Source organism: Sorex araneus, chromosome 3 (assembly GCF_027595985.1).
Source record: "Sorex araneus isolate mSorAra2 chromosome 3, mSorAra2.pri, whole genome shotgun sequence".
NCBI lineage: Eukaryota > Metazoa > Chordata > Mammalia > Eulipotyphla > Soricidae > Sorex > Sorex araneus.
The window spans coordinates 74,055,651-74,124,705 of record NC_073304.1 but is presented as its reverse complement, the minus strand read 5'-3'; the positions used below and the strand labels follow the sequence as shown (position 1 = coordinate 74,124,705).

Below are 69,055 nucleotides of genomic sequence, written 5' to 3'. Positions count from 1 at the left end.
AGGCGAGCGTCCATCCTCCTTACCTCCCCGGCTGTCCAGCACGTGTGAGCTGGTGCGGCGGGGGGGCGGGGGGGGAAAAGGAGGGAGAAGCGGCCGCGGGCCCGGCGCACCCTAAAGCCCCCACCCCGAGACACCCGCTAGCGTCTAAAACACATTCAGGTCAGCATCATTTCAGCGGCCTGCAGGGTGGAACGGAAACTCGAGGCTGCTGCTTCGAGTTTCTGAAAGTCGGTGGAGCAGGGGTTGGAGTCATAGGATAGCGGGTCAGGCGCTTGCCTCGCACGCAGCCGACGTGGGTTCGATCCCCGGCGCCCCAAATAGTCCCCTCCCGCCTTGATTCCCGCCAGGAGTGATCCCTGAGCTCAGTCAGACCCTTGGGCTCAGCACTGAGCACCGCAGGGTGTGGCCCAAAGGCCAAAAAAAAAAAGTAGGTAGAAACCAAGGGCAGGGAAGAGGGAATGGAATGAACCGAGGATAATGGGAAAGGGGTTCATTAGGTACAATTGTGTGCTGCAGAGTTGCAGAGCGTAAGAGAGACAAAACAAACCCGGGAGGTGGGGCGGACACGCTCTTTATAGCTCTTCTTTAGGGCTCACTGAGCGGTGAAAACCCGACATTCTCACTCTGGCCCCAGGCAAGGATACAAAATCTGAAGGATTGGTCTGATAGGCTGGGCCGGCGAGGGTCTTCTTGCATGGTTTCTAAATTGTTGGGTTTTATTTATTTTATTTTATTTTATTTTGGCCTGTCTGAATTATTCGAAAGGCTCACCGTGAGGGCGTGGGGGAATTATAGGACGTCTCTTGATCATGAAGCAGATTGTTGATGGTAAGAGGACTACCACATTCACACTGTGTCTTGGCTTCCCCGAAGAATTTCACCCCCAAACTTATGCCTTATGGCGATGATGCCTATTTATAATTGTAAAGTGCTGGGGGGGGGGGCGAATAGGGCAAATGGTGGCAGGAAGTAATGTAAAAGACAATACTATGACTCAAATGAAATTAACTGGAGCCAGAGAGAGACAGTTCAACCTGCTGGAGCCCGTGTTTTGCATGCAGGAAATGGGGATTCTGTTCTAGACACCGTGAACCCCCACCCAGCAACCATAGGAGTGTGTCTCCCCTCTCCCAAATAAAATACAATTATTTTTTACCTGTACTTCAAAATGGGTCAAAGTTTATTTTAAGGTCCGGAGTGAGAGTACAGCGTGCATGTGATAGAGCCAGTTCAATCCCCAGCACCCCATATGGTCAGCTGAGCACTGCCAAGAGAGATCCCTGAGCACAGAGCCAGGAATACGACCAGAGCACAGCCGATGTTGCCCAAAAACTGAAGAGAAAAAAAAATTACTTTATTGTCCAGACCTATAGTATAGCGGGTAGGGTGCTTGTTTTGTACCAGGCCGACCTAGGTTTGATCTCCAGGATTCCATAAGGACCCCCGAGCCCCACCAAGAGTAATGACTGAATGAAGAGCCAAGAGTAAGCCCAGATCACTGTTGCGTGTCCATGCCATCCCCCCCATCCATTTTAAATTTTAAAATGGATCTACAAAAAGTTCTCCAAACTGACCACTAATGAATTTCAAAACTTTGGCTTTATTTTTAGGGGCTGGCGCAATAGTATAGTGAACTTGTCTTGTACGTTACCCACCCAAGTTTAGTCTCCCCCATCCCCTGTGGTTCCCTGAGCACTGCCAACTTTGGGTTCATTTGCGGGGTGTTAGACGCTATATGCATGAATATGTGTCTTTGTGTATAGTTGCGTTTTAACAATGTATAAGGTGGATATAATGTGTGAATGTGTTGCTGAGGACTGAACTCAGGGCTTCCTATTGAGGAAAACGTTCCAAAAGAGTTTGAATTTTTAGGAAAATAAGTATTCGGTTCCTTAAAATGGGGATGGTTGAGCTAGCAAAGGCATTTCCAAATGGGCTAAAGTCCAAACAGCTTTCTTAATCGCTCAGCAAAGTATTAAGAGGTTTCAAAGGTTGGGAGTTCAATCCCTTCTTCACACAGTTCAAGATAGAGCAAATTGAAAACCTCAGCAGGAAAAAAAAAAAGGTGAGTGTGTGTGTGTGTGTGTGTGTGTGTGTGTGTGTGTGTGTGTGTGTGTGTGTGTAGTGAGGGAGTGATGTTAAAGGATTTCCAACAAAAGACCGACCAAGCAGGGAATATATAGCACAAATCTCCATGGGAGGGGATGAGTCATGGGAAATGAAAGAATTTTGAAACGCCTCTGGCCTTTCCTGACAATGTGAGAAGGCGTGGAAGGAAAATTGGACAGATTCATTTTAAAACCAATCTGATTTGAAGACGTCTACTCACATTTCAACATCTTTGAATTGTTTCAGAATGTCTGTATCTAATTTAACTGATAAGGATTTAAGGTGAGGTAAATCATGAATGTGATGAATTTGGGGTCTCTTGCCAAAATAAGTGCAATAGACCACAGTATGGTAAACTTCAGTCATCTCAGTTTATGAGCAAGGGAGCTCGTAAGGGTGGTAATGGACATTTTACATCCTTGAGATACAGTGCTACGTGTGAGGCTGGGGTGGGCAACAATCCACTGTGCTCCAGGCTTCTTCCTCTGCTCAGGAATCACTCCTGGCGATACTTGGGGACCATATGTGGTGCTGAATCAAACTGGGGTTGGTTGCTTGTAATACAAATGCCTTAACCCCTGTACTTTCTTTCCAGCCTGGGATACAGTAGTATTAAGTAAACCAAATTCGAAAGAAAGGATCGTTAAAGATAATTATTTCTATTTTATTTTTTAGCACTTGGAATTGACCCGTGACTTATGACTGTTATTAGTGGTACAACGTAAATATTTTTTTTAGGAAAGAACTCTTCCCTCCTTCAACAGGATCATTTATTCCTCTGTTTTATGGCTCTCTTTTTTTTGGGACCTTATGATGTTTTTGTGCTTGGGGTCATTCCCAGAAGTGCTCAGTGGCAACTCCTGGCTTGGTGCTGGGAGTCCCAGGGAACCATGTAGTGGAGGGAATTGAATCCAGGCCTCCTGCATGCAAAGTGTGAGCTCCAACACTCTAAGCTAGAATTTTTTAATTCTTATTTACCTTTATTATTAGTGTTCAGTTTGGAGGCTATACCTGATGGTACTAGGGTTTACTTCTGGCTCTCTGCTCAGGGATCACTCCTGGCAGTGCTCGAGAGACCATATGTGGTGTCAAGGATAGAACCCAGTTTAACCACATGCAAGACAGCCGGGTTGCCTTGTACTATCAGGCCCCTCCAGGATTTTTATCATCATCATCATCATCATCATCATCATCATCATCATCATCATCATCATCATCATCATCCCGTTGCTCATCGAATTTCTCGAGCAGTCTCAGTTATGTCTCCATTCATCCTAGCCCTGAGATTTTAGAAATCTCTCTTCACTTGTCCTTTCCAATGGTGCCACATTGGAGGCACTTTCAGGATCAGGGGAATGAGACCCATCATTATTTCTGGTTTGGGCATATGAATATGCCCCGGGGAGTTTACCAGGCTCTCCCATGCAGGCAAGAAACTCTCAGTAGCTTGCCAGGTTCTCCCAGAGGGTGAACTAGGCTATAAGATACCGTGCGGCTTGCGGCGCTTGGTTTTATAGTCTCTGGATGTTGGCCATTGATGGGATTACAGGGCGCCAGGGGCAGTTTCTGGGTGTGACTGCCTAGCTACTGGAAAATGGGAAATCTGGGTGGAAGAGGCCCAGTCCCGATCCGAGCAGGCTTGGAGGTCTCAGCCACACACCTGGGTTCCTCTGCCAGTTCCTTCATGAGTGAGGATTTTTATAAATGAAATAAACCCTGCATGATTCATGTTACTCTGAGATCCAAGAGGTGGTCCGGTGGTAGACCACCTGCCTTGCATGTGAGGCTATCCCTGGCCCACAACGAGTGTGACCATGGCACGTACAAGTGTAAACAACCAATGCCACGACCCAGGGTGTGGGTTCTCAGCGTGGCAACAACAATAAGAAAATTCCACATGATTAATTAGACTGAAAGAAAACTTTTGGTGTTACCCAGTAGAATTTATAGAAATGATTAACTAAAGTTAATTAAAATGTGAGCACTGAGTTATTTTTTAATCTTTATTGTACATTGACTTATGGTTTATCCTATTGTCTAAGTAATGCTTTACAGCACACAAACTGTAGTAAGTACAATATCTCAAAATGTTTTTCTTCATTTAATTCTTTAGGTAGAGCAACACAGAGATTTTTGTTTGTTTTTTTTATGTTAGGAAGCTGAGGAGGGTCTTACTTGAGCTCAAAGACTAGACACGGAAGGGCTGGGAAGAGAGCTCAAAGGGTTGAAGCACTTGGCTTTGCATCCAGAAGCCTTGGATTCAGTCCTCAGCAATATATGATCCCCAAACTCTATTAGGAGGACCCCTGAGTTCAGAACCAGGAGCAGCACTGCAGGATGTGGCCCAAAAGAGAAAAAAAAAAAAAGAGGAAGAATATCAGACACTAAATCTTTCGTGGGTGAGCAACGATAGTAATGGATTACAAGGAGAACTTTTCCCAGGGCACTCTACTTGCTGATGCCTCAACTTTCACCTGAGGAAAGCAAATGACCTTTGATTAGGGTCAGGGCCTTAATCAGGGTCACATCTACACCTTTTAAAAATACCTTGGAGGGCCTGGAGCTGGTACAGCGGGTAGGGCATTTGCCTTGCACATGCTGACCTGGATTTGATTCCCAGCATCCCATATGGTCCCCCGAGCACCGCCAGGAGGAATTCCTGAGTGCAGAGCCAGGAGTAACCCCTAAGCATCGCTGGGTGTGACCCAAAAAGAAAAAGAAAATACCTTGGGGCCAGAGATAGTAAATCAGGGTGGGTATTTTGCTTTGCACTCAGCTGACCCAGGTTCGATCCTCGGCATCCCATTTGGTTGCCCAGCACCACCAGAAGTGATCCCCGAGTGCAGAGCCAGGAATAAGCCCTGACCACTACCAGATGTGTCGTGTCTCCTCTACACCCGCCCAGAAAAAAAACCACAGCACTCAGTTTCAGTCCAGCATAGACTATAGAATTTAATCTGCTTTGTGCCCCTAGCGTGTGTCAACCCCTTAGCTAAGCAATCCTTAGTCTGATCAAGCCTTTTAGTCTTAATTTCATTTATAGTATCTGTCCGACTGCTGTTTCTATTGTAGTGCTTTTGGTTTTGGTTTGGAGGCCAAAGCGGCCAGTGCTCAGGGACTATTCCCAGCTCTTGGCTCAGGGATCACTCCTGATTGTGTTCAGAGAACCATGTGATGGCACATATTGAATGCGGGCCTCCTGCATGCAAATAAAGCATGCATTCCAGCCCCTGGAGCTATCTTTCCAACCCTGTGTGACTACTGTTTTAAGTGCACAAGATGGGAAAGAAATTTTTTTTATTTTAATGTAGGAGTACTGCTATTTATTCAGCCATTGATTAAACTGATTGAATTGGGCCTGAGCTCCACATTACTTTTTAAAAAATTTTTTTAAATTGGATATCCATGAGATAGACCATTCCAAAGCTGTTCATAATTGGGTTTCAGTCATACAATGATCCAGCACCCATCCCTCCACCAGTGTACATTTCCAACCACCAATGTCCCCCTTTCCCCCATCACCATCCCCCAGCCGACCCCCCCATCCCCAGCCTCCCTCAATGGAAGGCTCAATGGAAGGCACTTTCCTTCTTGCTCTCTCTCTCTCCTTTTCCTTTTATACATTATGATTTGGAATACAGGTGCCAAGAGGTGTTTGTTCAGGGCATTTGGTATTTTTATCAGTACAGTAAAGCTGGGGTAGCTTTTCTTTTCTTTTTTTTTTTGCTTTTTGGTCACACCTGGCGATGCACAGGGGTTACTCCTGGCTCTGCACTCAGGAATTATCCCTGGCGGTGCTGGGGGACCATATGGGATGCTGGGATTTGAACCTGGGTTGGCCGGGTGTAAGGCAAATGCCCTACCCGCTGTGCTATCGCTCCAGCCCCTGGTGTAGCTTTTCAATTAGGTGGCAGCTTTGGGGTGTAGATGGATGTGACTGCTGAGACTTCCAGAAGTACAGGAAGGTGGGGGGAGGTAGCCCATCCCAACCCTGAGAAGGCCTGGAGATTTCAGTCACAAAACCCGAATACCTAAATTTTCAGCGGATTATATCTTGGTGAGGTCCGTCCTGAGGCTGGGGATATTGTGGTGATTTGGATTGTGGAAGCAAGCAGCTGCCAGTGGCTCTGCTTGGGTGAGCTCCAGGCTCACCCCCTCACCCCCCTCCGATTTACCTCTGAGTGTTCAGCCATGCGCAGGTCTGAGATTAATTGTGGCTTTTGATCTCTTTTGAGATTTATTTATGGGTCTCTGAAATAAGGCCAATAAATGAGCCAGAGATGGTTTGTGGGCATGGCTCCCACATACCTAGCTTTTGGCCGTTTAATTTGGTAAACTTGATCCCAAGTTGTTGGGGTCCAGCCAAAGGCACAGCAGCAATTTGGGGGTATCAGGAAGCCTGAAGGCACCATGAGGCTTCTGATGCACTCACCCCACAGGTATAGGTTAACCTGCTGGCGGCACCATACTCCTAAGGATGAAAAGAAATTGACCCTTGTAATCAGGCAAAGGGTGGATGGTTTTCCTGACTGAATTTGGAAAGAAAAGGCTGTGTGAGGCTGACACCTACTGTTACAAAAAGGGATATGGCATGGGGCAGCTCCTTATAAGTCTTGCTTCTTAAAACAACTAATAAGAAGTGGTTTTTTTTTTTTTTTTGGTTTGTTTTTGGGTTTGGGTCACACCCAGCTATGTCCAGGTATCATTCCTGATGAAGCTCAGGAGACCATCTGTGATGCCAGGGATAGAACCTGGGTCGGCCGTGTGCATGGCGAGTGCCCAACCTGCTGTGCTATCTCTCTGGCCCCAAGAAGTAGTTCTTAATTCAGTGAAGTATAGCACAAAGCTTATTCACTCCACTCCTGATTTTATGTTTCTGGACTTAATAGACAAGTGCCTTATTTTAATTCTTTGCAACACAGCAGTGAAATCTGAGGTCACCAAATCTCTTTTCGGGAGAGAGCCCACAGTTCATGCCCCCGCTTTGTTCTCCTAATACCTGCATGCCCAGAGGCAGAAGAAACTCTTGATTTCAGTTCCTTAGCGTTCTTCCCTTGCTTGTCCTCCGAGAGTGCCTTCCTGACCTGGTGGTTCTAAATGCCTTCATTTCATTCAAAATGGGAAGCAGATGGAAATGCACAAGCCAAGAGGAAGGAAATGAGAAAGAAAGCTCCCCCCTCCCCCCACCATCCAGCCAAGAAAAAAAAATGAAAGGTCAAAAAGCATGGGAGATAAAAAGCGTTTCTGTGGCTCAGTGAGCAAGCCCCTCCAGTAGTGATCGCCTTGTGGCCATATTTGAAGTTCAAAGGCAGTTTTCTTCTGAGGTTTATGCAGTCCTGACAATTTGGAAGGAACAGATTCTCTTTGTTGTGGTGGTTAATTAATTCATGCTTTTCTGGAGATAATGATGAATCCTTGTTCTGACACCGGAGACAAAAATTCCAGCGGATTCCTCTCCTGTCTGCTGCACTTGGCAGGTTTCCAGGGAGCCCGCCCAGCAGTAGTGGGAAAGAGAGAAAGATGCTTTTTGCTGGGGTCGGCTGCACCGCCTCCATTCTTCTGCCGGACCTGATGAGGTAACTCCACTTCTGAGGACCAAATCACCACAACTGCCACTTCCTAACTGGCTTTCACTGAGGATTTGTGTTTACCCAAGACGAGGCCTCATGTTCTTATAGGCCATAGAAGATAACTTATTGAGGTCAGATACTTGCTGATTCTGTATCCCTGAAATGGTGCCTCCTTCCTACCCACTCAATAACACTGAATAGATGAGGGTCGAAGCAACTGTACAGCTGACCTGGGTTCGATTCCTGGCACCCTGTATGGTTCCCTGAGTCCCACCAGGGGTGATCCCTGAGTGCAGAGCCAGAGCCAGTATTAAGCTCTGAGCACCAAAAGGTGTGCACCCCCCCAAAAAAAAAAGTCATGGTCTGATAACCTTTCATTATCTGTATTGCAAACCATAAGGCCCAAGCGAGAGAGGGAGGGGGAGAGAGAGAAGGAGAGAAAGAGAGAGAGAAGAGTGAGAGGAGAGGAGAGAGGAGAGAAAGAGAGGAGGAGAGAAGAAAAGTGCTTGCCACAGTGAGATGCATTGGTGGTGGAAAAAGTACACTGGTGAAGGGATGGGTGTTAGGACATTATGTGACAGAAATCCAATCATGAGTAACTTTGTAAATGTATATATCACTGTGATTCTATTGAAACAAATAATGAGAACTTTTTGCTGATTAAATAAAAATTAATTTAATTTTATAAAAATGTTAAGTAAATAGTGATATACATCATTGCATAAAAAAATTATGGGTGCAGGAGCAGTATACTGTACAGCACATAGGGTGCTTGTCTTGTCCCCAACAGACCTGGGTTCAATTCCCAGCATCCCCTATGGTCCTCTGAGCACTGCCAAGAGTGATTCCTGAGTGCAAAGCCAGGAGTAAGCCCTGAGCAGCGCCGGGTGTGGCCCCAAAACAAAAAATACAAAAATAAAAAAAAATTATTGTACAGGGGTTAAGGAGATTGCTTTGCATTGTGCTCCCCCCTGAGCACCACTATGATCCTCATCCCTCAGCACCGCCAGGGTCTCCTCCCCACAGAGAGACAAATACGCCCTCCCCAGTACTTCTAGTTGTGAACGAAAAACCAAAGAAACAGAAAAATAAATTATGTAATCGTTATTGGACTATGTGCAGACTAATTGTAGCCCTCAGTGCCGGGAGAGGGTCTCCGCCATAGCAAGAGGAGGAAAATAGAGTGCAGAATTTCATTTTGATGATCGTTTCCTACACAGTGTGAATCTCCAGCAGGGCCTCTGTGCCAGCCAGCAACCCCGACATATTCCCACCAGACTCTCCCTTTCATTTGCTGTCACCGCCTGCTGTTCCCTAGAGAAAGAGAAGTGGGCAGGACAGCGCGTCCGCGGCCTTGCATCTACCCTCCGGCTCTGTGCCTGGGCATGTGTCTCCCTGCAGGGGTGCAGGGGTGGGAGGGTTGTCCTGTCCTGTCTGTGGTCTCTCCCTCGATGCGCGTCTGTTCTCTGTCCTCACCAACAACAGGACTCGGCTCCTGCGTTCCTTCCTCTCTCTCTCCCGCATCCCCAGGCTTTCTCTTTCCCCTGATTTTCTTCCCGTCCACATGCAGATGCTTTCATGAGAACCGCTGAAACAAAACGCAAAGCCAGAACACCACCGACAGGGACCCGGGAGTTAGTACAGCAGGTAGGGCGCTGGCCGTGCAGGCGACTGACCCAAGTGTGGTCCCTGACACTCCATATCAAGCCCTGCCAGGAGTGATCCCTGAGCACAGAGCCAGGAGTCTTGAGGACGGCTGGGTGTATTCAAACATTCCCCACCCCCATTTAAAAATAGAACATCAGGGGTTGGAGTGGTAGCACAGCGGGTAGGGCGTGCTACCACTTGCAAGCGGCCGACCCGGGTTCGATTCCCAGGATCCCATATGGCCCCCCGAGCACCGCCAGGAGTAATTCCTGAGTGCAAAAGCCAGGAGTAACCCCTGAGCATAGCCGGGTATGACCCCAAAAAAGCAAATAAATAAATAAATAAATAAATAAATAAATAAATAAATAAAAATAGAACATCAGTGACAGAACTTCCCTGAACAAGTTCATTTCCACCTTCGACGTCTCTGCCCTCCATTTTCACTCCCTCATCTCCGTTCATGCTTGAATAGTCACCGAGGCTTTAACAGCCTCCCCTTGGCTAACCCAGCCCCGATGTTGTTGTTCACCCTTGGGTCTCCAGCAGCCTGGCCCTGCGCGTCCCCACTCCTGCCTTTCTCCTTTGAGGCCCCGGAATGGACCTTCCTCTTCCCTCTCTGTCACCATCTGCTTGCTGACTCCCTCACTTCTATGACCTTCAATAATATCCAAAAACGACAATGACTAATGTGGGACAGGTAAGCCTTTAATTGCCTTAAAACAAAATTTTTTTTTTTTTTTTTGCTTTTTGGGTCACACCCGGCGATGCACAGGGGCTACTCCTGGCTCTGCACTCAGGAATCACCCCTGGCGGTGCTCAGGGGACCATATGGGATACTGGGAATCGAACCCGGGTCGGCCGCGTGCAAGGCAAATGCCCTACCCGCTGTGCTATTGCTCCAGCCCCATTAAAACAAATTTTTTAATTTCACTTCTTTTTTCCCCCCTTAAGACCAATTTCTTGGGCTGGAGCGATAGCACAGCGGGTAGGGCGTTTGCCTTGCACGCGGCCGACCCGGGTTCGATTCCCAGCATCCCATATGGTCCCCTGAGCACCGCCAGGAGTAATTCCTGAGTGCAGAGCCAGGAGTAACCCCTGTGCATCGCCAGGTGTGACCCCCCAAAAAAAAGCAAAAAAAAAAAAAGACCAATTTCTTAATATTTAGCTTTATTTCTTCTCTTTTTTTTTTTTTGGCGGGGGGAGGGCACTTTTTGGGTCACACCCGGCAATGCTCAGGGTTTCAGGGTTTGCTTCTGGCTCTGCACCCAGAAATTACTCCTGGCATCTCTCGGGGGACCACATGGGATGCCAGGGAATTGAACCCGGTTGGCCGCGTGCAAGGCAAATGCCCTACCTGCTGTGCTATCTCAAGATCCCTACTTTATTTCTTCTGCAGTTCTTCAGTATGTCATCAAAACACAATTAGCTGCAGTCTCTGTACCAAAATTGGAAAGGAAACAAAAGTCTTTGGTTTTATTTTTTGGCCCACATTTAGTGGTGCTCAAGGACTAATTCTTGTCTCTGAGTTCATGGATCACTCTTGGCAGTCCTTGGGACCATGCAGTGCTGGGGATCAAACAAGGAAGCCTGGTTTTATGAAAATGTTTAAACCTATCCCTTGAAATTTTACCAGACTACAGTGAAGATCATTGATCTAGAACAGAAGAAAAGGGAAAAAAAAAAAAGTCGGAACAATAGTACAAGAGGGACTGGAGGGGGAGGGAGGAGCAGTCAGGCAAGCAAGAAAAAGGAAGGAAGGATGGAAGGGAGGGAGGGAAGGAAGGAGAGAGAAAGAAAAAGAAACAAGAAAGAGAAAGAGGAAGGGAGGAAGAAGAGAAAGAAAAGACTATATGTCACTGGGTGTGTTCACTTAATTTCATTCATATATTTACTACGTTTTTAGATCTGTGCTGCTATTAATCTTGTTTATTCTGTTATATACTGGGAATATAATGGTGGACAAAGACCATCTGCCTTCAAAGGCCTCGAGAACTGTGATGATTAATTTTGTGTCAGCTTAACTAGCCATGAGGTACCCAGATTAAACATTACTTTAGCTATATTTGTGAGAGTGTTTTGTGGGCATCAGTCAGGTTAATGAGGGCCTGAATAGTACAAAAGGCAGAGGAAGAAGAAATGTAGCCCTTTTTTTTTCTTTTTGGGTCACACCCAGCGATGCTCAGGGGTCACTCGTGGCTCTGCACTCAGAAATTACCCCTGGCCATGCTCAGGGGACCATATGGGATGCTGGGAATTGAACCCGGGTCAGCCGCGTGCAAGGCAAACGCCCTACCCGCTGTGCTATTGCTCCAGCCCCAGAAATGTAGCCCTTTTTATTACTGTCTACTTGCTTGCATTGTGGCATCTCACTTCTCTTTTTAAGACCTCAGACAGGGATTCAGGCCGTCGCTCCACTGGCTCTCAGTCTCTGTACTTGAACTGGATAGCATCACCAGCTTTCCTGGGTATCTAGCTTCAGGTGGCAGATGGTCAGACTTTTTTTTTTTTTTTTTTTTTTGCTTTTTGGGTCACACCCAGCGATGCTCAGGGGTTACTCCTGGCTCTGCACTCAGGAATTACTCCTGGCGGTGCTTAGGGGACCATATGGGATGCTGGGGATTGAACCCGGGTCGGCCACGTGCAAGGCGAACGCCCTACCCACTGTGCTATCGCTCCGGCCCCCAGACTTATTTTTTTTTGGTTTGGGATCACACATGGTTCTCAGGAATCACTTATGGCAGTCACTGTAGATCACTGACTGGCAGATCACTCTGTTCAGGGGACAAGATCCGATGCTGGGGGATCAAATTTGGGTCAGCTGTGTGCAAGGCAAATGCCCTGCCTGCTGTACTATCTCTCCTGCCCAGATGGTGGGACTTCTTGCGCTCCATAATTGCATGAGCCACTTTGTATAGTATGCACTTAGGTTTGTTTTGTTGGGCTCGAAGTACTTAGGGGCTGCCTCTGGTGGGCTCAGGGAACCATACTTGGTGCCAGGGATTGAATTAAAGTCGGCTGCCTACAAAATAAGTGTCTTGCCCCCTCCACTGTATCTCTTCAGCTTTGTATGAAGTACACATATTAACTACAGGGTCTGTTCCCTGGGGACCCTAATGTAAATACCTTGGGGCCAGAGCAACAGTACAAGGGTTGAGGCACTTGCCTGCATGCAGCTGAACTCCTAGTTTAATCCCAGCACTGCATATGGTCCCCCAAGCCTTGCCGGGAGTGAACACTGAGCTCAGAACCAGGACTAAGCCCTGAGCACAGCTAGTGTGACCCAATATCCACAAATAAAATAAAGATATAAAAATTTTGGATACAAATCCTTTAGATCTTTCTTTCTCTTTCCTCCCGAAGTCTAGGTACAATCTAGATACTGCCATCACCAAAGATCACTGGATACTTGAAGACAAGTCCCAGCATGAAGCCATAGATAATATCCAATGCTGATGATGCAAGGAGCAGAGGAAAACTTCCTTTAGAATGACAGTGAATAAATTCAGAAAGGGTGCTTGCAGAGAGAATATGGGACCCATCCCACTGCCCTGGTATTCGTCCCATTAGATCATGCCACTCATTGGATCAAAGCCAAACTCCTTGGGGCCGCAGTGGATGAGGTGTTTATCTTGCACACAGTCAACTCAGGCTTGATCTCCAACATCCCCTACGGTTTCCAAGCCCCTCCAGGAGAGATCTGCAGAGTCAGAATAAGTCCTGAGCATATTTTGGGTGTGGCCACAAATAAACAAACAAGATAAACTTTCAGCTCCTCAGGCAAAGCAGAGCTGTCCTTCCTCTTGGGCTATGGTGACAGCTGGTACAGCACTATCCTCCCTGTCTAATCTGCACATGTCTTTTGATATCTTTCCCCTTTGAGCCCCAGTTGAAGCATTGCTTCTGAAAAATATCTCACAATTGACTTTTATTTGGGGGCAGGGCGGTGGGAGGGAGAAGGATCAAGGTTGGGCAGGACCAGGCTCATACTCAGGGCTCATTAATCCTGGTGGTGATCAGGGCACTACATGTGGTGCCAGGAATTGAACCCAGTCAGCTGAGTGCAACACCAATGCCCTACCCACTCTATTCTCTCAGCTGATTTCTTCTTTTTATTTATTTATTTATTTATTTATTTATTTTTGGAGAGGAGTTATCCACACTCAGCTGTGCTCAGGGATTACTTTTGGCGGGGACCAGGAATTGAACCCAGGTTGCCTCGTACAAGGTACCTTACCCACTGTGCAATCTCTCCAGCCCCACGACTCAGCAGCTACCCTGGTCCAGCTGACCATCATCCCCTGTTCATTAACAACAGTCTCCCAGCTGGTTGCCCTGTGCCCTTCAACCCCTTCATCTGCGTCCAGAGCTATCTTATAAAATAGGGGTCTAACCAAGTTTCTACCACGTTCAAAACTCTGGTGATTCTCCATGAAGCAGCAGTCGTCCCCAAGGCTGGTTGTGGCAACGTCACAACCTCCTTAGGAACTTGGTAAAGTACTGTTGGGACACAAGTGCTCCTCCATCCATTCTCAGGTAGACTTTCTCCTATGGTGCCCTCTGGTGGCAACTTCCTGTCATGAACACATCTTCATTTTACCTGCCTGACTCCCTGAGATTCGAATTCAGTGGATCAACCTGTTGCTTCGAGAAATCACTAGCTCAGAAAATAAAATCTAGGGCCGGAGTGACAGGACAGTGGATAGGGCATTTGCCCTTCACATGCCCTACCCGGGTTCTATCCCTGGCATCCCATAGGGTCCTCAGGGTACCGCCAGGAGTGATTCCTGACCACAGAGCCAGAAGTAACCCCTGAGCATCGCCGGGTATGACCCCTCCACCCAAAAAATAAATAAAATCTCAATTCATGTATAGAGGCCCCAAGCCCCTGATATTCCAGAGGGTAATTTACTGGCCTTGCATGCAGTCAGCTCCAGTTTGGTCCTAGTACTATGTATGATCCCTGAGCACAGAGCCAGAAATAGCCCCTGAGAACTGTTGGCTGTCTCCTCTTTCCCCTCCCCTAAAAAGCCCCAGCCACTCCTTCATTCTTTTCTATAACACCTTTATCTCACCATTCCTCTTTTTCTGTTTTGGGGGATGGGGGGAGATGTGTTTGGCTCTGTGCTCAGGCAGCACTCGTGGTGGGGCTCATGGAACCACATGGGGTGCCAAGGGTCAAACCTGGGTCATCCATGTGCAAAATAAGTATATGGCCAAAGAAACAAACAAATGGGGCCGGAGCGATAGTACAGCGGGTAGGGTGTTTGCCTTGCATGCAGCCTACCTGGGTTCGACCTCTGGCATCCCATACGGTCCCCCAAACACTGCCAGGAGTAATTCCTGAGTGCAGAGCCAGGAGTAAGTCCTGAGCATCGCCGGGTCTGACCCAAAAAGCTAAAAGAAATAAGAAAGAAAAGAAACAAACAGTACTTTAGCTTTTAACCCCTCTCTCTCTCCCCACCTAGCTCTGTGCTCGGAATCCAGTGGGTATGCATAAATGAAACGTCCCCACTGGAACCCCAGAAGAAGGCAGACACCTAGAGAAGCAGGACTTGATCTTCTCTTTTGATATCCCCAAAGGCCAGGGCAATGCTCAGTCAATGTGCTCAGGAGGCATTTGAGAGGGGGTAGAGGGCGTTAGAGCACACTGGCGGTTCTCCTTATATTGCTCAGGGAGTCATATGGGGTACTAGGGATTGAATCGAGGTTGGCCATGCACAAAGCACAAGCCCTTCCTGAGTAGGAAGCATTTGTTGGATGAATAATTTAATTGTCAGACGAATTCTTCTGTAGTTCCTATTGGTGGCAACTTTATTGAACCACCAGTCAGCATTTTATGCCTCAATCTCTCTTTCCCCATTGAAATGTATTTCCCGTTGGGCAGTGCACACGTGGGTTTAGAAGCCTAGCGAGACTCTAAATGAATTGTTTTCTTCTTCCATCTGTTACCAAATCTTTCTGAGAACCCAGCACAAATCAGACCCTGTGCAAGGAATGGCAATCCCAGAATAAAGGTTTAATGGCAGTTGGCTGAGAAAGACAAGCGTGAACAATTATTACACAGTGAACTCTACAGATCTAGAGCGATAGCACAGCAGGTAGGGCATTTGCCTTGCACACGGCCGACCCGGGTTTGATTTTTCCATCCCTCTCGGAGAGCCTGGCAAGCTACTGAGAGTATTCCACCCGAACGGCAGAGCCTGGCAAGCTACCCATGGCATGTTCGATATGCCAAAAACAGTAACAACAAGCCTCACAATGGAAACGTTACTGAGGCCCACTCAAGCAAACCGATGAACAACGGGACGACAGTGCTACAGTGCAGAACTCTACAGGGATTCAATGGAGACAGGCAAAGGAGGGTGAGTGCCGCTCAGTGATCCGCAGAATCTCTGCATCTAGAGCTGAGTTTAGGCACAGAGAAGTTCATCCAAGACTATAGTCAGCCAAGGAATCCATTTACACAAAGGCACAGAGGTGAGAGTATGAGTTAAATTCATTTTGTCGGGCTGGAGTGATAGCACAACTGGGAGGGCGTTTGCCTTGCATTCGGCCGACCTGGGTTCGATCCTCGGCATCCCATATGGCCCCCCAAGCACTGCCAGGAGTAATTCCTGAGTGCAGAGCCAGGAGTAACCCCTGAGCATCGCCAGCTGTGACCCAGAAAGAAAAAAAAATTCATGTGTCATGCTCAATGAAATGAGGCCAAAAGTATAAGACCAGCTGATCTTATCCGCAGAGTCTAAAGAAACACTGGAAAGGATTAGACAGTCCCCTGTGGGTTTTTTTTTTTCTTTTTGAGTCACATCCAGCAATACTCAGTGGTTACTCCTGACTCTGCAGTGCTTGGGGAACCATATGGGATACCGGAGATCGAGCCCAGGTTGGCTTCATGCAAGGCAAATGCCCTACCTGCTGTACTATCACTCCAGCCCGAGAGTCCCCTGTGGAAGCAAATCCTGAGAATGTTCAATAGAACTGGGAACCAGTCAGTTGGGAAGAGGAGGGATTGGTATGGTCTGTCTGCCACTGTGAATAACAAACGACTCCAGTACTATTGTAAACAATGATCCCTCAACCGCCCGGCTAGCTCAGTCGGTAGAGCATGAGACTTTTAAACAACGATCCCTCAATAACACACACACAGATATAGCTATAGATATATTGGATATATATATTCAAGGCAGCTGACATGTACAGTGCTTTCTTTTTTTTTCAGGACGGGGGAGGTGAGGGGGGCATGGCACACACCTGGCCATGCTCAGAGTTTACTCATTGTCTGCACTGAGGGATTATGATCGCTCCCGGGAAGGTTTGAAGACCATATGCAGTGCCAAGGATCAAACCAGGTTTAGCTGCTTGCCTGCAAAGTTAAGTCCCCTACCTGCTGTCCTATTTCTCTGACTCTGAAGTGTACAGTACTTTTGAATAAATACTGAAAGATGCAAAAAGAAATGTTCTATCCTTTGGAGCCTTCCTTTGCTTTTGTTTGGGCGCCACACCCAGAGATACTCAGGGGTTACTCCTGGCTCTAAACTCAGGAATTACTCCTGCTCCTAGCAGTGCAGAGGCTCAAATGGGATGCCAGGGATCGAATCCATGTCAGCCATGTATCAGGCAGATGTCTTACCCACTGTCCTATCTCTCTGGCCTGCAAGGAACCCTAGTGTCATGCTCAGTATATTGCCGTAAAAGTGTTAGTTAGGGCAGCAGCGGTAGATACACAGAGTTGGGTGAATCTATAAGTGGGAGGAGTAAGGACACAAATCAGGGACTGAAGAGGGACTAAAAGAAAGCAAGAATGGTAACAATGGAGACACAGGCTGGGCAATAGTATAGTGGGTAGGGCGTTTGCCTCACATGTGGCTCATCCGGGTTCAATCCCTGGCATCCCATATGATCCCTCAAGCAACATCAAGAGTAATTCCTGAGTGCAAAGCCAGGAGTAAGCCCTGAGCATCGCTGGGTGTGACCCAAAAAGCCAAACAATTTTTTTTTCTTTTTGGGTCACACCCGGCGATGCACAGGGGTTATTCCTGGCTCTGCACTTGGGAATTACCCCTTGCGGTGCTCAGGGGACCATATGGGATGCTGGGAATCGAACCCGGGTCGGCCGCATGCAAGACAAATGCCCTACCCGCTGTGCTATTGCTCCAGCCCAAAAAGCCAAACAATTTTTTAAAAATGGAGACATGGAGAACTCAAGATATTTATAAAATATTTATACTTGATTAAGCCTTATGTGTCCAGAAACTTATTTTGAAGGGTGGGCGAAAATGAGCACTGTGAGACTGATTAGAGCACATCAGTCAGAACCATGTAAAGCTTATAATACATACAGATATATAATGTATATAGCATTGTAGCACTATTGTCCCGTTGTTCATCAATTTGCTTGAGCGGGCACCAGTAACGTCTTCATTCTGAGACAATGTTACTGTTTTTGGCATATCAAATACACCACAGGTAGCTTGCCAGGCTCTGCCGTGCAGGTGGGATACTCTCAGTAGCTTGCTGGCTCTCCAAGAGGGACAGAGGAATGGAACCCGGGTTGGCTGCATGCAAGGCAAACACCCTACCCGCTGGTTTTATCTAATTCAAATAAAATGACTGAAGAAATGTATCTGGAAATTGAAACAGTATTTCAGTTTTCTCATATAATGTATATATACAGAGAAATGAGGATATGTATGCGTGTTTAACGTGTTTACATACAGCTCTCACCTCTATCCACTGGGAGTCCTGCACTGTAGCACTGTCATCCCGTTGTTCATCGATTTGCTCAAGCAGGCACCAGTAACGTCTCCACTGTGAGACTTCTTGTTACTGTTTTTGTTTTTGGCATATTGAATACGCCACAGGTAGCTTGCCAGGCTCTGCTGTGCAGGTGGAATACTCTCGGTAGATTGCCGGGCTCTCCAAGAGGGGTGAAGGAATAGAACCCGGGTTGGCCGTGTGCAAGGCAAACACCCTACCCACTGTGCTATGACTCCAGTCCACTGAGAGTCTTAGAAACAAGCTATTCCCATAGCAATAAGTATAGTCTGTGTATGAACTTTGGTCTTAAAACTCTGTTTTTGAGGGCCGGAGTAATAGTGCAGCAGGTAATACACTTGCCTTCAATTGCTTGACCTGGGTTCAATACCCAGCAGCCCATACGGTCCCTGAGTACTGTCAGGAGTGATCCCTTAGCACAGAGTCAGGAGTAAGTACTGAGCACAGTTAAATGTGACCTTCTGTCCTTGAAAGAAAGAAAGAAAGAAAGAAAGAAAGAAAGAAAGAAAGAAAGAAAGAAAGAAAGAAAGAAAGAAAGAAAGAAAGAAAGAAAGAAAGAGAGAGAGAAAGAAAGAGAGAGAGAAAGAAAGAAAGAAAGAAAGAAAGAAAGAAAGAAAGAAAGAAAGAAAGAAAGAAAGAAAGAAAGAAAGAAAGAAAGAAAGGAAGAAAGAAAGAGAAAGGAAGGAAGGAAGGAAGGAAGGAAGGAAGGAAGGAAGGAAGGAAGGAAGGAAGGAAGGAAGGAAGGAAGGAAGGAAGGAAGGAAGAAAGAGAAAGGAAGGAAGGAAGGAAGGAAGGAAGGAAGGAAGGAAGGAAGGAAGAAATTTTTCTTTAATTAAAAACAAACAAGATCACCAGAGAAATGTTGGATTTGGGAACTGCAGCAAAGAAAATGGAAATGTCTGAAGCATCTTGTAGTTCCTGGGGTTGGAGAAGTAGCACAGTGCTTAGGGCGCTTGTCTCACATATGCCCAACTAGGGTTGTTTGTTTTGTTTCATTTTGGGACCACACCTGGCTGTGCTCAGGGATCACTCCCGGTGGTTTCTGGGGACCAGATGGGGTGCCAGGGATTGAATCCAGGTCAGTCGTGTGCAAGGCAAAGGTCCTACCTGCTGAACTATCTCGCAGCCCCTCAACCTGGGTCTGATCCCCAACACCGCATGGGGTCTCCTGAGCCCTGCGAGGAGTGGTCCCTGAACACCATCACGTACGGCTCAAAACCCAACAGAAAAGACAATTCTTCTTTGGTCGATTTTGGGCAACAGTCAGTGGTGCTCGGGGTCCTCTCGCCGCATGCTCAGGGGTCTCTCTAAGCTTGCTGGTAGTCTAGAACCCAAGACCATGGGCCTGCCAGGCCTGTGCTTAGCCCATCAAGCTATTATCCCTGCCCAGTAGAAGAGCACAAGAGCTCTGGGTTCAATCCCTGCTGCCATCTAGAGCAAGAAGAGAAGTAAATAATAAGACTAAAATTTAAAGGGAAAATAGGAACCAACCCAAAAGCGCTCCCCAATGGCCAGATGGAATTATGTGAACCACAAAATGGCATACTGTTAGATTATAATCCAGAGTGATACAAGCGCTCAGGCTGATATCAGTGATCCCTGAGTAATGATAGCAGAAATACATTTTTTTTCCAGAGGCATTTAATGCACATAGATACTTCTCCTTAGAGGAGGCTATGTTTGGCGCCAGAGAGATAGGATGGTAGCCAAGGCATTTGCCCTGATCACCGCTGGGCATGGTCCCTAAAACAACAACAGAAGACAAACAAAGAAAAATAAATAAAGAAGAAAAAAAAAAAAGGAGGCAATGGTTAACCACTTTAACCACTTCTCCTGACTTCCCTTGGGAGCAGGAATCACAGTTTTACTTCGAAAGAATATGAAAGAAGGGGGAAATACTGACTTCAAAGTGCAGAAATCTGGGCCAGGATATTGCTCAGCGGGAGAGCACTCGCCTTGCATGTGTAAGGCCCTGGGTTCAATTCCCAGTACACACACACACACACACACACACACACACACGCACACACACACGCACACGCACACGCACAGAGCCCAGTGACAGAGTGGCTCAGTGACAGAGTACTTGCCTGCTGGGTGTGAGGCTTTGAGACCTATCCTGACTCAACCTCATCCGTGCTGCATTGTGATCACCATTGATTACCATTGTGATCCCCGGGGCCGAGAGTGCAACCCTGGCGAGACAGATAAAGACTGTGTTTGGGACCTCCACCCCTGCCTTAATCACAATGCCCATTAATCTGTACTCATCAGCTCAAAAGGAGAGATGAGGCTCAGTGTTTCTCGGTGTCTGTCTCCTAGGGCTGCAGAAGCAGGATGTTTACCAGGAAGAAAAATGTGACCTAGGAAACCGGACTAAACCAGCTTGTGCACTGATGTTTATACTTCACTGACTTTCCCTCATTTGAATACTAAAACTCATGCCCAGGAGTGGCAATTTCACATGCTGATACAAAGTGTGAAATGTGATACATATGGAAAGGTATTTTGTCCAGTATGCCTGTGTACTAAACTTTTTATCTCTCCCCATCCCTGTGTACTTAGTTATCGGTCCCTTCTAGCCTCTTTCCCTTAAAAAACGGTTCTTCGGGCCTGAACGATAGTCAAGTGGGTAGCAACTTGCCTTGCACGCAGCCGACCCAGGTTCGATCCCATATGATATGATCCCCTGAGCCCACCAGGAGTGATCCCTGAGCATAACTGGCTGTGATCCCCAAAACAAACAATTTAAAAAATAAAAATGGTTCTTTCGAGACCAGAGTGATAGTATAGTCATTAGGGCATTAGCTTTACACACAGCCGACCAGGGTTCAGGTTCAATCCCTGGCACCCATATGATCCCCTGAACTCACCAGGACTGAGCACAGAGCCAAGAGTAAACCTGAGCATCACCAGATGTGGTTCCCCTCTTGAAAAAAATTGTCCACGATATCTTTTTTTTTTTTTTTTTTTTTGCTTTTTGGGTCACACCCAGCGATGCTCAGGGGTTACTCCCTGGCTTTGCACTTAGGACTTAGTCCTAGTGGTGCTCTGGGGACCATATGGGATGCTGGGAATGGAACCTGGGTCGGCCGCGTACAAGGCAAACGCCCTACCCGCTGTGCTATCACTCAGCCCCAGTCCACAATTTCTTAGTCCATAAATTCACAGTGCTTCCACCATTCTGCTCAATCCCCTTTGGCCACCCAGGGAAGTGCCTGGTGACAGTCAGGACTGAGAAAAGTCTGCTCTGATCACCTACGTGGCACAGATGCTTGTATCCCTTAAAGCATATGAGGCAGCTGCCAGGCCCTGCCTGAAGTCCATTTGTTCCTCATGGCATGGGAACTGGTCCCCACCACCCAAGTTGGGGAGCCATGAACTCAAGCTGGAGCAATGAATTACTCTGCAGGAAAGGAAAGTCGGTCCTAACCTTCGCCCAGATTCTCCTGGAACTTTTCCATCCCTAGCAGAAAAAGGAGGAGATGGAGAACACAGGCTTCTCTGGAGGGAGAAAAAGGGGAAGAGTACACATCTCTGGTTGAGATGCGAGCCAATCTCCAAGTGAACAATGAGGGGCTGGAGAGATGGCACAGAGGCTAGGGCACTTATCTTGTACCTGGCCAACCCAGGTTCTACCCCCGGCAACCCATATGGTCCCCTGAACGGAGAGGAGTGATTCCTGAGTGCAGAGCCAGAAGTAGCCTCTGAGTATCACCAGTGTGGCCCCAAACAAAAACAAGGTGGACAATGAGCACCTCATGCCTTTATGTTTGGCATTTGTTGGGGGGTGAGGAGGAAGTGAAGGCTGGGCTACACAGCTGTGCTCAGGCATCACTTCTGGCTGTACTCGGGGTACCTTATTCAAGGAAAGCACCTTACCCACTGTACTGTCTCTCCAGCTCCCCACATGCCTTTACACAATTGGTTTTACAATAAAGCCTCTTCCAAACTGCCCCTTAGTGGCTTAAGAGCCCAATGGTGGCCCAGAGTATACAGGGGTTAGGGCACTTGCCTTATATCCTACCCACCCAGATTCAAATCTCCAGCACAACATCTGGTCCCCTAAGCACTGGCCAGGGTTTAAGGGTTCCCTCCTGAGTGCAGAGCCAGGAATAGCCCTCTGAGCAACATTGGTGTGGTCCAAACCCTCCACCCCACCAAAAGAATCAGTTGCTGAGGCATTGTCAAAAAGAAGCAGCCTTTTACTTTCTTTTACTTTCTTGTGGTGGGGAGAGTGAGGAGAATGAGGATAGAAAGGGGAAGAGTTTCAGGCCATACCCAGAGGTGCTCTGGGCTTTCTTCTGGCTCTGTTCCCAGGGATCTCTCCTGGGGAACCACATGTGGTACCAAGGATTGAAGCCAGGATCATCTGTATGCAAGGCAAGTGCCTTAACCTTGCTACTATCTCTCTGACCCATGTTTTCCATGTTCTTATCATGACCTTTGGGCTGGAGCAATAAGCACAGAAGGTAGGGGATTTGCCTTGCTCGTGGCCAACCCGGGTTTGATTCCTCTGTCCCTCTTGGAGAGCCCGGCAAGCAACCAAGAGTATCCCACCCGCACAGCAGAGCCTGGCAAGCTACCCGTGGTGTATTCAATATGCCAAAAACAGTAACAAGAAGTCTCACAGTGGAGATGTTACTGGTGCCCACTCAAGCAAATCAATGAGCAATGGGATGACAGTGATACAGTGATACAGATCATGACCTTTAGATTTTTTTTTTTCTTTTTGGGTCACACCCGGCATTGCACAGGGGTTATTCCTGGCTCATGCAGTCAGGAATTACTCTTGGCGGTGCTTGGGGGACTATATGGGATGCTGGGAATTCGAACCCAGGTCAGCCTGGTGCAAGGCAAATGCCCTACCCACTGTGCTGTCGCTCCAGCCCCTAGATTCTTGTGAAGCTTCTCCTTTTCTGAGTGAACGACCCTTTTCTGGGTTTGCCTCACTTTGTCCTCTCCAAAGAGCTCAGTGTTTGCATCTCAAAGGGATGTGGGCTTCAATGCCTTTGAGCACGTTAAGACTGGGAAGTAGCAACCTCTTGTTTTTGTTTTTGGGCCACACCCAGCAATGCTCAGGGGTTACTCCTAGCTCTGCACTTAAAAATCACTGCTGGGATTGATTGTTCAGGGGACCAAATGGGATGCGGATGGAACCTGGGCCAGCCATGTGCAAAGGGAAACACAAAGCAAACACCCTCCCTGCTCACTGTACTATCACTCTGGCCCAGATTCTTGGTTTTATCTTTTTCTTCAGTGACTCATTACCAGAACTCTATGCCAGTCTGTCTTCCTACCGATGGGAGATATGAATGGAAAGGAAGAAGTAAAAGAAGTGATGAAGTATGGAAACCCAGCAAACCCAACCATAACCTATGTGATGCTCAGGGGTTACTCCTGGCTCTGTGCTCAGGAAATACTCTTGGTGGGGTTCAGGAGACTAGATAAAATGCCCTGGATCTAACGCAGTTTGGCTATATCGAAGGCAAGCGCCCTGCCTGGAATATCTCTCCAGCCCCTCTAAGGAATTAAAAAAAAAAAAAAACACCACCTGTGGGGGTTGGAGAGAGAGAGTTAGAGAGTCCAGGGCTGACTGCACACTTTCAGGTAGGAAGCCTACGTTCAGTCCCAGGCAGTACATGGGCCCCTGAGCACCACCAAGATTAGCCTTGGCATAAAGTCAAGAATAGCCCTTGAGCATTGCTCGGTGTGGCCCAAAAGGATCATTCCTGAGCACCACCCAAACAAAAATCAAAGCAAAAATCTATAGCACAAACATCAGTCACACCCAAACAAAATAATTGATCTACTGCTCAGAGCTTCAAGGTCACACACAAAAGTTTAAAAAACACTGAAAGACAGATAACTGCCACAGGGATAGTACAGCAGGTAGGGCGTTTTCCTTGCACACAGCCAACACTGGTTCAAGGCCTGGCATCCCATATGGTCTCCCAAACTCACTAGGAGTGATTCCTGAGTGCAGAGCCAGGAGTAACCCATGATTACTGCCCAAATCTCCTCGCCAAGCCCCCCCAAAAAAGGGGGAAAATTACAATAGAGGATGGTATTAAGATATAAGAACAAATGCAATGTGGGTCCTGGTTTGAATTCTGTAGCAGAAAAATAAAGGACATGAATAGAGTTAATATAAGTACAAGGGTCTGGCACACAGATCACTCGGGGGCCAAGAGCTTATACAAGGTCCTGAATTCAATCCACAGCACTTCTGAGGTGGCCCTGGAAGCCCGTGAGCACCACTAGGCGTGTGACCTCTGTAACCGCAGCACTGTGGAGCCTGGGCAACGCCGCATCACTGGGCAGTGAACCATCCAGACTGGCCGATGAGGATTACTGAGCGGCCACCGAAGCACTGCTCGAAAGGCCTCCCAAGTTAATATGCTCATGCTGGTTTCTCCTTTGTTGTTGTTGTTGTTTGTTTTGGGAAAGAATTAACTTTTAATCAATTAGAATAGAGAATGACCTCTATGACAATGACAGTTGAAAATGATCTCTCTGTACAGAACTGTAGGCAAAGGGATATGGAACTTTTCAGTACCTTTATTGCTAATCATTATGCCCAGAAGGGGGGAAGGAAGGTGAGAGAGAGAGAGACAGACAGAGACAGAGACAGAGACAGAGACAGAGACAGAGAGAAAGGAAAAGTGCTTGCCATAGAGGCAGGCTGGAGAGGGGGAGTTGGTTGGAGGGAAACTGGGGACATGGGTGATCGGAAATGTACACTGGTGAAGGGATGGGTGTTGAAACATTGTATGACTGAAATCCAATCATGAACAACTCTCTTTGTATCTCATGATAAGTCAATTAAGAAAAAAGAAAAAATTTAATTTTGTTAGTCACCATCATTTGCAATTTTATTAGTGATAGGGTCTCATGAGCATGTTTTAACACCGAGCCCTCCAACAGAGTGTGCACTTCCCTCCACCGTTGTCTCAGGGTTCCTCCCCTCTTTCCAGCCCCTGATACCCCGGTTTTGCAGTTTTCACAATTATATTATTAAATGTGATAATATTATTAGGGAAAATAAACTGGTAAAAGGAGATGTGATCTCTGATCACAGAGCCAAAAATTACTCCAAAATTGGGGCTGGAGCGATAGCACAGCAGGTATCGGCCGCGGCCCGCGGTAGCAGCCCGCGGCCGACCCGGTTTCTATTCCCAGCATCCCATATGGATCCCTGAACACCGCTAGGAGTGATTCCTGAGAGCAGAGCCAGGAGTAACCCCTGAGCATCGCTGGGTGTGACCCAAAAAGCAAAAAAAAAAAAAAAAAAAAGTTACTCCAAGGTTTTTGTTTATTTGGGGGCCACACCCAGGGATGCTCAGGGAATACTCCTGGCTCTGCACTTAAGAATTACTTCTGGTAGTGCTTGGGGAACCATATGGGATGCCGGGGGTTGAACTTGGCCAGCTACATGCAAAGCAAATGTCCTACTCTTTGTACTATCACTCTGGTGATAAAATGCAGACCTTGGGTCAAATCACCAACAGAGCCAGGAGGGATTCTTTACTCCAGGTACAGTGCCAGGAGTTAGTCCTGAGCACACCTGGGTGTGGTCCCACCAAACCAAACTGTAGAGATGGAGACCAGGGTAGCAAAGTCACTGGATTCCAGAGGATAAGAATGAGGTCAGGGCCAGAGAGATAGTGCAGGGGTTCAAGCACTTGTATTTCACACAGCTGACCCTGCTTTGATCTTCAGCTCTACACAAATCTAAGCACAGCCAGCAGTGACCCTGAGCACAAAGCTAGGAGTTGGCCCTGAGCATTGCTGGGTATGGCATAAAGATAAAAACAAACAAAAAAGAATGGGAGGGGGGAGGGAGGAAAGGAGTGAGTTAGGGTCAGAACAAGGGATTCTTCAGAGAACCTCATTTTCTCCTCTGTTCTGGTCACCATACCTGACACAATAAAAGAGGATATCAAATTCACTTTTTTTTTGCTTTTTGGGCCACACCCAGCGATGCTCAGGGGTTACTCCTGGCTCTTCACTCAGGAATTACTCCTGGTGGTGCTTGGGGGACTGACCATATGAGATGCAGGGGATCGAACCAGGGTCGACCTTGTGCAAGGCAAACATCCGATCCGCTGTACTATATCTCCGGCCCCCACATTTTCTTTTTGAAAAATCTTTATGCTTGTTGGGGCTGGAGCAATAGCACAGCGGGTAGAGTGTTTGCCTTGCACACGGCCGACCTGGGTTCGATTCCCAGCATTCCATATGGTCCCCTGAGTACCACCAGGGGTAATTCCTAAGTGCAAAGCCAGGAGTAGCCCCTGTGCATTGCCAGGTGTGACCCAAAAAGAAAAAAAAAAAAATTATGCTTGTAAGATAAAATACTGCTGCAGGGGCTGGCGTAATAGAACAGCAGGTAGGGCATTTGCCTTGCACGCGGCTGACCCGGGTTCAATTCCCAGCATCCCATATGGTCCCTTGAGCACAGCCAGGGGTAATTCCTGAGTGCAGAGCCAGGAGTAACCCCTGTGCATTGTCAGGTGTGACCCAAAAAGCAAAAAATAAAATAAAATAACTGCTGCAAAGAGGTTAACACTCTTGCCTTATACATAAATGACCCCAGTTCATCCCTGGAAAAACATGGTTCCCTTTATCACTACTGAATCTGGCCCAAGCCCACACCCCTCAAAATGCTACTGTAGCCAGCCTGATTATAGCCAGTCACAATTATGTCTGTAGTCAACAAAAATGACGTCTGTTGCCAGTGTGACATTACTTTCCTAGAGGTGGGTTGTACTTTTTGTCTAGCTTTTCAAGGAGAACTTTCCTATTTTTAAACATGTATTAGGTCAAGCAGCTAAGGGGGAGCTGCAGGGTTGATCACCAGCACCAGATGGTTGTCTGACTACCTGATTATACTCTGCAGAAAATTATGTCTCCCCAGAACACGCCCAGCACTGCAGGGTGTGGTCCCCAAAAGAGTTAAAGAACAGTTGGTTCACTATACCAAATGTGTCCTACTTTTGGCTATTCTGGGTCAGTTTTATTCCATACGTGGTATGTCCCTTTGTTGCTGGTGGCTCCGTAAAGTAGGGAGGTTGACTAGAGAAAGAGTGCTTCCACCTCTTTGTTTGATCCACCTCAGGGAATTGCCTGGCTGGCCTAGATCATGTCAGTCCCAAACTCAGCACAGACATTGTGAGTCCACTGTCCTTCCCTCACAGAAAAGAATTTCAGGATGAGGCAAAAAAGCAAAACAGTTTTATTGAAACTGACTTAGGAAGATGAAGAAAAAGAGGAAGGGAGGAGGAATGTTTGTTCAAGAGAGAACAGAGGCTTCTCTGGAGTAGAAATAGGTAGCCAAAGAAACAGTAAGACAAGTAAGAAAGATTGTGTTCAAGGAAGAACAGGAGCTTGAAAAGCAAGTGCCGGGGCTGGAGAGATAGCACAGCGGGTAGGGCGTTTGCCTTGCACGCGGCCGACCCGGGTTCAAATCCCAGCATCCCATATGGTCCCCTGAGCACGGCCAGGGGTGATTCCTGAGTGCATAGCCAGGAGTAACCCCTGTGCATCGCCAGGTGTGACCCAAAAAGCAAAAAAAAAAAAAAAAAAAAAAAAAAAAAAAAAAAAAAAAAAAGAAAAGCAAGTGCCAAGTGGCTTTTTGAAGGAGCTTTGATATAATTCTTCCAAATGGATTTTCAAGTTCTGGAGTTTCACATACATAAACAACTAGTGTTGTTTCAGGAAAATCTTGCACGTTGATGTTCTCATAATCTTGAGGATTCTTTTGTATCTTCTCTTCTGAGGGGTCCACCCTGCTCTGTGGTGGGTCCTCAGATTTCTGCATCAGAATGGTGCCTCAGTTTCTCTTCTTCAGAGAGCTCAGGATTTGTATTTCAAAGGGACATTTTTTCTGCCTTTGGGCTATTTCAGGAGTAGGCTCATCTTAAATTTTATTATTCCCCAAAAGTACATTACCTGAGACTGGAGAGATAGTACAGGGGATAGGATGTTTGATCCCTGGCAACCCATATGGTCTTGCAAGCACTGCCAGAAGGGAGTGCAACCCTGAGCATGACCGGTTGTGGCCCAAAAGATAAAAAGTTTCCCCAGAGGGTTGTTAAATGTCATGTAATATTAGGTCTTTGTCACTGGCTTCGGCCGGCTCTAGCAAATCGAAGATCAACAGGATGACAAGTCACTGGGTTAGTGGCTCCAGCCTGGGCACACAAATAGCACCACAAGCACAGTGCTGAGCTCCGCCCTGCCCCGCCCTTCATCTACCGCGGGCCACGCCCATATTCCCAGAGGACCACACCCCTCCCCCTCAGGTCACTCTCCTTCCCCTCGGGCCATGCCTTCTCTCGCAGGCCACGCCCTGTAGGCCACGCCCTGACCCGGCTGGCCTTGCCCTTATAGCCCCGCCGGGCCTCCTACCCCGTGAGCCAGCCCTATCCAAGAGGCCACGCCCATACCTGCGAGCACGCCCCTACCCCCGCAGACCACGCCCCTAACCCTCAGACCACGCCCCGTGGGCCAGCCCCCGACCCGCTGACCACGCCTATCCCGCGGGCCACCCTCCTATCCTGTGAGCCACGCCCCATGTTCCCGTGGGCCACGCCCTATCTCCGCAGGCCACGCCCCATTCCGCAGGCCACGCCCCTACCTCACAGACTGCCCTGCCTCCTGCCCCTCTGTGGTGTCGCGCGCTCTGTTTTTCCCGCCATTTCAAGCTACATGAGACCCAACGATTTGGGTAAGATTCGGGACTCTGGGTCGAGACGGAAGGAAAGGTAGGCGGGAGAATTGCTGGAACAATCTGAAACTTCCCATCCGCCTGGAAGCCCAGGGGGTCTGGGCCTCAGAAACCTGCTTCCCTGTCCCACACGCGAACCCGGTGGGTGACAAGCCCGGGGCGGCCCCTCAGCAGCGCCGCGCGCGCCTGGTGGTGCCCGGAACCCCGAGGCCCGCGGCAGATGCCTTGTACCATGATGAAAAAGCCCAGAAACCTGAACTTCGGGCCGATGTATAAGCCTTTGCATTAAAGCGCGCAGAGAAAGATTTCACGGTGAGCGTTCTCGAGACAGGCGCGGTGGTGAGGTGTGGACAAACGCTCCCTTTCAACAAGCCACCTGTCTCTGGCTTTTTCGCGCCTGTTGTGGGGTGTAGAACGCCATCCTGTACTTTGCTCTCTCGTAGAGACCCTTCCCAGGCCTGAAATCCGCTTTGTGGTTGTTGTTGCTTCTTTTGGGGAGGCCACACCCGACGGTGCTCAGGAGTCACTCCTGACGGTATTCAGGGCACCATACAGATGCGGGGATCGGACCCAAACGCCCGACCTCTGTACTGTCACTCCAGCACCCGAAAAACGGAATCTTTGCGTTTTTTTCTTTTTCTTTTTGGGTCACACCCGGCGGTGCTCAGGGGTTACTCCTGGTTCTACACTCAGGAATTACCCCTGGCGGTGCTCAGGGGACCATATGGGATGCTGGGAATCGAACCTGGGTCGGCCGCGTGCAAGGCAAACGCCCTACCCGCTGTGCTATCACTCCAGCCCCTGCGTTTTTTAAAAAGCAAAAAATTTTGGTTTGGGGGCCACTCCTGACCGCCCTCGGGGATCCCTCCTGGCGGTGCTCGCCGTACCATGTGCGGTGCTGGGGATGGAAACAGAGTGGGGTGCATGCAAGCCTTAACCCCTGTACTGTCTGACCCTAATTCTTCCTTCTCATCTGCTCCAGAATGGATTGGTTTCACTGCAACCAGTGTTTCCGAAAAGAAAGGGACCATTTCTTTGTCACCAGTTGTGGCCATATTTTCTGTAAAAAATGTGTGACTCCCGGTAAGTTACTTTTTTCTCGTATCATTTGTCATCCCATTGATCTTCGATTTGCTCCAGCGGGCGGGTGACTTTTTTGGGGGGGAAATATTTTTAACATAGAAATAGTAATTAGCCATTTTTCTGTGTGTCTTGGGCTGTCTAGTCCAAAGGCAGTAAGAATAGAGGAGGAAACGATTGCTTATGGAAATTAAAGGAATCTGTTAATAAAGAATGACTAAGGGGTCAGAAAGAAAGCTCACCTGGTTAAAAGCATGCTTTGCATGCAGGAGACATTGAGTTTGAGTCCCAACACCACATGATCCAGGCGACACTACTGAGAGTGACTTCTGAGTACAGAGCCAGGTATAGCTCCTGAGCACTGGCAATGTGGACCAAAACAAAAATAGAATGGTTTAGAAACTATATATCCACTAGCTGAGCATCAAAAGATACTCATTAGTGTTTTGAAGTTTGTAGTAGGGAAAGACAAGATTATTAGAAAGATTAGAAAGAAGACAAAGTAAGAGTAATGTTGCTGGAGAGATAATACAGTGGGTGGGGCACTTACCTTGCATGCAGCAGAGCCAGGTTCAATCCCTAGCACCCCATGTGGTTCCATGAGCCCTGCCAGCCCCTAAACCAAAAGTAAATAATAGTAATAGAGGGGCTGGAGCGATAGCACAGTGGGTAGGGTGTTTGCCTTGCACGTGGCCGACCCGGGTTCAAATCCCAGCATCCCATATGGTCCCCTGAGCACGGCCAGGGGTAATTCCTGAGTGCAGAGCCAGGAGTAACCCCTGTGCATCGCCAGGTGTGACCCAAAAAGCAAAAAAAAAAAAAAAAAAGTAATAGAGAGGATAGGGAGTCCCATGATAACAAGAGCCATTTCTGTTGTTGGGTTTGGGTTTGTTGTTGTTTTTTCTTTTTCTTTTTTTTTTTGTAAGAATTGACTCAGGATTGACTTCTGCCTGTGTGCTCAGGCATGATGGGGCTCAGGGAACTAAATAGGATGCCAGGATCAAATCCTGGTTGCCATATGCAAGGCAAGTGTTCTGCCTGCTGTACTGTCTATCCAGTACCAAGAATCATTTCCGATGGGAGTTGTTTAGCTTGTGAAATTGATTAGAAATGAAGATGATTAATCCTTTGCAGTTTAAAAATTAGTTTCATACATACCAGTTCTCACATAATACCACAATCCAATGATATTATTAGTAGATTCATTTAAAAAATGAGAAACTGATTCTGGCAAGATAAGTAATTTGGGGACTGGAACAATAGTACAGTTAGTAGGATATTTTCTCGGGGCCAACCCATGTTCTATCCCTGGCACCTTATAATTGTTCCCCTAGCCCACCAAGAGTGATCCCTCAGCTTAGAACAAGGAGTAAACCTTGAGCACCACCCTGTGTATTGTAGCCCAGAAAACAAAAACGAATGATTTGGAGCCAGAGAGATAGGACAGGAGTAAGGTGTTAGCCTTGAGGAATGATCCCTGAGCACAGAACCAGAACTAAAAGCCCTGAGTACAGCTGAGTATAGCCCAAACACCAACCCTCCCTACAAAATAAAGATAAAAAAATTGATATTCTTTTTTTCTTCCCAGTACTCTAACATGTGTACTGTTACTGCAATTGGGTAGTTAATAGAAATGTTTATTATTCATAGACAAATATTGAGAATTTAAGAAAGAGAGGCTGAAGTTGGGTATGGGGCTGAGCAGATAGCTCAAAGGACTGGAACACGTGCTTTTTATACTAGGAATAACTCCTGAGAGATATTTATTGGGTGTGGGCCCCCATCCCAATATTTTTGTGGGTTTTTTGTTGTTGTTGTTGTTATTTTGCTTTTTTGGGTCACACCCGGCAATGCACAGAGGTCACTCCTGGCTCTGCACTCAGGAATTACCCCTGGTGGTACTCAGGGGACCATATGGGATGCTGGGAATCGAACCCGGGTCAGCCGCAAACCCCTACCTGCTATGCTATTGCTCCAGCCCCCTTTTTGTGTGTTTTTTGTTTGTTTTTGGATTATACCTGGCAATACTAGGAGTTATTCCTGACTCTACACTCATGAATCACTCCTGGCAGTACTTGGGGTGCCATATAGGATGCTGGTGATTGAACCTGGGTCAGCCGCATGCAAGGCAAGCATCCTACCTACTGTACTATGTCTCTAGCGTTGGGCCAGATTTTTTTTCTCTGTTTTTGATTTTGGGTCATACCCAGCGATGCTCAGGGGTTACTCCTGGCTCTATATTCAGTTGGGTAGTTAATAGAACTGTTCATTTGCATTGTTTTGGGGGATGTTGGGGATCGAATCCTGGTCAGCTACCCTACCCACTGTACTATCACTCTGGCCCCCGGATTTTTTTTTTTAAGTAAATAGATTTTATTTAGAGGTTTCTGAGGGAAGGAGGAAGGGATAATTGGAAAAGAAAAAACAGTAGGAGTAACACGCTCAAGAAAGAACACGGGCTTCTCCAAGGGTGGAGGAAGCTCTACACACATCTTAGCACTGGACACAAAAGCATGAAAGTACACATCTCAAGGGTGGAGATGCGGGCGACACATGTGCTCGGGCACCACATGTGTTCGGCCATGGCCCCCAGATTTTTATTTTTATTTTATTTATTTATTTATTTATTTTTGCTTTTTGGGTCACACTCAGAGATGCTCAGGGGTTACTCCTGGTTTTTCACTCAGGAATTACTCTTGGCAGTGCTTGGGGGACCATATGGGATGCCGGGGATCGAACCAGGGTTGGCCGCGTGCAAGGCAAACGCCCTACCCGCTGGACTATCGCTCCGGCTCCAGATTTTTAGTTTTTAAATAAAGAAATAGAGATGAAAAGATGGGTAGAGGTACAGTGTAGAAAACATTAGTTCTCCACATGGTTTGATTTAGAAAACAAAGCGCAAGTTGATGTCCTTTAAAAACAATGATAATCTAATTCAATAAGAAACCTCCTGCTTTGCTAGTCTACTTGACCATTACTGTGTACTTAAGGAAAATCTTAGCTTAGGGTTCATGAAAACCTCATATTTTTTCTTCCTCTCCTCAGAAAAGTGTACAGTTTGTGGAACTGCCTGCAAGCATCTGGCTCTTTCTGATAATGTAAGTTTTTCTTCCTCTACCAAAGACTATCTTACCTTTACTCCCACTCCTGGTTTGCAGGAAATAATACAAAGAATGCTGTTGACTGAACAGGAGAATATATCAGAATACATTAGATAAAAGGTTAATAACAGCATAGTTGGGGCCAGAGAGATAGGAGGTAAGGCACTTGCTTACCTTTTATGCAGCCAAACCAGATTTGTTCCCTGGTACCATGTATGGTCCCCTGAGACAAGCCAGGAGTGACCTCTGAGCACAAATCCAAGAGTGAAAAAAATAAAAGTGGTTACTAAGCATTGAAATGTATATAGATATTTGCTGATATTTGGGCAATGGGCTACGTTGTGTTGGTAGAGGTTGCTCCTGGCAGTGAACAGAGAACCATGTGTTTCTAGACAGGGATCAGACAAGACTGGACTACATGCAAGGCAAACTTTATTATTATTATTATTATTATTATTATTATTATTATTAATTTGTATTTTAAAACAGTGTGATTTACAATGTTGTTCATTATACTGTTGTTTCAAACATTTAGTATTCCAACATCCCCAGTGTAACCTTCCCTCCACCAATATCCCCAACCTGTCCCCTTTAGCATATGACAAATTTACTTCATATTGTTTATTCCAACAAAACTTTAAGAACTGGCAAATAGAATGATCAGAAAATAAATCAGTAAGTTCCAATTATTAATGATTATATGATTTTTACTTATGTGAATAATAAAATTAAAACCATTTAATGCAATATAAAAAATAAGGAATGTTTCTTTTTTTTTATTGAATCACTGTGTGGAAAGTTACAAAGCTTTCAGGCTTAAGTCTCAGTTACACAATGCTCGAACACCCATCCCTTGACGAGTGCACATATTCCACCACCAAGAACCACAGTAAACCTTCCCCCACCTCCCCAGAGGAATGCTTCTTAAGCTCCTTAACCCCTATACTATGTGGCCCAAACACTGAACATTCTTTGTCTTTCTTTTTTTGTTGTTATTGGGGCATGGGCTTTGGGGCCACATCCTATGGTATTCAGAACCCCTCACCCAGTGCTCAATTTATTTATTTATTTATTTTTGGTGTTTGGGACCACACCTGGCAATGCTCAGGGATTCCTGACTGCACTCAGGAATCACTCCTTCAGTGTTCCAGGAACCATATGGGATGCCGGGGATTGAACTGGGTTACCTGCTGTATAATCTCTCCGGCCCCTCGAGGTTATTTCTAAAGGTGCTTAGTGGACCATAGGCAGTGCCCAGGGTTGAACCAGGGTCAGCCACATGCACGGCAAGTGCTTTCACTCTGTACTGTCTCTCCAGTCTCTGCACTGAAAATTTTTAGGAAAAAAAAAAAATTTGTAGATAGTAGTTGTAAAATGAGGGTAAATAACAGATTGAAAAGTTATTTGTGGTTGCTATTACTCTAATAGTGCCTTAGAAGATTTAGGAAATATATAATCTACATCCTTTAGAACTGGTTTTCAACCTTTTTAACCACTTGTGGGCTGACACTGATTCGCCACCTGGCCCTTGTCCTAGAGTCTAGCTGCTATTACTTTTTCAGTTTTAAAATATTTATTTATATGTTTGTTTTGGGTTTGGGGCTACACCTAGCGATGCTCAGGGGTTACTCCTGGCTCTGCACTCAGGAATCACTCCTGGCAGTGCTCAAGGAACCATATGGGATGGTGGGGATCAAACCCAAGTCAGCCACTTGCAATTTCTCCTACCTGCTGTGCTATTTCTCTGGTCCCATTTACATAAAAATTTTTAAAAGTTTTGGGCCACACTGAGCAGTGCACAGGAGCTGCTCCTCTTTTGGCACTTGAAAGTCACTGCTGGTGATATTTGGGGGACCATGAGGTAGCAAGGATTAAACCAAAACCTCCTGCATGCAAAACATACACTCAGCCCTTTGAGCTATGACTCCAGCCCAAGAGGAGCCTTTTGTTTTGTTTTTGGGCAACACCCAGTGGTGCACAGGGTTTAGTCTTGTCTTTGTGCTCAGGAACCACTTCTGAAGATGCTTGGGGGACCATACGTGGTGTCAGGAATCAAGTATATGTCTGCCACATGCAAGGCAAGTGTCCTATCTGCCGAACCAAGCCTTTTAAACTCTGAATGTAGGAGTCTGGGGAAAAAAATTGTTATTGTTTGAATTTTGGGCTATACCTGGTGGTACTCAGGGTTTACTCTAGGCTCTGCTCAGGGATCACTCCAAGAGATGCTCAGGGGGACCTTAATATGGTGCCAGGGATCAAACCTGGATCAGTTGTGTGCATGGCAAGCACCTTAACCCTTGTACTATGTCCAGCCTCACAAAACTTTGTTTTAAAATTAATTTATGATTTATTATCAGTAAATGTTTGGTTTGTATGCCTATTTTGTATACCTGGAGTATGTAAAAATTTCTTGGGTAAAAAGAGTCACAAGTGGAAAGAATTTAGTTAAGCAGCACTGTCTGAGAGCGTGGTGGTCCCCTCCTTGACAGTGGCACAGTGGCACTACACCAGGTACTTCAGAAGGGGTGTGTGCATCCTTGGCCATATTTCCCTGCATTTAATTTTAGTCTTCTATGCATATGATCAGTGTTTGTCTTAACTGTCTTCATAGATGAAATCTCAGGAGAAGATGTATTTCAAAAACCCTGTGGAGAGAGCCAAGCAGTATTTCAGTCATATCTCTCAGGTATGAGAAGAGAAGCAGAAGTGAAGAAAATCTGATTCTCCCAGGAAATTTAATTGCTTCTCTCTTTCTCTCTCTCTCTCTTTCTCTCTTTTTTTTTTTTCTTTTTGGGTCACACCCGGCGATGCACAGGGGTCATTCCTGGCTCTGCACTCAGGAATTACCCCTGGCGGTGCTCAGGGGACCATATGGGATGCTGGGATTCGAACCCGGGTCGGCCGCGTGCAAGGCAAACGCCCTACCCGCTGTGCTATCACTCCAGCCCCTCTCTTTCTCTCTTTTCTTTTGAGAGGCAACATCTGCCAGTGTTCAGGGTTTACTCTAGGCTCTGTGCTCAGGGTTTACTCCTGGCAGTGCTCAGAGGACCAGATAGGGACATAGAATGCTAAGGATTGAACCCAGGTCAGCCTGGGCAAGGCAAGCACCATATCTGATTTCTGTCACTCTATCCCTGTAATTGCTTCTTTTTTATTTCCCCCCGTTTTTTGGGCCACATCTGGTAATGCTTAGAGTTACTCCTGACTGTACACTCAGGAATTACTTATGATGGTGCTTAAAGACCGTACAGGATGCTGGAAATCAAACCTGGGTCAGCTGCATGCCATGCAAGTGCCCTGCCCACTGTACTATCACTCCAGACCTGCCCTTGGGGGGTGTTGAGGGATAACATGGTGCCAGGGTTTGGCCTAGAGTTCTGCATCCAAACCATGCACTCCAGTTCACAGAACTGTTTCCTCAATTTCCATCCTCTTTTTAAATAACCTTTACTGGTATTTATTTAGACTTTTATTTAGTGTTCACAGCTGTTGCCTGAACTGTGGACTATGTTTTTCTTTTACTTTGCATCTTGTATTGACATACACTTGGTCAGGAGCCATAGGAATGTAGGAGGAGGTGGTGAGAAGGCAGAACTACAATTTTTGAGTTTGCTTTTTTTATTTTTTTAATTTTTTTTTTGTTTTGGGGCCACACTAGCAATGCTCGGGGGTTACTCCTGGCTCTGCACTCAAAAATTACTCCTGGTGATGCTCATGGAACATATGGAATGCTGGGGATAGAACCCAGGTTGTCTGCATGCAAGACAAGAGCTCTACCATCTGTGCTATCGTTCTGGTCCAAGACCTACCATTTGAGAGAGCTACCAAAATTGTACAAACTTGAGCTGTTCCTCTTTACTCTCCAGTTCTGATTATTTCATAGCCTAATTGGAATTCTAGCTTGGCATGTTTCTTAAGATTTTATCACTGTTGGGGCTGGAGCGATAGCACAGCGGGTAGGGCGTTTGCCTTGCATGCAGCGGACCCGGGTTCAATTCCCAGCATCCCATATGGTCCCCTGAGCACTGCCAGGGGTAATTTCTGAGTGCAGAGCCAGGAGTAACCCCTGTGCATTGCCGGGTGTGACGCAAAAAAAAAAAAAAAAGATTTTATCACTGTTCTTTTTCTCTCATTTTACTTCTCATGCTCTTTCTTTATTAAACATGAAGATATGTGGCTACAAAGATGTTTGCTAGTCATTTTTTGGCAGAAGAGATACATTTAGGTTTTTTTGGTGAATTATTTCTCACTCCTAACTCAGGAGATACTGCATCCCAATTTTAGCTGCTTAGCTAAGCCTTCATATTTAACATTTGAGATTATTTAACATTTGGGGGAGAGGAAATCTTACTGAGAACCAAGGAGAAATGTAAGCAAGGCCACATGAACAAGAGAAAGAGAAGATCTTTGGTTAATAACTAAACCCAGGGTTAGTTAATGTTCAGTAAAGAAGTTCTATGTAGTCTGAATCCTAACCTGCCTAATCATGGGACCAATTACACATGGTCAAACAATCAAGATAAAATAAACGGAAAGGGTCAGTTAATCATCACTTCTGTGAAAAGCTAGTTTAGTGAAGTCAGCAATGTCTGAAAATGTGTTTTTCTAATACTTGAAGTTTGAATAACTGATCCAAATAATATCTAGATTGCCTTACTAAGGCTTTTGCTCAAATTTTCTTTTGTCAGTTAGACTTCTATTGATCTCTCACCGTGGATCCAGTGTTCTTCCTCTTACCCTGCTTTATTTTTCATTATAACTCTTTCTTAAAAAGTTTATTTCCGGGGGCCGGAGTGACAGTACAGAGGGTAGTACGTTTGCCTTGCTCACAGCCCACCCGGGTTCAGTCTCCGGCATCCCATATGGTTCCCCAACACCACCAGGAGTAATTCCTCAGTGCAGAGCCAGCAGTAACCCCTGTGCATCGCTGGGTGTGATCAAAATAAAAAAAAATAATGTTTATTTCCTCAGGGGCTGTAGCAATAGTACAGTGGGGAAGGCACTTGCCTTCTACACAGCCAATCTGTGTTCAATATCTGGCATCCTATGTGGTCTTCTGACCCCTGCCATGAGTGATCCCTTAGTGCAGAACCAGGAGTAAGACCTGAGTACTGCTGGGTGTGCCCAAAAACCAAAATTTAAAAGACAGATGTATTCCCTCTCTTTATTTCCTCCCCCTTCTCTTTGTTGTTGATGACCAAGGATTGCACACGTGGTGCTCACCTACTGTTGCACAGCATGTTGTGGTGATTGTGCACTCAACTGCAGTGCACATTGTTGAGGTTTGGCCTCCTTTGTGTTGTGGTGTCAGTACACGTGCTCACATTCTTAGTTGACATTATTTAGCATTTGGGGAAAAGGAAATCTTACTGAGTTCTGGTTGTGCTGCTCTCCAGGATCACTGCCATGCTCACACGTACATGATACCAGGGATCACACTTTCTGGTGCTCTGACGTTTTTTCATTTGTGTTCACCAGGGGAGTTATAACCTTTTTGCTGTTGCTCTTTTTATTTTGGGGCCACTCCTGATGTTGTTCAGGGTTTACTCCTGGCTCTGCACTTAGGGGTCAGTCCTGGCAAGACTCAGGGCATCTTATGGGATGCTGGAGATCGAACCTAGGTCTCGATACATAGCAGTACACAGCATACAAATATAATGCATAGCATACAAAGCAAGCAACCAACCTATCCTCAGGTTCAGGTCCTAACCATTTTGAGATGTTTGCACACAATTCAATGTCTCACTGCAATGTGGCCAGAAATTACTTGTGGTGTCAGGAGTCTGGGATAAACTCAAGTAAAGTTATGATGTAGTAAGGTGGTTAAAAAAAAAATCTCACAAAATTAGGTAAAAACTAAAAATTTGTCAAATGTATTCAGATCTACAGAGGGACCTTAGACAAAAAAAGGTTTATAATGTGAGCAGGGAGAGAGCAGTTGAGACATAAATAGTGCTGAGTATTCAAAAGTAGAGCCTGACGAAGCTAAAACACTTTCTAAATATTAACTTTTGATCTGATTCATTACTCACATGTTAGGTACATCAAATGGTAAAGTAAAGTCAAAGATAAAATTATTTGCCTATGCCCAGAAATAAAATTTAGGAATAGGCAATCTCCTCCCGTGCTTCTTTGCCCTTTGCTGTGGCAACATTAACAGCCTGCAGTGTGACTGAGTGACAACTGTATGAGCAACTTTAGGGTGTAAATTGGTTACCCGTGCTTTAGAATAGCTGAGAATATAGAAGCTAAGTCCAAGCTAAAAGTAGACAGCTTATATCAGAACCAATTCTGAGTTTGAAAAAATTCATGGACGTCCTTCTGCTTGCTCAAGATAGAAGATTATATTTTTTTTCTGGTGTGTGGGAGGATGTCGGGTAGGTCAAGCTTAATGATACATGGGACTTACTCCTAGCTCTGTGCTCAGGGAAAACTCTAGGTGGTGCTCAAGGGACCATATGTGGAGCCAGCAATCAAACCTGGGCAGGCTGCATTGTAAGGCAAGTGCCTTCACCCCTTTCACTATCTCTTTGGTTCCAAGAGATTATATTCCTTAAAAGGACCATTCTACTTCGTTAAAATATTATGTTGAAATATTTGAAAACCATTGTTCCATAGGGCTTTTCCCTAGTGCCAAACTACCTGGTTTGGGAGAGTCATGAATTAGGCCAGATGACCCAGGAGAAAAATGAGCATTAATCAAGTATAAATTAGTAGATTTCCCTTTGTTGTCAGAAGAAGGAGGAAAATATTCTTGGAGAATATGTTAAAGACCTGTTTTTCCTTAGTAGGTGTGGAGATTCCAGAAGAAACAAACAGATCTCCTTATTGCCTTTCATAAGCATAGAATTGCAAAATTAGAAGCAGACTTGCAAGAGGTACAGCAAAAAGTTACCAGCCAGGACAAGTAAGTGACACATCAAATCACCAGAGAACTTTTTTTCCTTTCAGTGAAGCTATAGCCTTTATTTCCTTATGATTGAAAAGCCTGAAAATTCCTTCTTGTATGTATTTATGTTTATCTTTTACAATTCTGCACAGAAGTTTTGTTTCCCTTGATCTCCATTCAATCTTTTTCATACTTTACTCAGCGTGCCTTCCTCAACTTTCTAGTTTCTACTTTCCCGTATCAAAAACTGATTCTTCAGACAAATCAGACATAGCTCACTCGTGGTGATAAAAAATTAGGAAGACATTGGGGAGAGGAGTATCCTTTGGTGCTCATGGCTGACTCCTGGCTCTGTGCTCAGGGACTGCTTCTGGTAGAATTCAGGGGACCATATGCGGTGCCGGGGCTGAACTGGAGTCAGCCACATGCAAGGCAAGTACCTTAATCCCCGTACTCTCACCCAAGTGCTGACATTTTGAGGATGTGGGATTGCCCCCAGCAGTCCTCAGAGGCTATTCCTGGCCCTATGGGCTCTGTGCTCAGGAGTGACCCCTGGCGGTGGTAGGGGTGGTGGTGGTGGTGGGTATTCTGCAGGATACAAGGGAAGCGCCATTAATGCCTATAATTAATATCTCATCTCTTAGACCCCAAACATTTAAAAAGAGTGTATTTTGGAAATCTCAAGCTAAAAAAATGAAATCCTTGATGAAAATTTTCGTTAGACCAGGTGTGTGTATATAGAAGAAAAGAACTTCAATGTAAATGCCTGAACTCATACTAATTGACTGTTTCCTTATTAGGTATGGTGGAGGTGGAGGGTGGCACCCCCAGTAGTACTCAGGATTCTCAACCAACTGGAGTAGTTGTGCTCCTGGGGAGACCATATGATATTGGAGTCAAACCCAGGTCTATCACGTGCCCTCACCATTGTATTACCTCCAGCACCTCCAATGACTTTCTTTTGTCTAACTGATTCTTCTCACCATCATTTCCTGCCATTATCTCCCTGAATTATTGGATTTTCTCAGAAATATTTTATATAGGTGGGGCTGGAGTCATAGTACAGCAAGTAGAGTGTTGGCCTTGCATGAAGCCGACTGGAGTTTGTTCCCTGGCACCTCATGTTGTCCCCTGAACCCTACCATCTAACCCTAACCCTAACCCTAATCCTGAGCACCACCAGGGGACTCCTGAATGCAGAGACAGGAGTAAGTCCTGAGCTGGGTGTGACCCAAAACAAATATATTTTCTATACAGGGCCAGAAGTTGTACAATGGGTAAGGCTCTTGCCTTGTGTGAAGCTAACCAATTTGAACCCTGGCACCATATAAGGTCCCCTGAGCGCCACCTAGGAGTGATCCCAGAGCACTAGGTCAAAGATCTGACTGAGCCAGCTAATTGTAGTCCCCAAGCAAACAAAAACAGTTTTGTATTGTAGCAAGCATCTCCCCATAAATATTAACTGGATATTGACAATAATAAAAATCAGTTATTTAATTTTCATTGACCTGCTGGCTTTGATTGTTTTCATCTTTTGCCTAGAGAACTGTCAATCTTAAGGAAGGAGAATAAAGAAATGAAGAACTTTCTAGCTACCCTTAAGGCAAGTAAAATAGATTTTCCTTATCATCTTATTCCTACATTTTCCTATGAATAGAGTAGTCTTTCCTAACCCCTTTCATTGTGGCATGTAGAGTACAAAAACTGATGTTCTTTGTTGATTTTGGGGGGGTGGGGCTGGGATCATACCCAATGATGGTGCTCAGGGCTTACTCCTGGCTCTGCATGCAGGGATTACTTATGGTAGTGCTGGAAGACCATATGGGATGCCAAGGATTGAACCTGGATCAACTGAGTGCAAGGCTCTACCTGCTGTACTATCACTCCGATCCCCCCAAACTGATCGTGTTTGATAAACAAACTGTAATAAATGAGTGCCAAGGAGCTAGCTCAGAGGACTGGAACACATATGGGAGACACCCCCCCACCTCTGTCTTTATTCCTGGCACCTTATTGTGCCTCAAGTACCTTATATTGGCCTGAAAAGATAGTATTGTGGGTAAGATACATACCAGGACTGTCCTCCACCTGGAGTAGCCCCTGGGCATTGTTGGGAATGGTCCAAAAAGAAAAACAATTAACAGAGCCACGGGAGGCTGAGGGGATGAATATTTAATACAGTGCTGACCCTGTTCTGTAACATCTGAGTTAGGACAAACCATCTGAGAAGCTCTTATAGAAGAGACGTCAGGAATCCCTAGACTCTAGGCTGATTACTTAGAGTCTAGGTAACCAGGACGCTTTCTCTCTCATGAACTCTGTTCCCTGAGTTTATTATTTGTTTGTTTTATTATTCTGGAGCCATATCTACCAGTGCTCAGGGGCCATTCTTGGCTCTGTGCTCAGGATTCACGGGGGGGGGGGGGGCCGGGGAGGGTACTCAAAGGACCATTTGTGGTGCCAGTGATTCAAATTAGTATTGTCAGGATACAAGACAAATGCCTTAAACCCTGTACTATCTCTCCAACCTCCTTGGGTTTTTTTTTATCTGTGGGCCACACCCAGTGCTTCTCAAGGCTTATTCCTTCCTGGCAGTGCTCAGGGAAACTTATGTGGTGCCAGTGATGGAACATAGGCTGGCACTCAAACATCTTACCTGCTGTACTATCTCTTCTGCCTGTTTTTATATTTTTTCCTTAGAATGCTCTTTATATAATTTTTATATCGGTCCTCCTCCTATAGCTGTTTCAGTGCATCACAGTGTCTTATTTTTAGGGGTTTTTGTTTGTTTGTTTTTAGGCCACACCCAGCAATGCTCACTAGTTACTTCTGGCTGTGCACTCAGGGACCATTCCTGCCAGAGCTCAGGGGACCATATGGGATGCTAGGGTTGGCCTAGGTGCAAGATGAGCACCTATGCGTTGTATTATCTCTCCAGCTCCTCAGTACATCATAGTATCGTCACTTTTTTTTCTTTTTTGGGGGGCCAGGAGTAGGGGCATCATTTTGGCAGGCCTGAATAGACCATATGTGGTGTGATCTAACCCGGTGATCTAACCGGGTCGGCCTTGAGCAAGGCAAGTGCCCTACCATCTTCTTTCTCTGTGTGTATGTGGGGGGAGGGGGGCAGGGGGTTATTTATTTATATTTATAGTATTCCTAATGTGTTTTTATGATGAGGAATGAAAATTTTATTTTCCCTCCAAAGCTTAGAATTTCCTGAAGAATTATTGCTATTCTCCTTCTGAGAATCTTAGCTGCTATAACTAGAAGACATTGTTGTAGTTATGTAAGCAGTAAGATTACTAATTGGGACCTTTGGGCTGAAGCTTCCTTCACTCCTGTTTATTTGGTTTTTATTATTATTTTCTTTTTACCTACAGAAATCTCCAAATTATTACCAAGGAAACAGGTCAGTTTTATCAGGCCCCATATGAACCTCCTTTAAATTTGTTGTTCTTTCTTCACATTTTTTGAGGGGGGTGTGGTTGGGTCACACCTGTGATGCTCAGGTTTTACTCCTGCTGTGTTCAGGAATCACTCCTGGCAGGACTTGGGGGACCATTTGGGTACTGGGGATCTAATCCAGGTCAGCTACTTGCAAGTAAGTACCTTCTCCACTGCTCTTTCTCTCCAACCCCTCTTTCATGTCTCTTCTGTAGGGGCTCTGAGGTAGAGGAAAAGGCAGATGAACTTATTTAGTTTTCTAAGGAAAAGTTACTCAAAAGTTAAGTGAGTGGCTGGAACAATAGTACAGCAGGTAGGGTGCTTACCTGGCATGTAGCTGATACGAGTTTGGTCACTGACACCTCATGGTTCCCTGAACTCCACTAATAATAATCCTTAAGCACAGAGCCAAGACTAAAACCTGAGCACTGCTGGATTTGGCCCAAAAAATAAAACCAAAGCCAGAAAGGAAAAAAAAACAAACCCTATAAAACTCACTTTTCATGTCATTTCCTCTGTGAGGTCTTAATTAGGCAGTTAGATGTTTTTGTTCATTTATTCAGTAAATATTCATTAAGTGCCTACTCTTTATCAGATATTGTGTTAGGCACTAGGGGTACATCACCAGGCCTCCCTCCACCCCATTTCATACCCTTTTGTTGAGAGGACTCAGAATCATGCACTTGACTGATGCTTATTGAGCATCTCACAACTGTTGGTATACATCAGAAATCGCACACTTTGTTTGTGGCAACAGGGATCACTAGAACTGTGCTGCTGGGACCATGCTTGGCATGTGGACAGGTACCAGGGATTGAACTAGCATCCTCATGCCTGAAAGGCAGGCACTCTACCTGGGCCATATCCCTGGGCCCTATCACTAGTTTTTTTTTTTTTTCCCATCACTAGTTTTAATTTGTAAAGTATCTACCCTACTGATTGTTAAAACTTTTTACTTCTTTTAAAATTTTTTAGTTGTTTGTTTGTTGTTCGTTTTGGGGGTGGGGTGAGGCATACTCAGCTCTGCTCAAGGCTTACCCCTGCCAGTGTCTTGGGGAACATTGCACAATGTCAGGGATTAAACCTGGCTCAGCTGCATGCAAGGCAAGTGCCTTCCTAAATGTGCAATCTCACTAGCCCCTGATGCTAAAACATTTTAATACAAACCTTGTATTGTGGATTTAAAAAGACATGGCTCTTATACTCACAGAAGTTACAGCTTAGTATTTTCATACTTGTGCATTTCTGATACATGCATTGTTCGAGGCACAAACAATACTTTATTACTTTATCTCTCCCACTGGCCTGTGAGCCTTCCAAAGGTAGGATTCATATCCTAGCTATTTTTGTGCTCAGAATCTATGACATCAGAGTACTAAATAATGCTTGAAAGAAAAAGGTTAAAAATTAAAGGAAACAAAAACAACTTAAATTTAGGGGCTGGAGCAATAGCACAGCAGGTAGGGCGTTTGCCTTGCACGCAGCCGACCCAGGTTCGAATCCCAGCATCCCATATGGTCTCCCAAGCATCTCCAGGGTGATTCCTGAGTGCAGAGCCAGGAGTAACCCCTGTGCATTGCCAGGTGTGACCCAAAAAAGCAAAAAAACAAAAACAAAAACAACTAAATTTAAAAAAATGTAAATAATGCTTGTTGGACAGAGAGAGGGAAAGGTGGATATATGTATATATATGAGTGTGTATCTATACCCACGCATATAATACTTGACAAAGTACTGAGGGAAGGGAAAAGGGAATACTTTAAAACTTTCCCTATTGTGGGAATTAAGAGAAGAGAGATGATTTTACTTAGAAGGTTACAAACCAAAGGGGTTTTATGAAAAATTTGTCTTTCTATTTTGGGGCAGTACATGTATTGCATGGTAGTAAGCAGTTTGTAGTGAGTTTTTTTTTTTTTTTGCTTTTCGGGTCACACCCAGCGATGCTCAGGGGTTACTCCTGGCTTTGCACTCAGGAATTACTCCTGGCGGTGCTTGGGGGACCATATGGGATGCCGAGGATCGAACCCGGGTCGGCCGCGTGCAAGGCAAACACCCTACCCGCTGTGCTATTGCTCCGGCCCCTGTAGTGAGATTTTTATAAAGGATCTCACTGATTCTAGAAGGTGGATCTTAACTTCAGCTTAAAGAGATGAGAGTTCCCTCTTTGTTTTTTCCAGCAGGTTGAATACACCTCGACCAGTATGCATTACTTCCCCATCACAGTCAGGTAGAAAATGTTCTTTGCCCAAATGTCTGTGTGAGATGAATAAATATCCTTTGTCAAAAATGGAAAACGGGGCTTTTTCTTAGAGACCATAATGTGATTTTCCTAATCTTATGTACATATGGGGGGGGGGGAAATACCATACAGCCAGGATCATAGCAATAGTACAGGGGTTAAGACACTTGCCTTGCATGAGGCCAACCCTGGTTCAATCCTTGGCACCCCATACTGCCCCCCCAAGCATACTGGGAGTCATCCCTAAGCACAGAGTTAGAAGTAGCCTCCTAGCACTGCTGAGTGTAACCAAAACTCCCCACTGCCACACACACACCCACCACAAAAGCATCCCACTAGGTACCCACTTGTAACAGTTCCTGCAAGACAAAGCATGCTCCTGAAGTTAACTTCATTCTGCACTTTAATCTCTCTCAGTTACTCCACGAGCCAGTGCTCAGCAGAGCAGCCAGGTGGTTAGGTGAGTAGAGGGTTTATACTGCAACATTACAGTTGTTGGCAGTGGGTGCCAGAGAAACACTACACAGAGAAACAGTACAGGGGTTCAGGTGCTTACTTTGCATTTGCCCGACTCTGGTTCAGTCCCCACTACCATATGCCCTCCGAGTGCCAGGAATGGCCCTTGAGCTCAGAGCCAGGAATAGCCCCTGGGCATTGCTAGATGTGTCCTACCCAACCATCACCACCTCCCCACCCAGTACCCCACCAACAGAAATCTTGTTTTGTTTTGAGCCACACCCAGTGGTGCTCAGGGGTTATTCCTGGCCCTGTCCTCAGGAATCATTCTTGGTAGGCTCAGGGGGCCATATGAGGTGCCAGGGGATCAAACCCAGGTCAGCTGGGGCAAATGCCTTACCCTCTGAACTACAGAAGACCTTAGAAAAAAAGTATTTTTAAATTATCACAGTGACAAGGATATAGCTCAGTGGTAGAGGATGTGCTTTGTTTGGATGAATAACGCTCTGGGTTAATTCCTGGTACCACTCAAAAATTATTGGTAAAATTGAAAGGTTTAAGAAATACCTGGGGGCTGGGGAGATAGTTCAAAGGGCTGAGCACATGCTTTGTATGCACCACCTGGTCCCCTAAACACCACAGGGAGTGGCCCCCCTTTCCAGCAGAGTGGGAGTAGTGCCTGCCCCTGCCCCTGGTCCCTGGAACTGCCCCCCCCCACACACACACTTCAGCCAGGGGGCGGGGGGGGGGGGAGGCAAGATTTGGTTGAGATAGATATTTAGAAGACTTTTGGTCTACACTAATCTTTAACATTAGGTATGGTTTTCCCCTTGTTTTTCTCACTTTGTGTAGTCGGCCATCCCCAGCGGAGTTTATACCTCCTAGAGTGGCTGGCTTTGGTAGCTTGGGACAAGTAAGTAACATTCATCTTCTTGTGCTAGATTGATATTTCTAAGGCTAAATGAATAAAAATATAAATTATTTAGGACAAGAAAGTAAATGCCTATTAATTTTTACCTAAAGCATCTGCTGCCTGGCCTGGACTCTGCTTTTTTTTTTTCTTTTTGGGTCACACCCAGCGATGCTTGGGGGTTATTCCTGGCTTTACACTCAGGAATTACTCCCGGCGATGCTCAGGGGACCATATGGGATGCCGGGGATCGAACCCGGGTCGGCCACGTGCAAGGCAAACGCCCTACCCGCTATGCTATCGCTCCGGCCCCTGGACTCTGCTTTTGACAGTATAGCACTAGACGCTAAAACAGGCCATGGGAGATAGTTCAGAGGGCTAGAATGCATGCCTGCTATATGGAGGCTCCAGGTTTGATCCCTGAGCACTTCTGGGGAGCAGCCCCAACATAGAGTCAGGAGTAGCTCCTGAGCATCACCACACACACAAAGCCTTGTAGAAGCTGACACCATGGATAAAAAAGGGTGAAAATTGTGGAAGTACTCAAGGATTTCACTGTCACTGTCATTCCATTGCTCATCAATTTGCTCAAGCGGGTACCGGTAACGTCTCCATTGTGAGACTTGATGTTACTGTTTTGGGCATATCAAATAAGCCACGGGTAGCTTGCCAGGCTCTGCTGTGTGGGCGAGATACTCTCGGTAGCTTGCCAGGCTCTCCGAGAGGGGCGGAGGAATCAAACCCGGATCAGTCGAGTGCAAGGCAAACGCCCTACCTGCTGTGCTATCACTCCAGCACAATTCACCATCATGATAACAAATTTCAACTGCAGAATGAATTCATAACCAATGCTGCTTTAAGGAATGGAGAGAAAATGCTCAGTTATGGACCCAGAAAACCTACGGGGTGTTAAGTATCACAAAGGGTCGGTGAGAGAATATTATCCTAGGCTGGTGGTGGGGAAGAAGCTTATTTGATGCCAGCAGAAGATCAGGGAGGATTAGGTGAGCTGGGACAATCATAGGGCATGTGGGAGGGGGGAGATATATTTTAGAATACCACCAGCATCATAAATGCTTGTTCCTTTTCTCCAAATAACCTTCTTCCTCCTGTCCTCTGATCTTGTAGCCTCCTTCGGGAGGTGCTGAAAGAACCCTAAGATAATGTGGAAGTCAAATATTCAAGGATTGAAGGATTGAACCTTGAATTATTCAAGGATTATTATTCAAGGATTGTTCAATCCTTGAAGAATTATTCAAGGATTGAACTTTGAATTATTCAAGCAATGCCACCTTCCTCATTTTGGCAGTTGCGAAGTAGGCATTCTTCTTGATCTAGCATATCCATACTGGAAGAATAGCATTATGATTCAATTGTAGATATAGAGAAACAGTAGGGACCATGGAAACCAGAGGATAGGGATGTATATTTATTAACAGTTGTTTGTTTTTTGTCCATCAGGGAACCAGAGGCTTACAGAGAAGCAGCACACCCAGAGATTCTTACATGGGTGAGAGTGGGGGGGGAAGGCGTCAGAACCAACATTCTATGCATATTTCTGGGTTTCTATGCAGAATATACAAACCAGTTGGGCTGGATAGACAGTTCAGGGATTCAGGCCTTTGCCTTGCACACAGCCAGTCCTGGTTAATCATTCCCACAGCTCATTTGTTCCCTGCTCACCACCAGGAGTGATTTCTGAGCACAGAACCAGGAATAAGTAGAACCGGGAATAAGCACCCTGGAGTGTGCCCCTGTCTCCACAATGACCATTTCATTTCCCCCAGCGATTCTAAGTATTCGGATTGTGATGTGGTCTTCTTCAAATTGTGATTTTTTTAAAAACTGATTAAAAAAAAATTAAAACTTGGGGGCTGGAGCGATAGCACAGCGGGTAGGGCGTTTGCCTTGCACTCGGCCGACCCGGGGTCTAATCCCATATGGTCCCCTGAGCACCGCCAGGAGTGATTCCTGAGTGAAGAGCCAGGAGTAACCCCTGTGCACCTCCGGGTGTGACCCAAAAACAAAAAAAAAATAAAACTTAAGCTATAGAGTCATCAAGAGCCTCTAATCAGGTTGAGGAGACTTTTGAGTAACTGACATAGATCGGTTGTTTTGGATGGGTGGAGGGTGGGGGAGGAGACACACCCAGTGGTGCTCAGGAGTCATAACTAGGTCTGTACCCGTGGCATGGGCATTCAAACCAGACTCATGGCAGCAGCCTCATACTAAGCAAGTGCATTAACCTTTCTTTTTTTTTTTTTCTTTTTGGGTCACACCCAGCGATGCACAGGGGTTACTCCTGGCTCATGCACTCAGGAATTACTCCTGGCGGTGCTCGGGGGACCATATGGGATGCTGGGAATCGAACCCGGGTCGGCCGCGTGCAAGGCAAATGCCCTACCCACTGTGCTATCACTCCAGCCCCAAGTGCATTAACCCTTCTACTTAACCTCTCTCCAGCCCAGTTTGTCTTCTGTCCCAGTACTCAGGGGCCCTAGGGAACACTTCTGTTTCAGCTCACTGTGCTATTAGGTTGGATTCTAAAGCCTGCTCAGGCCCCTGTGATGCTGGGGCGGCCAAAGCCACACCTGGGGATGCTTAGGGTAAGCCATGTGGTGCCAGGGATCCAACCTGGGTCATGCAAAGCTTGCATCCTAATTCCTGTACTCTACAGCCCTGGCCCTGACTCTGATTGTGGGGGTCAGGGGTTGGCAGGTGAGTGGCCACACCCAATGGTACTCAAGGCTTACTCCTGACTCAGTACTCAGAAATCATTCCTGATAGTGCTGGGGGACCATGTGGAATGCCCAGAATCAAACCCAAGTGTCCTACCTGTTGTGCTATCTCTCTGGCCCCCAATTTTTAAAAATCACCACAAGATGGCAGTATAAGTTAGCACTAAAAGGGAGATCAACAAGATACTGATTATGTTAACCCAACGAGTATCCTCATTGTGAATTAAACATAAAAATATCCTAGTGAGGGCTGGAGGGATAGCACAGCGGGTAGGGCGTTTGCCTTGCACGCGGCCAACCTGGGTTCTAATCCCAGCATCCCATATGGTCCCCTAAGCACCGCCAAGGGTAATTCCTGAGTGCAGAGCCAGGAGTAACCCCTATGCATCGCCAGGTGTGACCCAAAAAGAAAAAAAAAAATCCTAGTGAGAGGCTGGTACAATAGTACAGCAGACTGGGCACTTACATTGCACACAGTCAACACAGGTTTTCAATCCCCAGCATCCCACATGGTGTGTCCCCCGACTCCCCAGTTCCGCCATGAGTAACCATCTAATGTCACGCTCAAATAATAACCCTTTGTATTTAGCTTTTCTTTAGTTTTTATTTTATTTTATTTTTACTTTTTGGATCACACTCGGCAATGCACAGGGGTTACTCCTGCTCATGCAGTCAGGAATTACCCCTGGCAGTGCTTGGGGAACCATATGGGATGCTGGGAATCGAACCTGGGTTGGCTGTGTGCAAGGCAAATGCCCTACCCGCTGTGCTATCGCTCCAGCCCCAACATGTATATTTTTTAAAAGCATTGACCGCCTGTTCCTTTTGCCCTGGTTCCCTGTACACCAAAATCTCTGTTTTTGTTTGTTGGCTGGTTTTGGGACCACACCTGGCAGTGCTCAGGGATCTCCTGGAGGAGCTTTGGGAACCATATGTGATGCTAGGATGTAAGGGTTAGCAAGGCAAGCCTTATAGCTGTACTCTCTGGCCCCGATACCGCAAATTTTATTTTCTTTTTAATTTTTTAATTTAATAACCTTGAATTACAAAGTTAGAAAGTTATTCATGATTGAATTCCAGTTGTACAATGTTTGAGGACCCATTCCTTCACCAATCTTCTCTCCACCAGTTTCCCTAGTTTCCCTCCCACCCCCCAGCCTTTTTCTTTATTTTACTGAATCGCCGTGATTACTTTTCCTTTTTCCTTTTAGACACTGTAGTTTATAGTCCTGTAACTGAATTATGCATCCCACTTTACCTCCTTCCAGCACACAGTCCTCATTCCAGCACACCTATCCCCATTCCCCATACAATGGCAAGAATCCTACTAGGGGCCATGTTTTGCTCTTCACTTTTATTGTCTTTGGGTATTAGTCATTCTCCTACTATTGTTTCTTTATGCCCCAATTGAGGTAGTTTTTGTTTTGGGGTCTGGAGGTCTTCAAGGCTTACTCTTGGCTCTGTGTTCAGGGATCACTCCTGGCAGGGCTCAAAGGGCATGGGTTGGCCACTGGCAAGGCAGGTACCTTACCAACTGTTATATCTTTTTGGCCTATAAACCCAAATTTCTTATCCTGTTCATGGATTATCACACAAACCCATTTTTATTCTTTCCAGAAACCCCTTCACCAGCTTCTACCCGCAGCCTATCATATAGGTAAGTTATACCATGCTTTCTCCTAGAATCTGTTCACAACTGATTCTATCAGCAGTGCCCTGGTTGCTTCTCCGTTGGCCTATACTACTAAAATTTATAATCTACTTTGTAAACAAGAGAGAATATTGAATATCACTGATAAACTATCTCTCCTGACTATCTCTCCAGCCACAATTTTACTTCATATTTTTTTTTTTTTTTAGCTTTTTGGGTCACACAGACAATGCTCAGGGGTTACTCCTGGCTCTGCACTCTGTACTATTAGCACTGTTGCACTGTCATCCCATTGTTCATCGATTTGCTCGAGCAGGCACCAGTAACGTCTCCATTGTGAGATTTGTTGTTACTGTTTTTGGCATATCGAATACGCCATGGGTGGCTTGCCAGGCTCTGCCGTGCGGGCGGGATGCTCTCGGTAGCTTGCTGGGCTCTCCAAGAGGGACAGAGGAATCAAACCCGGGTCGGCCATGTGCACGGCAAATGTCCTACCTGCTATACTATCACTCTGTACTATTACTGTTAATTTTATTTTTTAGTGTCAAGCAGGGAATTTGTTTCCCTTCCAGCTTCCATGTTTAAGCTCTTCTTTTACATGTGCTTTTTACCTTTCCTGCTCCCTGCTGATGTATTTTACCTCCATAGACCCTCGCCTGCCTCTTCTGGACAGGGGAATTTTCCTTACAGACCAGCTCTAAATGAAGAGGATTCAGATCACTCAAGAGGCCTCACCCCTAGAAATTCAGGTAAGTAGAATAGTGTTTCTGTTTTTGTTTTGGCTTTTTCATTGTTTGTTTCCTGGCGGTGCTTGGGGAACCATGTGGGATGCCGGGGATTGAACTCAGATTGACTGAATGCAAGGCAAACGCCCTACCTGCTGTACTATCGTTCAGGCCTCATCCCTACTTCATACTTTCAAGAGTTATGTAGGGGGCAGATGGGTAAGACCTTATATGCAACTGACCCAAGTTTAATTCCTGGCACCAGAATTGGTCCCCTGACCATCACCAAGTGTGCCCCCAGCAGAGAGCCAGGAGTAAGCCCTGAGCACCATTTGGTGTGGCCCAACCCCTTAATCCCAAATTCTTTATTTTCCTCACAGTAGAGGAGGCTTTAGATTGTGCCTAAATTATTTTCATCTTGTCACCACCTGCTTAGGAATGTGTGGAATCAAACTAACCTTGTTTGTTTTGCAATCAATCCTTGTATATAAGCATTGCTGGGAGCACAGTTCTGATTAAGAATGATTTTTTTTAGTCTTCTTTTCTCCACCTTTTCTAAAAAAACATACCTCTGCTACCTATTCTTTTGATGGGAGGGGGTGTCTGTCATCTTTCATAATTCAGCAGAATCTTTTGTAACTGCCCCTGGGTCTTACTACTCTCAGTACCCTCACGATCACGAAATCCTGTTAATCGTCGATTTCTCAAGCGGGCTCAGTAACCTCTCCATTCATCCTTTCCCTGAGATCTTAGAAGTCTCTCTCGACTCACTCAGAACCTCCCAAAGATGTCACACTGGATGTCACATTGGATGTCAATGATGTCACGCTGTTTCAGGGTCAGGGGAATGAGATCCAGCTTGTTACTGGATTTAGCATATGAATACACCATGGGAAGCTTGCAAAGCTGTCCCATGTGGGCAGGAAACTCTCAGAAGCTTGCCAGTTTTTCCCAGAGGGAGAAGTAGGCTACAAGATATTGCGCAGCCTCGAAGCGGCCGCCCTCTTCTGGGAGCTTGCTTTTAAGTCTCTGGATGTTGGCCGTTGATGGGATTACACACACCTGGGTTCCACTGCCGGTACCTTCATGCGTGAGGCCTGTCCAAACATGTGGAGAGGGGCCTCGAGCATGGCTGTAGCTAGTTCCGGTCAGCCACAGGGAGCTCTGCTCGGCATGGGGAGGGAAGCTGGAGCCCATCCCTTCTAAGGGGCCCGGGGGAAGACAGCCAGGCATGCGGGCAAGAAACTCTCTGCCTATACTCAGGAAAGAGACTGCAAGACTCTCAGTACCCTATACTCAGGAAAATCATGAACTGTAGAGTCCCTCTTAAGTTGCTAAGTCTTTCCTTGCTCAACAGTGCTCTCCAGAATTTGTCTTTGGCTATTCCTTTGTCTCCTTCAGGTCAGAGAGAGAACAGAACCACACTAGAGTCTCTTTCTGGTTTCCAGCCACCGGTCCTACAGGTGAGCACTAAACTGTGTGCAAGGAAAACTCATGATTAGGCCTGCATAGTGATGGCCTCATTCTGTTCTCCTGTTCAGGTGATAGACTATGTGGAGAGTAATATGGGTTTCAAGTATGGTAACTATGTGTCCACAATTTTCTAGAATTATTTCAATTTCAAAGATTCTATACTATTATCAGATTAGCTCCCTGATTTGGGGTTTAAGAAATATGTCACGGGCCAGGGAGAGTGCTTAAAGGCTTGAGTGCATGCTTTGCCTGTTAGAGATTCAGGTTTGATCCCTGAATACCAATCCAGGAGTCAAACCCTGCCAGGTATGATCCAAAAATTAAAAAGATGAATAAAAAGTCAAAAAAATCATATGGTAGGGGCCGGAGCGATAGCACAGCGGGTAGGGCGTTCGCCTTGCACGTGGCCGACCCGGGTTCGATCCCCGGCATCCCATATGGTCCCCCAAGCACCGCCAGGAGTGATTCCTGAGTGCAAAGCCAGGAGTAACCCCTGAGCATCGCTGGGTGTGACCCAAAAAGCAAAAAAAAAAAAAAAAATCATATGGTAGAAGGCTTTATCCTGAGAGGTTTATGCCAGCATAAACCAACTGCATAGACACAACTAACATTCCAAGAAATATGGCACACCCAAAGTTATTTTCAATGTAAGCAATCTTTTAGGTACAAATATTACTACTTGTAATAGGAAAATCCCTGTTGACTCCTCCAGAGATAGCTAGGATGTTGTTTTGTAAAGGTTTGGGACTGAGTATAACGCAGGCAACTAGTAGGTAACTCAGTATAACCCAGGCATGGGAAGAAGAAAGATCAGTAAGGAATTCTATTAAATGTGATCCCTACTCTTACTGTTTTGTTTTGTTTTGAGCCACACCTCGTCATCTCTGCATATTGTAGTCAAATATTCCACGTTTAACAGTTTTTTTTATATATATTTTGCCTTATCACCATAAGCCACTGAAAAGGTCCAGAGTTACATAAGAAAGTGTTCTTGTGACACAAGATGTTTCAAATCTTAGTTTAGAATTAGTTGTGATGTAGTGGAGAAAACTATGGGGAAGAAACGGGAGTTTACTGTCTCAAGAACCTTCTTTTTTTCTCTTTTTGGGGTCACACCCGGTGATGCACAGGGGTTATTCCTGGCTCATGCACTCAGGGACTACCCCTGGTGGTGCTCGGGGGACCATCTGGGATGCTGGGAATGAAACCCGGGTCGGCCGTGTGCAAGGCAAACACCCTACCTGCTGTGCTATTGCTCCAGCCCTCAAGAACCTTTTTTTTTTTTTTTGGCTTTTTGGGTCACACCCGGCGATGCACAGGGGTCACTCCTTGCTCTGCACTCAGGAATTACCCCTGGCGGTGCTCAGGGGACCATCTGGGATGCTGGGAATCAAACCCGGGTCGGCCGTGTGCAAGGCAAACACCCTACCTGCTGTGCTATTGCTCCAGCCCTCAAGAACCTTTTTTTTTTTTTTTGGCTTTTTGGGTCACACCCGGCGATGCACAGGGGTCACTCCTTGCTCTGCACTCAGGAATTACCCCTGGCGGTGCTCAGGGGACCATCTGGGATGCTGGGAATCAAACCCGGGTCGGCCGTGTGCAAGGCAAACACCCTACCCGCTGTGCTATCGCTCCAACCTCTCAAGAACTTTCTTATGCCTTAAACGTTCCTTTCTTGCCCTTTGTTGCTATAAACCCCCATTTCTGCCTTTTGTCCTTTGCTAGACTCTCTACCAACATAGGCAGATGGGACTAACCAAGGGGAGAGAAGCATAGACCACATTCAAATAACTATCTTCAAAGTCTGAACAATACAAAATAATAAGGGGTGCACTATACATCCACAGTCTCATTAGAGGCCATAGGAATCATGATCTTGAAAAAAATGTACCTGTCTTATTTCCTAGTTTTATGGTCTTGATGTTTTGTTTTGTTTTGGGGGGGTTCCATACCCACCTGTGTTCAGGGCCTACTCCTGGCTCTATGCTTCTAGCAATATTCCTAGCAATAAGGTTGAATCCAAGTTGGATGCGTGCAAGACAGGCACCTCAACTTGTACTCTCTCCAACTGCTTTACTGTCTTTTCACTAAATACAATCACTAAATATACCCCGTATTGCCACCTAGGAAAATGATCAGCTCTCTATAAGGTAAGTGCTTCAAAAAGTTGTATTTCTTGAAGATAGATGTAAGCCCCGGGCTGGAGCAATAGCAGTGGTAGGGCGTTGGCCTTTCACACAGCCAACCCATGTTCGATTCCTCCACCCCTCTCGGAGAGCCCGGCAAGCTACCAAGAGTATCTCGCCCGCACGGCAGAGCCTGGCAAGCTACCCATAGCGTATTTGATATGCCAAAAACAGTAACAATAAGTCTCACAATGAGACGTTACACAGTGCCCGCTCGAACAAATCGATGAGCAACGGAATGACAGTGACAGTGACAGCCACACTATTTCCTACAATTTGTTTTATGGTTGGTTCAGGGCTTACTCCTGGCTCTACTCAGAATTCACACTTTACAGTGTTTCAGGGGATCCTTTGTGGTACTGGGGATCCCAACCTGGGGTCGGCTGCATGCAAGGCAAGTGCCTTATCCACTATACTACTTCCTGGGCCCCATTCCAGTTTGATATTTTTCTTCTTTTGCTTTTGGGGCCACACCTGGCAGTACTCCTGGCCACGTGCTCAAGGGCTCATTGTGCCAAGGACTGAACCAGGGTTAGTCATATGCAAAACAAGGGCCATACCACCTTGTATTGGACATATTCTTCCATTGCCAAATGTTAGCAATAGCTTATTCTAATTTATTATAATTTTTTTCTATTTGCCTTTTTCTATTTTGTTTTGGTTTGGGGGCTACATCTTGCAATACTCAGAGCTTATTCTTAGCTCTGCACTCTGGGATAACTCCTGGTAGGCTTGGGGGACCATATGTGGTGCCGAGTATTGAACCCAGGCTGGTCACAGGCAAAGTAAGTTTCTTACCCATTTATACTATTGCTCCAATTCCTTTGTTTAGCCATTGTGTCCTGTGCCTACTCTTATTTTCTTTTCTATCTGCCTAAAGTTGGAGACTTTTAACTTACTTAAGCACATAATTAGATTTTAGTGACCTTGTAGCTGAACATCCTTATGGATTTGGGGAAGGGGGTTCTGGTGGGGGACACACTTCACAGAGCTTGGGGGTTGCTTCTAGAGGGTTCAGATGACCAGGCACCAAGCCCCGAGATCCCACATGCAAAGCACATGCTCCAGCACGTTAGCTCCCTTGTGCTAACTGTGCTCCTGGGAATCATTTTTCTCTCTCATTGTCACTGGTAAAGCCTCAGTAGTTTCATCTTTATCAACTGATGGCTAGGAGACACCCTGATGATAAGTAATGGTCTACTCCTCTTTTAAGTCTTATAAGAATTTCCTCAATAGATCCTGTCACTGGAAAACAAAAATATATGAAAAAAAAGACAAAAATATGTATGCAAAAAATGATTTAGCTGCATTCATCTCTAAACCATATAAGTGGCAAGGTGGAGAAGAAATACAATTTTATTTTCTGGCCTTTTTATTGTTATTCTGGCAATTTGGGCTTGCACTTTTATTTCTAGATATTAATCCACTGAGTATCTTCACGCTTAACCCCAACTGGTGAACATTACTCTAAAACATCGATAATTCAGTTAAAGACCACAGATGGGCCCTCTGTCCCTTAAATAGATTCTGTAGAGGGAAAGCCTTTTTCTGGACACAAAGCAATCCAAAAAAGTTGAAAACTGAGTTGCTGTCCAGTGAGGCAGGAAGGAGTGGCAGATTTGTAAAACCAAACCTGGAACTTCCCTGCACCATTCCTCTGTACAGTAGAAACCTTTCCCTCTCCTCTATCTAATCTATGTTAGCTGGTTTCTAAGGATACCCCCCACCAATTCTAATCTCCAATAAATATCTAGTCTAAATTAATCTCTACCCAATTACTAAACTTTTTTCACAGGCTCCATGGGGGGGAGATTTACCCTGAGACAAATAGTGGGCGGAGTGGAGATTTTAGAAAGAAAAAATATACAAGGCAAAGTGATCCCAGTATCAGAAAGGAAAATATTCTGCTGAGACTCATAATGCAAACATGTAAAACATACATGAATTTGCTATGAGGAAAAGGAATTATTTATGATTATTTAAGAGATTGGGGTATACTGAGCTGAGTTATGTCTTAGCTGGTTTATGCATGGGATGACTTGTTTTAGGAGAAACAGGTAGAAGGCAGCCTCATATTGCAGAGGGTAATTAAGGACACACGAAATTTTGCATGCAGAAATGCACAAACTGAAAATTCTCTAACTCAGTTTCTGCAGTCTTCCTGTAGATGCAGGCCAGGGTCTGGCCTCTTCATAGCACATAAAGGAAAATCAGGGGAAACAGCAGCAGATGTGAGACCTGGAGCCTGTTCCCACACCAGTTTTTTGGGGAGTGGGGAGGACGGAAGGGGTTGGGTCAAAACTGACTGTGCTTAGGGCTTACTTCTGGCTCTGGGGTCCGGGATCACTCATGGCAGTCTTGGAAGAACATATGGGTTAAGGTGGATCAAACACGGGTCAGCCACATGCAAGGCATGCACCTTATCTGCTGTACTACCACTCTGGCTGCCCTGACATGAGTTTTAAGCCAGATCTGAAAGCACTTTTAACTGAAGCTAGAAAACCTGGGTTTCTACCTACCCAAACCCCACCTAGCCCTCAGGTCATCCTCCCTGGTCCACTCTCATTGGATCTAATCCGCCAAGCTCAAGAATACAAAGCTTTTCAGATCTTTGCCAAAGTAATTTTTAAAAAGTGTGGTTTGTTTGAACAGTTACTCTGTTGGATCATCTTTTAGTAACATTCCCTCCCACCCCCCTATCTGCCCCCCTCAGTCCTGTATGATTACATCATCATCATCATCATCTTCCTCCTCCTCCTCTTCTTCATCCTCATCTTCAGGCAGTTCCTCTTCCTCCTCTTCCTCCTCTTCATCTAAACAAACCACCACTTCAGCTGGCTCAGGTAATCGAGAGTCAAACCAGTCCAGTACCTGCTGGGTGCTAAGCCTTGATGCCTGACTCAACTGAGGGATGTCTTTCTCCTGAAGCCGCTGGTGAGCTGCCCAGTACCTCTCCAAGGGTTCTATATCTGGTGGGGGTGGGGGGGTCGGCAGAGGTGGCGTGTCCCATTCATTCAAAGAGCGTGCTGAAGGCGGTGGTGTGGGAATAGCCAGGTCCTGGAAGCTAGGGGCACCAGGCACTGCGTTGTCCCGAAACCATTTAAGTTGCCCGTGCTTAAGGGCATAGCGTGTGTCCCCAAACCACTGAATAATCTCAGGCCGAGGTAAACCAGTGATCTGTTCTAATTTATGGTAATCTTCGCGCCGTGCCCATTGGCACTGTAAGAAAAATGATTTGAGGATAGCCAGCTGCTCTTTGGTTTTGCGCTTGGTCTTCCGCTGGCGCTGCATATCTGGGGAAAGGTACTCTGCCAGGCCGGCCCTCCCTGCTGCTGAGTTATTATTCCTTAGCTTGTGGGGCCAGGTTGGCTCCAGTGGAGAGGATGGTGCAGGTTCGCTGGATGACAATGGTTGTGGAAGACAGCCCGGGGGCTGCGGGGGTTTAGAGGTGGCAGCACCTCCATTAGACAGTACCTGGAAAGAGGAAGAAGAGGTAGAGGAGGAGGGTGGAGTCACTTTAGATGGTGACTCGGGCTTATAACTACTGGCCAGTAAGGGGAGTGGTTGGGGCTGATCCCTAGCCTGTGGCTGGAGAGCTGTGGAGTGGTTCCAGGAAGTAGGACCAGAGCTATGCGGTGGGTTGGGACCCCTGCCCACCTGTTCCTTAGGGAGGCCACTGCTTTTAAGATCGTGCCATAACTCTGGTTGGTGGGGGAATGCCTCACCGCCAGGGGCCATCGAGGGCTTTTTTGCTTTCTGGTGATTCAGTGGCTCTGGGGAATCCCCAGGCTCTACCTTCAATCCTTTGATTTGGGTGGCCTTGCTAACAGCCATGGGCACTGATGTTCCAGCTTGCTCAGATGGCGGCAGGGAAGGAGGTGCCTCCTCTGGGGGCCGCCCCACATGAGTGAAAGAGATGAGGGATTTGAAATGGAGCTGGTCTCGATGGTAGGCCACTCGTGCTCGAGTCTCTTCTATTTCTTCAGATGACCAGCTGATGCCACAGCGAAGGCGCTGGGCCATGAACCAAGTCTTGACTTTCTCCATCTGCAGCCCATAGCGGAGGCAGAGGAGGGCGATGTCTGCTAGACTGGGATAGGGAAAGTAGCTGAAGGTTTGTAGCAAATGCTCGTTGCCATCCAGCTCACTCGTCTGGGCTGCCTGGGTCCACACAAGCTGTAGTTCTTCTGAGATTGGGGGGAGGCAGATGAGCCCCGTAGGAGAGCTGTTAAGACTGCTGGCCTCTTTGTTAGGAGCCATGGCGTTTTCTGATTTGTGCTCCTCAGAGATAGCTGGAACAAGAAAAGAAACAACCCAGTCACTGGGACTCCTCTTTCCATCCACTGCCCAGTTTCTACCAAAAAGGCTGCTGGCTTCCAAAACCGCTTTTTTGACTGTGACGTGCCAAATTGCTTTTAAGGTGCTATAGATTTTCTTGTTTTAATTTTCATAACCTGATGATGGGTTGGAGCACAGCAGTTGGGCATTCGCCTTTCACGCAGCCGACCCGAGTTCGATTCCTCCGCCCCTCTCAGAGAGACCGACAAACTACAAACTACCGAGAGTATCGAGCCCGTGAGGCAGAGCCTGGCAAGCTACCTGTGCGTATTGGATATCCAAAAACAGTAACAATAAGTCTCTCAATGAGAGACGTTACTGGTGCCTGCTCGAACCTGATGATCAGCATCTGCTCTAATTAATTCCTGTTCTATGTATGGAAAAGCCAAAGTCCACAGAAGGTAAAATACTCCAAGTTCCCACGACTAGCAAGGTACTGTCACCAAAACAAACTGTCTTGGGCTGGAGTGAGAGCACAGCCACAGCAGGTAGGGCATTTGCCTTGCACAAGGCTGACCCTGGTTTGATTCTCAGCATCCCATATGGCCCCCCCCAAGCACCACCAGGAGTAATTACTGAGTGCATGAGCCAGAAATAACCCCTGTGCATCACCAGGTGTGACCCAAAAAGAAAAAAAAAAAAGATACTGTCTTCAGGGGGGTGAGGTTCTGGAAGAAAACCCATCTTTATGTAACAGGGCCTTCACCCTCTACAGTCATAGAATAAGTTACAAAATGAAGACTCAGTGGTAAGGACAAAGGGAGCCATAATCTCAGCTGTTACAAATGCTTATACTGTAGCGCCTAACAAATCAGGATTGTCTCAGGACTGTGGAGGAATGTTCTCCTGCCCATCTCCTTATCCCTTGCCCTCCATGGTGCTGCTGTAGTTTTGGTGAGGGGTGAAGAAAGGGGAGGAGGGGTGTCAACACCTTTAAGCACCAAACCCCAAACCAGTTCTATTTTTTTTTTCACAGTAGGAAGTAGGGCGGGCACCTGAAAGGGGCTGATTGAAACCCTCAGGGTTTGGGTCCCCAGGGGTTTGGGAAAAGGGAATGTTTCCTCCCCCCAATCATCCTCAGAACAAAGGTTATCCCCTCCCCCCCAGCCTTTGTCTCTTCCAACTGCCGGGTCTCTCTCCAGGGAGTCCCAGGGCCAGGACTTTAACAGCCCCCACAACCTAGGGCGGAAGGCCTGTGGCTGGTTATCTCACCTCCGGACTTGGTGAGCTGGGAAACTGCAAACAAATCCTGCAAGCCCCGCAGCACCACCATTCCCAGATGTGCGGATAATGTGGGCACCAGGGGCACAGCCCCGCCATGCTTCTTCCCTGAAAACTCGGGTTAGAACTATTCTGAGGACCGAATTTGCACTCAAATGCCACATGAGGACGTTCACCTCTTTAACCCACCTTCTACCCTCTCCTCGATGAATGCTCAGTTTCTAAATAGTACTTCTGCTGTGTTAAGGATAGACCAGGATTTCTATATCAGTGTATGAAATGAGAAAAAAAAAAATCTCAAATCCAAAATGTGGCATAGTAGTTAAAACCAGAGTTTTTCATGTGATGTTTTAAAAACCTTGAGAGCAGTTTAACTTGCCACCATTCCTTTTGTAACAAGCAGATGTTAAAACTAAAGACTGTAGGGGGCTGGAGAGATAGCACAGCAGGTAAGGCGTTTGCCTTGCACGCGGCTGACCCGGGTTCGAATCCCAGCATCCCATATGGTCCCCCCAGCACCGCCAGGAGTGATTCCTGAGTGCATAAGCCAGGAGTAACCCCTGTGCATCGCCGGGTGTGACCAAAACAAAACAAACAAACAAAAAACTCTAAAGACTGTATATCCTCGAGGCCAGAGCAAATGAAGGCAGCAAGATGGAGTAGGTAGAAATGATTCTTGGCTACAGTTAACCTGTAGTCTTAGTCCTTGTTCTGCCTCTATCAGCAATGTGATCTTGGGTAAAATTTCCTGATTTTTTTTGCTTTTTGGGTCACACCCGGCAATGCACAGGGGTTACTCCTGGGTTCTACACTCAGGAATTATTCCTGGTGGTGCTCAGGGGACCATATGGGATGCTGGGATCCGAACCTGGGTTGGCCGTGCTCAAGGCAAACGCCCTACCTGCTGTGCTAATCCTTCCAGCCCCAAGTTTCTGATTTTTTTAAAATGAATTTTCTCATTGTTGAGAGAGAGAGAGAGAGAGAGAGAGAGAGAGAGAGAGAGAGAGAGAGAGAGAGAGAGAGAGAGAATGTGTAGATGGTCTTTATTCTCACCCATCCATTACCAACTGTGTGCTGGTAGCAGGCGCAGAGGGGATGCCCAAAACAGCTGTTTATAAACAAATCCTACTTAGTGAGGCAGATATGAGATGAATCATGACTCAGCCACTGCATAGGATACTGCTTGTTCATTAGTTATTGAACATCTCTAAGCTTTATTTTCTAGTCAGAAAAACTAAATTATATGGGCCAGATAATAAATCAGATAACTTGTCTTATATGCAGCTGACCCCAGTTTGATCCTCAGCACCACATATGGTCCCCCTGTATTGCCAAGGAGTGACCTTCGAGCACCTCTGATTGTGACCCAAAAGAGCAAAAAGAAAAAGGTCACAATGCACCTAACCTTGAAAGTCTATGACTAATGTGTAGTGGTTTGTTTTCTTTTAATAAGGCCCTTTAATACTTGAAGGGCTGGAGCTTTGTTGTTCAGTGGGCAGGGCTCTTGCCTTACATGCAGCAGACTCTAGCTTGATCCCTGCACCAAACCCCTTGAGCCCCAGTAGGAATGATCCCTGAGTTGAGAGCCAAGAGTAAGCTTTGAGCACTGCAAGGTATAGTGGACACCCCCGAACCCCCAAGTAAACAATGCACTTGACATTACACCTAGAACAAAGTAAAGGCCGAATAAATAGAAGCTTTATCTTCAGCCTCCCAGGTGATGTAAGGTAATGTGAACACAGGAAATGGACTGCTTTAAAATGACTCTCCAGTCTGCTTTTGCCAAGTCCTAATTCTAATGAGCAGCAGAGGAAAGTAGATTATCTATGACTTTGTGCTTCTTATATATTGGGGAGTTGGCTATCATGAGAATGAATTTTGCTGCTTTCAGATAAACGAATTCATGATTTGTTTTTGATTGCCAGTTGGAGAGCCAATGTGGTAGCTTTATCTTTACCTTCCAGGTTCGCCCCAGCAGACACTGAGTGGTCTCTGAGGAGCTTGCTCACATGGCCAGGGGCTAAACCACCACTGAGAAATCCTTGGTGCTCCTGAAACACCAAACTGAAGCTGGAAAAAATAAACCAAAACTATGACCGCCAACACTTGATATCTATATAATCTACTTGTGCCCTGTTCTTTAAGGACAATAACCTTAGATGTGAGGGAACTGTAGCATAACAAAGCAGTCTGTCAGATGAACATTAAAGCAGGCACAGCTAGAAACCAAAAATGAAACATTTGCTTTTGTTCAAGTTGTTTTCTATCCTTCAGATTCTCTTGGTATCACCTAGTTACTTCGGTGTAACATGCATTAATGCAAGTAACACATTTGATTCACTGCACACATATGAAATAGTGCCTAAATTAAGGCACTGCTGTATAACTGTTACCTCCCCTAAAAGTGAAAGAATATGACTTTGAAATAAGAAAAAACTTTACCTGAGTAGTTTCTAAGAGCTATAGCAGGTTGAGTAGACCCCACTTGTACACACTAATAATTTATGGGGTTTGTTTTGTTTTTTTGGTTTTTGGGTCACACCCGGTGATGCACAGGGGTTACTACTGGTTCTGTACTCAGGAATTACTCCTGGCAGTTTCCGGGGGACCATATGGGATGCTGGGAATCGAACCCGGGTTGGCCACGTGCAAGGCGAATGCCCTATCCGCTGTGCTATTGCTCCAGCCCCAAGGTGCCTCTATTTTGGAGGATGGAAAAGGAAAGGAATAAAAACAAGAAAAATAGGGGCTGGAGTGATAGTACAGTGGGAGACGTTTGCTTTGCACGCGGCCTACCTGGGTTCGATTCCCAGCATCCCATATGGTCCCCCAAGTACCTCCAGGAGCAATTACTGAGCGCAGAACCAGGAGTAACCCCTGAGCATCGCTGGCTGTGATCCAAAAAGTAAAAAACAAAACAAAACAAGAAAAATAGAATTTGAGGGTAGAGATGATAGTGGTGGATTTTTAATTTTTAATCATTATTAAACTTATATCCTTATTAAATATGCCAAATATACCCGACTGGAACTTAAAATTGTGAGTGAAAAGGGATAATACCCTTCAGTCTCTTTGGCTTTCCATAACTGGGCACCTGGCAGTAAAGAATAACCTTAAACACCCAGTCTAGGTGTTCACACATTTATGGTGGAGATTAGACTTGAGCACAGCTTATAGTCACAGGAGACAGTTCAAGAGGGTGACTAAATATCACCCTGTTAAATACTGTGGGCCTTTATTCTGAGAACTGCAGTACTGTTTGAAGAAATGCTACAGTGATGCAATTTTAAGGGCCTTAGAGAACTTACAATGATAATCCACTGATGTGCTTAACTTTTTGAACACTGAGCTTATATGAGAATCAGATAAGTTACAGATCTGTAACTTTATGACCCCTCCCTCCCAAATCAGCATTCACACTTACACACTATATACATAATCTCAAGGGGTTCACTGACTGCCCAGAAGCCCTGGAAAGAGCCCCTAATTTATGTACTCTGAACAAACACAATGATGTTAACTGCTAAGAGCAACAAACAGCTTGATATGCATGAACGATAAGAGTAGGCTCAGGAGAACTGAAGTCTGAAAGGGACCAGGTATTAGTGACATTAGTGGCAGTGGAAGAGTGGAGTGTCCAGCTGGGGTAGGAGCCTGGCTTAAGTGACCTACAGGATCACATGAAAGCCACAGTACTGGCACTATGAGTGGCTGGGAGGTGCTCCCCCCTGTGTGACTCCTGCTTCCTTCATCTGCCCGGTGTGCTTGGCCCAGTTGTGTGTGATTCCAAACCCACTTAGGACATTTGTTTTTCTCTACAGAGTAATATAATTAAACACACAAGCCTACAAAAACTAATACATTAAAAATCGTTCCCATGAAAACAAAAGTGCTTTGAAAAAACAATAATGGAGTGTACATCTATTTTTCTTTTTCTTTGGTTTTTGGGCCACACCCAGCACTGCTCCCAACTTACTCTTGGCTCTAAGTTTAGTGATCACTCCTCCTGGGACCACATGGGGTGCCAGGCTGCATTCAAGGCAAATATCTTAGCCACTGTACTATCCCCTCAGGCCCCAAAGAGGGTAACAAGGAATGTGCAAGACAAAGGGAAAAAAAGGACTGGAGAGACAGCTTCAAAAATCTCAAAAAAATTTTCTATATTTTGATTGGCTCAATAAAGTTTTAATTTCTCTCTCCATCTCAGAGAAATCAAACCAGGAAATCATAGGTGAGACACAAGGGTTTTCATCTCAGACAGCACACTAGAATTATCAGGCAAACTTAAACCAGGGCACCCTCCTCCTCCTAATTTAATTAGTCTGGATCCTGGCCCAGGCAGTCCAAAGCTTTACAAGCTTTCAGGGTGTAGCCAAATTTAAGATTCAGTTGTGTAGTTGTATTAGAAAGACAACTGGGAACTTGAGCACTAGCATTGAGAAAAACCCTCATCCCCGAAAATACTGAAATGAACCTACTTTTAATTCTTAAGCTATGTATTATTTAAAATTTCCCAGCCGAAACTGGCTTTTAAGGTTCTTGCGATTACTGCCTTCCCGAGTCATATAATATATAGTCATATAATATAAAGAGGTTCCAAATGTATGGTGAGGAAGTTCGTCTGGGAAGAGGTACCCTAATGGGGGCCCACATTACCAAACAGGTCTCGGCTTGAGCTTTCTCCTTTCGGTTTAGAAGCCTCCTGTAGTTGGGCGCAACACCAGGAACCTCTCGGGACTCGGTTCTCTTTCCTACGTGGTTTTCGGATACGGCTGGATAGGGGTTCAGAGGGAGCGCCTGTCGTAAGCCTCTTGGTCCCCAAGGCCCTGCCTCCCCAAAGTCGGTGCAGGTCTCGCAACGTGTGTTGAGGTCGCCATGAGAGGGGGTGGGGGGTGCTGGAGGAGAGGAGGCCTTGGGAAGGCAACGTTTCTCCTACCCTCCATTTCACAGTCAGTCTCGATGGCTCAAAACTGGGTCAGAGAACAAAAAAGTTGGTGCACTTGGGGCGACGAACCCCAGGGAGTTAGGCGAACCCTAATCCTCCCCTCGCCAAGGGCGTCCCAACGCAGCCTTCCCCTCCTCCCTACACACCCACTCGCCCTCCCCCCCCACCCGTTACAACGGGAAACCAAAAAGTCCGGAGGAGGAGAAAGGAGAGAACGGGGGCGACTTCGAACCTAGAATTCTCCAACCCGCCCCCCCAACACGGGGATGGAGCTCCGGAGGTCGGAGATTACACAGGGGCTGGGAAGCGAAGTCCCAGGGGCTGGGGATCACTCACCGCTGTCCGGCCCGGGCGGCGGCTCCCAGCCTCGCACCAGGGGCCGGGGGGTGGGGGGAGGGGAGAAAGGGCAGGGGGTCTCCGGGGTGGGAGTGGAGCTGCTGCCCGCTGCGGCCTGCTCCGAGCCACCCGCGCGGAGGGCAGGGACCGGGACTGCCCCTCCCGCCCCCGAGAGCGCGCCCGTCTAGCCCAGCCCTGCTCCAGCGAGTTGGAGGCGGGGCGGACGGGAGGGGCGGTGCCAAGGCGGCCGAGTCCTGATTGGTGGGCGTAGGTGGGCAGGCCCGGCCGAAGGTCCTGGACCGGCCATTGGCTGCGTGGGACCTCGGCTGAAGTCTTCTATTGGCTGCGTGGGCCGCGACCGCGGTGGCTATTGGTGCACGAGTCGGGAAAGATGTCCCCGGGGACCAGGATGCCGCGAATGGTACTTCCCCCCACACCCTTGCCCTATCCGAGTCGGACCTTTGGAGTGGACCGGGTTCCTTTCCTCTCCTCTCGGAATTTCCTAGGATCGACAGCACTTTGCTGAACTTTTTGGCCCTCCGAGAACGGAAGGAAGACCCTTCAGCAATCCCCTTGACAACCTTAGGCACGGGCAGCGCCGGCCCATCTGAGACCAGTTGCCGTCCATCACTAAACGAAGTGCTCGCAGCAACGGGAAACTCGCTCTCGCGAAGGATCAAATATCTTGTCAACCGGAAGAACGAGAATCCCAGGAGCCCGCGCCTTTTGCCGCTTCAGTTCCCAACGTCTGGTACCAATGGGGAGTTGCAAAGAGGGCGTCACCTCTTTGGAACCCCCATTCTTCCTTGCCCTAGTAACTGGGGGAGTCTTATATTAGGATCTCGGGATTTTTACTGCCAAATAAGGAACGACAATAAAATTAACTCCACACCAAAGCACTATTCCATACACTCGGAAGTTCTGGACCAAAAGTTTGGCCATTTAATGGTTTCAGTGTCTTTGCTAAAACTTGGGAATACCTCCTGAAGTGACTTCTGTTCTCATGCGAGCCTCTGAAAAGGACTTTTGCCTATTTAAGTCACAATATCTAATATCGCTACAAAAATGTATTAAAAATATTTCAGAACGTGTCCTGGCTTCTGTCAGACTCCCCAGTCAAGCACCATAACTTTCCCCCTACACCTGAGTCATTGCTCCATGCCCAAGCAGCGCTTCCTGATTGCCAGACATCAGGAATCTTTAAGCGCTAAGCCTCATTGTCTGTTGCTGCTTCCTGTATTTGCCCTAGTTTCTCCACACCCCATTTTAAAAGCAAAGGGTTGTTTTGGGTTTTTGTTTTTGTTTTTGCTTTTGCTTTTTGGGTCACATCCATGGTGCTTAGGGCTTACTCCTGGCTCTGCATTCAGTAATCACTCCTGGTGGTCCTCAGGGAACGATATGGGATGCCAGAACTAGATGAACCTGGGACAACCACATGCAAGGTAAATGCTCTACCCACTATACTATCTCTCCGGCCCCTGAACCCTGACTCAACATGTGGGTTTCTTCACCCACAATTCCAGGGACAAGTGCCTGAGAATAGTGATTCATCAAGTCATTCTCATTGTAGAAAGATTAATTTTCCATTTTGGGGGGAAACTTTTGCCTCTCTGTTTGCCTGGATCAGATACACATTTCTCTACCCTATCGCTAAATATTCATTTTTGTGCTTAACATTTATTTAAAAGGGCTCCAGGGGCAGGGCAGAGAACTAGTAGAGCAGGTAAGTCACTTGGCCTTGCACAATCCCCGACACCCCATATAATCCCTCAGGGCCCCCAAAGGAACCCTGAGTCAGACTAAACCCAGAGCCAGAAGTAAACCCTGACCACTGTCAGGTATGGCCTCCAATCCAAAACTAAAGGTGCCAGTGGGGCCAGAGAAACAATACCATAGGTAAGGCACTTGCCTTGCACCCAAGTTCAATGCCTGGAACCCTGACCTGACTCACCAGAAGTATACCCTGAGCACAGAGCCAGGAGTAAGTCCTGAGCACTGCTGGGGATGGCCCCAAACCCAAAGTATATAAAAATGCTTTAGAGGGGCTGGAATGATAGCACAGCGGGTAGGGCATTTGCCTTGCACACGGCAGACCCGGGTTGGAATCCCAGCATCCCATATGGTCCCCTGAACACCGCCAGGGGTGATTCCTGACTGCATGAGCCAGGAGTGACCCCTGTGCATTGCTGGGTGGGACCCAAAGAGCAAAAAAAAAAAAAAAAAAGCTTTAGAATTTTTATGCTCCTGACACCTCAATACTTGTATCTACTCCTGGGACTAACTGTGGTGAATTTCTGGAATATTTTGGAGCAGATGGCTCCAGTGCCGTTTCCTAAGAAGTTCTGCAGTTGAAGCGTGACACCAACCACAGCAGCAAGTATTGAAGACATGAGGTGCCAAAAGCCGTGATGAGAGGATGTGGAAGGAAGTTTTTGGACAAACCAACCTACCACTATGAGCACATGGGAAGTCTTGAAGGATATTTAG

General features: G+C 46.3%; 2 protein-coding genes across 3 annotated transcripts; one reads left to right on the top strand and one right to left on the bottom strand.

Moving 5' to 3' along the window:
• Window positions 1–29,816: 29,816 nt before the first annotated feature.
• Window positions 29,817–55,318, top strand: RNF212B (ring finger protein 212B). The gene is made up of 14 exons (XM_012932953.2): window positions 29,817–29,916; window positions 32,959–33,011; window positions 35,626–35,700; window positions 39,806–39,921; window positions 41,446–41,506; window positions 43,287–43,315; window positions 45,531–45,577; window positions 46,007–46,049; window positions 46,898–46,958; window positions 48,417–48,465; window positions 51,311–51,350; window positions 51,993–52,093; window positions 53,471–53,532; window positions 55,268–55,318. Exons 1-14 carry the CDS (start codon window positions 29,817–29,819, stop codon window positions 55,316–55,318), a joined length of 888 nt encoding a protein of 295 aa, XP_012788407.1.
• Window positions 55,319–57,077: 1,759 nt separating this feature from the next.
• HOMEZ (homeobox and leucine zipper encoding) lies at window positions 57,078–66,722 on the bottom strand. Of its 2 annotated transcripts, none has more exons than XM_004609468.2 (2): window positions 66,569–66,722; window positions 57,078–60,020 (listed from the first exon to the last, which is right to left on the bottom strand). In XM_004609468.2, exon 2 carries the CDS (start codon window positions 59,986–59,988, stop codon window positions 58,438–58,440), a length of 1,551 nt encoding a protein of 516 aa, XP_004609525.2. In that variant the 5' UTR covers window positions 59,989–60,020; window positions 66,569–66,722; the 3' UTR covers window positions 57,078–58,437. The 2 variants fall into 2 exon arrangements, with proteins under 2 accessions (XP_004609525.2, XP_054989677.1); XM_055133702.1 differs by lacking the exon at window positions 66,569–66,722 and adding an exon at window positions 65,944–66,283.
• Window positions 66,723–69,055: the final 2,333 nt, after the last annotated feature.

What these genes read in the sequence shown, in the direction of transcription:
- RNF212B (XM_012932953.2), top strand. Translation starts at nt 29,817, where the DNA reads ATGGATTGGTTTCACTGCAACCAGTGTTTCCGAAAAGAAAGGGACCAT. An exon ending in ATTTCAGTCATATCTCTCAG is followed by an intron (nt 35,701 to 39,805) that starts GTATGAGAAGAG and finishes TTTCCTTAGTAG; the next exon opens with GTGTGGAGATTCCAGAAGAA. An exon ending in CAGAGCAGCCAGGTGGTTAG is followed by an intron (nt 46,050 to 46,897) that starts GTGAGTAGAGGG and finishes CACTTTGTGTAG; the next exon opens with TCGGCCATCCCCAGCGGAGT.
- HOMEZ (XM_004609468.2), bottom strand. Translation starts at nt 59,988, where the DNA reads ATGGCTCCTAACAAAGAGGCCAGCAGTCTTAACAGCTCTCCTACGGGG.